Source organism: Camellia sinensis, chromosome 9 (assembly GCF_055761805.1).
Source record: "Camellia sinensis isolate YWXY chromosome 9, ASM5576180v1, whole genome shotgun sequence".
In the NCBI taxonomy this organism is placed as follows: Eukaryota; Viridiplantae; Streptophyta; class Magnoliopsida; order Ericales; family Theaceae; genus Camellia; species Camellia sinensis.
The window spans coordinates 47,172,776-47,244,864 of record NC_138969.1 but is presented as its reverse complement, the minus strand read 5'-3'; the positions used below and the strand labels follow the sequence as shown (position 1 = coordinate 47,244,864).

General features: G+C 35.8%; 1 protein-coding gene and 1 long non-coding RNA gene across 11 annotated transcripts; both read right to left on the bottom strand.

The window, feature by feature from the left end:
• Positions 1 to 17,336: 17,336 nt before the first annotated feature.
• Positions 17,337 to 27,812, bottom strand: LOC114277378 (uncharacterized). 10 transcript variants are annotated; one of them, XR_014340981.1, is made up of 6 exons: positions 26,335 to 26,632; positions 23,016 to 23,393; positions 22,046 to 22,195; positions 21,856 to 21,932; positions 19,898 to 20,849; positions 17,337 to 17,612 (listed from the first exon to the last, which is right to left on the bottom strand). It is a non-coding gene; the product is annotated as an uncharacterized LOC114277378 (long non-coding RNA). The 10 variants fall into 10 exon arrangements; XR_014340985.1 differs by lacking the exons at positions 17,337 to 17,612; positions 26,335 to 26,632 and adding an exon at positions 27,605 to 27,812 and having other exon boundaries at positions 17,621 to 20,849; positions 22,046 to 22,131; positions 23,016 to 23,104; XR_014340982.1 differs by lacking the exons at positions 17,337 to 17,612; positions 26,335 to 26,632 and adding an exon at positions 27,605 to 27,811 and having other exon boundaries at positions 17,621 to 20,849; positions 23,016 to 23,104.
• Positions 27,813 to 38,633: 10,821 nt separating this feature from the next.
• On the bottom strand, positions 38,634 to 40,639 carry LOC114277372 (uncharacterized). The gene has a single exon (XM_028219269.2). The coding sequence runs from the start codon at positions 40,022 to 40,024 to the stop codon at positions 39,155 to 39,157; it is 870 nt and encodes a 289-aa protein (XP_028075070.1). The 5' UTR covers positions 40,025 to 40,639; the 3' UTR covers positions 38,634 to 39,154.
• Between the last annotated feature and the right edge of the window lie 31,450 nt (positions 40,640 to 72,089).

Sequence of the window (72,089 nt, the reverse complement as noted above, 5' to 3'; positions counted from 1 at the left end):
AATAAAAGATAAAACACAAAAGTTGTCTAGAATCATGTATACATGCTTGTGCTCAAATTTCATAATTTATCAAGATCGTTTTATATTTTTTTTTTTTTCATGTACATATCAGTACCATTCACACTATACTAATAAATTCATAATTAAATTCTTTGTTCCTTAACTCCACCACTTCAGCCCTCCCATTTGGGCCTACACATATATCCCATGTACCTGTCGTATGCCTAACACTGCTCCGAAGCCAAACTTGCACGGGGATATCGTCCCGAGTTTGACTCACACTCCCCGGATGGTTAGCATATACGTACGCGCGCAAATCAAAGCACTCGTTTACTCATGAGAACGAGACAACAACATATATATACACAACATCTCACACATGAGAATAAACATAACAATGCCGAGCCTAAGGCATTCAAATAAATCTTATAATCCTTACTTTTTTTTATACACTCTTTCTCACTATCACTCAAATAAAACAACAATCCATGGAGTCATGGTGGAGTATAAGGAATTTATCTATGGGTTCCTAATTAATTTTAATTTCATACAACCATAAGTGTGATTACAACCATAAAATAAATCCATGTAAAAACCCTAAATCTGACATACACAACTAATCAAAATAATCAAAATCAATCAATCAACTAAAAACTCTAAACCTTACATACACAACTAAACAAAATAATTAAAATTAATCAATCATCTAAAAATCTTAAACTTTACATACACCACTAATCAAAATAATTAAAATCAATCTATCATCTTTAAATAAATACAAAATCGAACTAACATCAAATAAATAAAATAAATAAAAATAAAAACAATAAATTAAACATAAATCAAGAAAAGTGGGTTTTGTACTCACAATATTTTTTTGGAGATCAAAAAATTATTTGAAGAACTAATAGAGCCACCAAAACAAAACCCTAATCTTTTTTTTCTTTTCTCTCCTCTCTTTTTCCTTTCTCCTACCGTCTCTCTTCCTTGTCTCTTTTCCTCACCTCTCTCTCTCTCTCTTACGGCTGTTCTTTGCTTTTTGTTTTTGTTTTCCTTTGTTTCCTTATCAACTCTAAACCTAGTTGGTTTCATATTATATTATATTAAAACCTAATCCTAGAACTTAATCAATTATTATAATATATTATATTATATAATACAACATAATTATAATATATATAAATATAAATATAAGATTAAATATATATATATATATAACACCTCCTTTTTTTTTTATAACAAATATAAATATATAAATATTTGGATTAATTATATATAATTAAATAACAATTAAATTAATTAATCATCACATTAAATTCATTAAATATCACATTAAATTTTCATGTGACCACACAATTAATAAAGTCAAAAATAAAATAAGATAATAATAATCATAATAATAAATAAATGACTTAAGAAAATTAGGGTCGCTACAATATACACACCTCAAAAGAATCTCATCCCGAGATTTGATAGGAGAGGGTACTAAGCAAAAAGTTCAGGGTGCATACGCCGAACTTTCTCTTCTAACTCCCAGGTAATGTCGTTCTCATCTTCACTCCATTGCACTTTCACCAAGTTCACTTTCTTGCGCCGCAACTGCTTTACATCCCGATCTAGAATAGTAACCGGTTGCACCACATACGTTAGATCATCACTAATCTCCAACACTTCTAGTGATACTACTTGGGAAGGGTCTTGTACACACTTCCGCAATAAGGATACATGGAACACATTGTGAATCATAGATAAAGCAGGTGATAGAGCTAATTTGTAAGCCACATTACCAATCCTCTTAAATAATTCGAATTGATCAAAACTCAAAGAACGAAAGTTGTACAGAATCAAATTTACTAAAAGACACCGCGAACGAATTTAACAGAAACTGAATAGGTTAAGAGAAAAACTTGATATATAAATCTAGACGGAATTCAATAGAAAAATCTGAAGCCGAAAACGAACAAAACCTGCCCTAAGATGATTTTTTTTTCAAAAAAGTTCAAAACACGAAAAGTGTGCAGAATAATGTTTTACTTCAGTTTACGCGAAATCAATAAAAATGAGCTCGTTTCGTGGGTTAAAACATCCTATAAAATTTGTATTACCGAAATGAATCAAACTGACAATAACCAAGGTCATCCGATTATAAGTTCTAATCGATCTTTTTAATAAAAAGGTACAACACAAAAGTTGTCCAAAATCACGTATACATGTCTCTCCTCAAATTTCATAATTTATTGAGGTCGATTACTATTTTTCAAGATGTACAAATCAATAAACTCATAATTAAATTTTTGTACCTTAACTCCACCACTTTGGCCCTCCCCTTCCGGCCTACACATATATCCCCTCTTTGTTCTTAGCTCATTCTGAATTTTCATACTCATTGACTTCATGATCTCATTTCGTACACATCATTGAGATAAACTGTTGCAGGGATTTCAGCACAAGTGATCAAAGTTCTCTATGGACTTCTAATAGTGTCTCCCATCCATTTTCCGAGGAATTGACCGATACTAGAATATCATGTGTGATGTTGATTCTCTTAACCATCTACCATCTTTTTTCATTGTCACAGTTCCTCCCTCAGTTCATTGAAGTTCGGGCATTAAGAAAAGGCTACCTCGGAGACACTAACCAGGCCATCCTTATTGATTCCATGTTTCTCTAGTTTGGTCTCCATACTCTTGAGCGTGCATTCCACCAGCGAGTGCCCACAAGCATAAAAACTCAAAATTAAGAATAAAAAAAAAGGTCTCATTGATTGAGTGCCTTCACTTTTACTTAACAAATACCCCATGATTTCTCGTGGTTTGACTTTTCTCAGTGACATTTAGTTACTCTTGCCGGAGGTCTAGCAATCCGATCACTACGAGGATTAACTCTAGTTCAGTGGCCTCTCAAGGATTACACACACACACATTCAGTATGTGAGTTCTCATGTTTGTTTTTTAGTTTTGCATTCCGATGTAGCTTATGCTCATTGATTGATGTTTTCCTGATTTGCTCATGATACTGTGCTTCATATTGTCAAAATTGCGAGTTCACGGGTTTCATGGTTTGGGGATTATTTCATCCTAGTGTCACATTCTTGCTATTGTGCTCACCCCTCTTTTTTCAAGTTTCACTCGACAATGTGGGTGTTTTTAATCTACTTAGAAGGGTGCATTCTGCCTTGCTATTTTTTTTTTTTACCCCGCTCGAGCGGTAAGAGTGGCTCTCAAGCGGAAATGTCACTCGTCCAGCACTTTTATAAAAGCGACAAACTTTGAAAGGGTGTTTTTGGAGCTCGAGCGCATGATTCTTGGCTCGAGCATAGCCACGCGTGTACAAGCTCTAGCTCGAGCATTTAAACCCTCGCTCGAGCAGACTGGTTTGCTTTAAAAAACCCAGCCCTCAACTGTTCGCTTTATTTTTCCTCAAATTTCATCTTTCTCTCCCCTAAGGTTCCTTTGGCGACTTCATTTTCATCCCTCTTTGGGTTTTGGCTTGGTGTGCTCATTTTAGTGCTTGGTTTCACATGCTTCAGGTATGTTTTCTCTTGTCTGTGGGTTTTTTTTTTTTTTTTTTTTTCACATTCTCTTAGTCGTGTCTTAGTTTCTTTTTTGTTTTTTGTTTTTTTTTTTTGGTGTCTATTTTTGTAGATTTTTGGTCAGAGTAAATGTGTATGACAAGATATGTAGTGGACCATAGCTTCGTCTTTAGCATCTTGTCCCAATTGAACATTCTCAATTAATTTTATACCCTTAACCACGATCTTGTCTGATTGATGGTCACATCTCTTATTACCCAACTTAATACCATTAAACAATCTTGCCACACCTTTATTATCAAATTTAACGTCCCTTAATTGTTTATCGTACATTTGTAACTTCCTTACTCCTCTCTTAGTCTTCTTAATATATCGGAGAATATTCTGAACATACCGTCTGCAAATGTACACTACCTTAAAAGGTACACAACCACAATAACTACACTTATATCCACTGGCCACCGATGTCCTTGACCGGTGGTACGCAAACGGAGTCCAATACTGACTGCTCATTACTCCTTCCATTTTTTTATAAAATACTCCAAATCTTTTATCCTACAAATTCTGCGGATTCTTTTACCTCTGCTAACCCTTCTGTTTAGACACCTTAGCTTTGATATTTTTTCCCTCTGCTCCTCGCACCCACGAACAGACTTCGCCGAAGCTGACCGCCGCCTCTCTTCCCATAGTCTTATTTGCTACGTCAAAAAACGATCTACACATATTTGAGTGAATTGCCTGTAATTCTCGGGATACTCTTCTAAAGAGTACAACGTTGTATACCAAAACAATCAAAAAAAAAAAGACTGAAAAAGAGGGACGAAACAAGGTACTAGAAAACAATTTCACCACAATAGTTATCCCACTACAAAAGCATATTCCTCTATACCATCAAATGTGTTCTGGTACCAAATAAATAGCAAAACTGCCTTGTGATAAAGTACGAAGATTCCCCATTCAAAATAATTCGAACACATTTATTTTCTCGCTTTTGCTTTGTGTCTATCATTATGCAAGAATATTTACTTTACAACCACGTAAACCACCAAAACAGTGACACGTGTATAGCACTATCTGGCAAAAGAATAAAAAGTACTCACACCACTCACACATGGGCCCGAGTGTGACTTCCTTTTAACACCATCCATACATGTGTCCATAAGTACAACAATGGACAGCCCAGATCAGCGGGAGAGGAGGCGCTGGTAATATTAATACAGTGCCCCCCCAGTCGCAGCACTCACACCAGGTTTTTTAACTAATAAGGAGGCCTTGTACGACCGGTGTGAGTTCACTGTTTATCACTACAAAATGCCTCACCAAGCCTCTTTCCGTTTCTATACCAAGAATGTTTTTCTCACCTACCCACAATACCCATGCCCAAAAGAACAACTCTTAAAACTCCTCCAATCCCTCTTCCAACTAGCTTGTTGGCCATACTACATACTTGTCGCAGGGGAGCTCAACGAAGATGGAAACCCTTACCTTCATGCCATGGTTCAATGCACAAAGAAGATCCAAACTACCGACCTAAGATTTTGCGATCTCACAGGAACCAACGGCAGAATCTATCATCCAAATATAGAAAAACTCCACTCTCTAATAGCAAGTCAACAGTATATACAGAAAGAGGGCGAGTTCGTCGAATAGGGAGAATTTTCATTGAAGGGGAAAAGTCCTTTGAAGAACAGAGACGAACTCTGGAGGGGAATACTTGTAGAAGCAGAAATGGAGGAACAATTCTTTACGCACTTCAAAGAAAGATGTCCCACCGATTACGTCACAAAATACCCCCAATTAAAAATATTTTCAAGGGATCATTACAAAAGAGGGAGGCCTCCATATACTAGCCCCTTTAATTCATTTTCTTTCTTAAATAAAGAAGTAAAAAAATAGGCATAAAATAATATTTTATTTATAAGTCGAAATTTTGTACAATACAAGTTATGTCAAAATTGATGTCTCTCCGTTTGGAGGGAAGATGACTGGATTAGACTAGGGATACACAAAAATAATATCAACAATTTATATACTAACGAAGAACTCTTCTCCTCCTCTGATAACAAGAACCAAAACAACGGCCCATCCGCTCAATCTCCCTCTACCTCGAAGGACCCTCAAGAACAGGAAAAACCGTATGGGCCAGAAGCCTCAAACGACACAATTACTTCTCCGGCAGAATAAGCTTTAAAGACTACGATCAAGACATCGTCTACAACGTCATAGACGACATCAAATGCTCGAAAATCCCTACCAAATTAATGAAGAATTTAGTAGGTTGCCAGAGAGACTTCCATGTTTTTGTCAAATTTCAACCAGATCTCACTATTAGATGAGGAATTCCATGTATTATATTAACTAATGGGGACAGTATTTGATTAGATGCAATGTCCCCAAAATAAGAGAATTGTTTGATGTTAATGTAACCACTGTCATGATTAATGAAAATTTTTATTAATTTTATCTATGAAACCACACAAACTTTTATTTACTTACTACATTTCCCTTATCATCAACTATTATATCTTGAGTCACATCACTATTTTTTACACTCATTATTACATATTCTAAAACATTAGAAAATTCTGCTAGATCCATAACAACTGATCATCTCTGATCAACTTCTTCTTTTCTAACACCAACTTTTGAAATTAACGGACCAGGATCAATATCACTAGTTCCATCACCACCTCTACGCACATCAATCTCAGACAAACTCAGATGATCTCTGCGTTCATGAATAATTGAACCACTTTCTCCAAAAACTCCTAACAACAAATCTTTTCGCCTCTCTAGTAAACACACAAACATAGTCCGTGTCAGAATCCGAATAGCCTTGGTTGGAGCACAATGCCAAACATCAACATTATCATTAGTATATTTTAAGATAACACAACAATAGATAGGGCCCTCATCTGCGCATCTTCTGACATGTCACTCGTATAATACTTCAAATACCCCTTCATTTTATAATATGTAATCCCCCTTTTAATATTAGAATTTTCAAGTCAATATTTCACCATCCATGGCATTTTTTGTCGTTAATTGAATAATAACCATTCCCATAATGCACTAATTCTCACTGGCAATCCACGGAGAAAACAAATTATGCCTGCAAACTATCATTGCCATCTAATCTCCTGTCATACACATTTACTATGACCAACCCACTGGCATTGGGTGCGCAAAAGGGGGAATATTTTATCAACCTTAATACTCTTTTGTTTGTATCTCAACCTCAACTGAGAAAATAAATTAGGCAAAGCAAGTTCAATACAACTGAAATCACTTACTGAAACACCTTCAACAACACCAGTTCTTATATCGTCCACCTCCATTCACCTGAACCTTACAAATAAAAATACATAAAAATAATTATCTAAACAGTTTTAAAGTACATTTGACTCCTTAACGTAATTTTGTATTCTTTTCTACTAACAGTATCAGCCACTAAATATATGGCACCCTTCTGAATACTTCCAACATTTCCCAAAAGCGTATCTTTATAGTCCGTCCAAACATCAACTGGGAAGAACCGGTCCACAACTTCTATCCCGTGACGAACGTACTCTTTGTCCTTGCCACCAACGAGCTTGAATCTCATTTTCTTTAGCATCCGAAATCGGTCGGACTGGTCAGGATCAAAATTTCAAGTCTCAGGATTACCCTCGCCAACTCCAATAAATATCTTGTCAGGTGTGGGGATAGAATCTGACAGACTATTTTCACTTATGATGAAAAACAATATGTGGCGGACCACAGCTTCGTCTTTAGCATCTTGTCATAATTGAACATTCCCAATTAATTTTATACCCTTAACCACGATCTTGTCTGATTGACGTAATCAGTGGAACATCTTTCTTTGCAGAGTGCAAAGAATTGTTCATCTGTTTTTGCTTCTGCAAGTATTCCCCTCCAAAGTTCGTCTCTGTTCTTCAAAGGACTTTTCCCATTCAATGAAAATTCTACCCATTCGACGAACTCGCCCTATTTCTGTATAAACTGTCAACTTGCTATTAGATAGTGGAATTTTTCTATATTTGGATGATAGATTTTGGTTCCTCTATTACCAGTCGTACAAGGCCTCCCTATTAGTTAAAAAACCCAGTGTGAATGGTGTGAGTGGTGTGACTGGGGGGCACTGTATTAATATTACCAGCACCCCCCCTCCTGCTGATCTGGGCCATTCATTGTTGTACTTATGGACACGTGTATGGAAAGTGTTAAAAGGAAGTCACACCCGAGCCCAGGTGTGAGTTCTTTTGATTCTTTTGCTAAATAGTGCTATACACATGTCACTTTTCTGGTGGTTTGTGTGGTTGTAAAGTAAATATTCTTGCAGAATGATAGACATAAAGCAAAGACGGAAAGATAAATGTGTTTGAATTATTTTGAATAGGGAATCTTCGTACTTTATCACATAGAAGTTTTTCTATTTATTTAGTACCATAACACATTTGATGGTATAGAAGAATATGTTTTTACAATGGGATAGCTATTGTGGTGAAGTTGTTTTCTGGTACCTTGCTTCGTTTTTCATTTTCAGTCTTTTTTTTTTTTGTTGATTATTTTGGTATACAATGTTGTACTCCTTAGAAGAATATCCCGAGAATTATGGGCAGTTCACTCAAATGTGTGTAGATCATTTTTTGACATGGAAAATAGGATTGTGGGAAGAGAGGCGGCGGTCAACTCCAACGAAGTTTGTCCGTGGATACGAGGAGCAGAGGGAAAAAATATCAAAGCTAAAGTGTCTGAATAGAAGGGTTAGCAGAGGTAAGAGAATTTGCAGAATTTGTAGGATAAAAGATTTGGAGTGTTTTATAAAAAATAGAAGGAGTAATAAGCAACCAATATCGGACTCCCCTTGTGTACCGCCGATCAAAGACACCGGCGGCCAGTGGATATAAGCGTAGTTACTGTGGTTGTGCACCTTTTAAGGCGGCGTACATTCGCAGACGGTATGTTTAGAATATTCCCCGATATATTAAGAAGACTAAGAGGGGAGTAAGGAAGTTACAACTATACGATGAACAATTAAGGGACGTTAAATTTGATAATAAAGGTATGGCGAGATTGCTTAATGGTATTGAGTTGGGTAGTAAGAGATGTGATCATCAATCAGACAATATCGTGGTTAAGTGTATAAAATTAATTGAGAATGTTCAATTGGGACAAGATGCTAAAGACGAAGTTGTGGTTTACCACATATTGTTTTTCGTCATAAGTGATAATAGTCCGTCAGATTCTATCCCCACACCTGACAAGATATTTATTGGAGTTGGCAAGGGTAATCCTGAAACCTGAATTGTTGATCCCAACCAGTCGGACTGGTTTCGGATGCTAAAGAAAATGAGATTCAAGCTCATTGGTGGCAAGGACAAAGACACTACAAAAAAGGGTTTTTACGGCATGCAATGTATGCCGTAAAAACCCTTCAACGACATGCGGTGCGCGTCATATTATGACCAGTCATAGAAAGTAATTCACTTTCAACGACATGCTTCGTATACCGTTAAAAACTATTTAACGACAGATTTTGTGCGTCATCGTTACTTTTTCTTGGACATGCTATAGTACGCCGTTAAAAACTATTTAACGGCAGATTTTGTGTGTCGTCGTTACTTTTTCTATGACTACTTTTGCACGCTGTTAATTGGTGTGACAAATAACGATGCTGATTGCGCATCGTAAAATATGTAATACAACGACTTATTATGCTTGTCGTAGAATATGTAGTTTTTTATTTTTATTTTTAAATTCAGTAGGTTCTATTTGAGCAATTTTGTACAATCTAACAAATACTACAAACAAGCATCACAAAATATCAATCAATCACCATAATATTGTTTGAAACATCAAAAAGAAACTATAGCCATAAATTATAAACATTCAACAATTGTCTATACATTCCAAACATTCGAAAACTATATCCTTAAGTTTTAAACTGTACAAAAAATTTAAACCATCCAAAATTATGCATATCTAACTTTCTAAACATATCGACAACTATTAAGAGATTATCTAAAACTACCGACAATAGTTCCTATAATAGTTATTGCTTCAACTGTAATAAATCCACTTGCTCCTACCACAGGGACGAGGGTGCCCAATGTATATGTTAAGGCACCTAAACCTATGACAGTAGCTGGAGTAACTAACCCTGTTGCATTTCTTGTCTGCATGACAAAGGAAACTTCACTTAAGTCCAAAAACCGACAACTCAGAGACAAAAATATTTCTTGAAGTATTAAGAAATGATCAAGAAATTTTAAAATATCAACAAAATATTTTCAAAATTAATAAGATAATTCAATGGGCCCATAAAAAGCAATGTCATATAAGCCAATCACATGTCGAACATAGCTTTTTCTTAGTTATAATATTGTTACGACCCAAACCTGCCCTTATGGGTTTAGCACCGTAACCGGCCAGTAATCCGAGATTACCAAAGACCTGCTTAACAGTAAAACAGTAATACAAAGTACAGGGGCTGGCGGAAGCCAAAACAGTAATTAAAAGATGTTCAATGAGCTGTGACAGTCTGTATGCAAAAAGACTTTTTAAAACATATTCACCTCCAGAACAAAACAGTATATACATATATCATATACAGATATTAAGGTTAGGGACCTAATCCCTACCATAACAATACAGTGCAGATACACATATGATTCAGTCTATACAGTGTTACAAAACCATATACAAAAAGGGGGAAAATTAAAACACCCCAAAAAGCCCTAGCTTGAAGGACTTGGAACCTCGCAGTGAGGCACGTTGGTTGGCTTTACAAAAAGGGAGTTTGAACCCCACGCCCCTAGCTCCGATCCGGTGCCTGGACACCTATATATATATATAAACAATGAGCTAAAGCCCAGTGAATAACATATGCGTAAAGAGGTTTAGAATGAATATCCTTTCAGCATTGGAAACAGTCATTTATCAGTATATCAGTCATTCAGTTTGTGGCTCATATTTCATGCCATAACAGTCATTCAGAAATTATAATAGTCATATGTGGTACATCCAATAGCAAAATAGTACAGTAGGTCTTAACAGACCGAGCAGTCAATGATGGCCATCATATCAGTAAACAGTAATGGTCCCAAACATGGGAACCGACAGAGATCTCTGTAACAGTAGCAGTAACAGTTCAGTAACAGTAAATTGCTATGGATGCCATGAATACAGTTCACAAATAGGACAAACATTCATTCAGTAAATAGTGTCATTTCATAAAGCAGTACAGTCATTTATTCAAGAAATAATCTCAATTGAACATAACTTTACAACATTGTTACTCACAGAGCACTGCACTATAAGCAGCTAGAGCATCCTCGGATGCCAACCTTACAGTTACAAAATGAACACCCACTAAGCTACACAGTTGGGAAAATAATAACTTAATCCCTAATTTGCCTCAGTGTGGTTGTACATCAATATCTTCACTAAGATACCTAAACCAGGCCTAGGAGTGCCTAGGATAGAATGAGGATGCAAAGATGTACTTTAAAACACTTTTTAGAATTTTCAAAAAACAGGGGTCTCGCTCGAGCGTGGCTTTCTACGCTCGAACGGACATGCAGAAAAAGGAGCTCCGCTCGAGCGTGACTTCCGTCGCTCGAGTGGACTGCAAGCTACAGTAAAAATACTGGATGCACAAAAATCACGCTCGATGGGCGCTCGATCCACGCTCGAGCGTGAGACACAAGTCCTCGCTCGAGCGTGAACTCTCTCGTTCGAGCGGACTGTAAACACATGCAAAGTACTGGATACACGGATTTTACGCTTAAGCGCCACTTTCTTTGCTCGAGTGGACTGCATGACCACAAGGCGTACGCTCGAGCGTAGAGTTCCTCGCTCGAGCGTGAGTCCAAAATTTGGAATTTCTAGATTTGAACCTCAAGCTCAAAACTCAACTTTAATGCATCAAATTCGATCCTTTTGGGCCAATTTTCTAGAAAACACTTGTAAATTCATAGTATAACATGATTCAAAACTCAATTTGAGAAATCAAAGCCCAAAGGTAGTTCAATTAAACACAATTTTCAAATAAACTTCAAGAACATGATCAAACATAACATGCATTTATTCTAATGAGTTCAAAGCTCCTAATACATGCTCCAATGAGCCAATTCCCTAAAAAACAAGATGATTTCATGGTCTCAAATCAAGATATGGACATGCATGTAACAAATTCCATGAAAACAACTTCAAAACCTCAATATAAGAGCATGCATGCATGATCTAGCTCTTAATTCAACATTGTAAACCAATTCTAGACTTAGATGACTAAATTACCATGAGCCATGCAAGAATTAACTTAAATTCACAAACAAGAAGGTAAATTTTCTATCTTAGGTCTTGAATTCAAGATGTAGAAGCTCATATATGTAAATGCTCTTCAATTCCTTTAGATTCAAGCAAGACTTGTAGAAATCAACTTGTTCTCCTACTCTCCCTCTCCCAATCGGTTTGGCCTCAAGAATGAATGAGGAAAAGGTGCTAAGACAATACAAAGGGTGAGAGAAGGAGTGGTCTAGCACAACCCACTGAGTGGCAAAATGGAAATAAAGGCAAACTAATGTGATACAACTCTAATTAATCCAATTTAATCATACCAAATCATATTTCAATCAAATATACCACCAAATCACATAAATTTCAATTAGAATAAAACATTAATCAATTTCGGATTCGGCCGCCGATAAGGCCTTCAATTTGCAGTTTAAAACATAAAACATGAACAGATCATTTAGCAGTCAAACAGATAGACATGCACTTAAGTTATACATTTGGTCAATCAGTTCAGGATTTCAGTCAATCAGTCATTAACACGCTTAATCATAGATTAGCACTAATCAGTGGTGAGGGTTGTCACAGTCTCCCCTCCTTACAAAGAGTTTGGTCCTCCAAACTTGAATTACTTTCATTCTGGAAGAAAACAGGATTCAGTGGGAACAGTTCAGGATATCTCTTGATCATATCGTCTTCCCTTTCCCAAGTGGCATACACGCTACCATGGTTTTGCCAGTCAACTTCCACTAACGGAATCTCCTTGTTCCTCAACTTCTTGATTCGTCTGTTCACAATCTGAATAGGTCGTTCTTCATAAGTGTAGTCATCACCTAGCACTACACGGGTTAGCTCAATCACATGGAAGGGATCCCAAAGGTAATCCCTCAACAACTGAAATGTGGAACACATTATGCATATGCTCCATTTCAGGAGGAAGCGCTACTTGATACGCCATCGGATTGATTTTCTCAATAATTTCATACGGTCCGACATATTGTGGCGCTAGCTTGCCTTTAACCCCAAAACGGGTCTGCCCTTTCATCGATGTCACTTTAACAAAAACATGATCACCTACTTCATATTCTCTGTCTCGCCTTCGGACATCCGCATAACTTTTCTGTCGGCTTTGTGCGGTTTTCAGTCTCTGTTGAATCAGTTTCACTTTTTCTGTGATTTCTTGCACAATCTCGGGCCCAAGCAAAGGCCCATCTCCAACTTCTGCCCAGCAGATAGGAGATCGATATTTCCTACCATATAAAGCCTCGAAAGGCGCCATACCAATGCTCGAGTGAAAGCTGTTGTTGTAGGTGAATTTAGTCAACGGTAAATGGCTCTCCCAATTTCCTTGGAAATCAAGAACACACATTCTCAGTAAATCCTCCAGAGTCTGGATGGTTCTTTCTGACTGACCATCTGTCTGAGGATGGTACGCACTGCTCAGTCTCAGTTCAGTACCCAATGTTGTCTGCAAACTTTGCCAAAATCTCGATGTAAACTTCGAGTCCCTATCAGAAACAATGGACACAAGCACTCCATGCAATCTAACAATCTCATCAATATAGATCACAGCCAATTTGTCTGCATTATAAATTATTTTGACAGGTAAGAAATGAGCAGATTTAGTCAATCTATCAACAATAACCCAAATTGAATCCATACCTTTACTGGAGCGAGGTAAACCAACAATGAAATCTATAGTGATATGCTCTCATTTCCACTCCGGTATCGGTAAGGGTTGCAGTAAACCTGCGAGTCGTTGATGTTCGGCTTTAACTTGTTGGCAATGAAGACATTTCGATACAAAATCAGCAATCTCTTTCTTCATTCCCGGCCACCAGAAATTCAGTTTCAAGTCTTGGTACATTTTTGTATTTCCTGGATGGATAGATAGTTTTGAATTGTGGCCTTCTTGCAAAATTCTTCTTTTCAGTTCAGAATCACTCGGTACACACAATCTTCCCTGAAATTTCAACACATTATTCTCAAATTTGAAATTCGGCCTCAGTTTAGATTCTCGTTCTTCGATGATCTTCCTTAAAAAGTCATCCTATTGTTGTTTCTCTTTAATCTCTTCATACAGTGCCGATTGAACAGAAATAGCGGCTATTATTCCACCTTGTTCACGCAAAACAATCTCAATTTCAAGTCTTTCAAGGTCACATAGCAATTCTTTCTGCCCGGTGAGTAAACAGGCCAAATTTCCAATCGACTTCCGACTCAGTGCATCAGTAACGGTGTTAGCTTTTCCTGGATGGTACAAAATTTGCAGGTCATAATCTTTTATCAGTTCTAACCATCTCCGCTACCTCATGTTCAATTCTTTCTGTGTGAAGAAGTATTTCAAACTCTTGTGGTCTGTATACACCTCACATGTTGCCCCATAAAGGTAGTGACGCCAAATTTTCAGTGCAAACACTACTGTAACAAGTTCCAAATTGTGGGTCGGGTAATTCTTTTCATGTGGTCTCAGTTGTCGGGAAGCATACGCAATCACTTTCCCATTCTGCATTAAAACACATCCCAAACCCTTATAAGAAGCATCACTATATACAGTATAACCATCCGTACCTGAGGGTAAGGTGAGAATCGGTGCAGTCACTAGTCGAGTTTTCAACTCTTGAAAAGCTGATTCCCTCTGATTGGTCCAGTCAAATGATATCCCCTTCTGAGTCAGCTGTGTTAGTGGTAGGGCAATTTTGGAGAAATCTTTGACAAACCTTCTGTAATACCCGGCTAAGCCTAGAAAACTTCGGACGTCGGTAACATTTGTCGGTCTAGGCCAGTTCACTACTGCTTCAATTTTTTGCGGATCAACTAAAATTCCATCCTTACTGATCACATGCCCCAAAAACATAACATTGTCAAGCCAAAATTCACATTTAGTCAGTTTAGCGTACGGTTTCTGTTCTCTAAGGGTCTGTAGGGCAATTCTCAAATGATGTTCATATTCCTCTGTGCTTTTGGAATAAAATAAAATGTCATCTATGAATACAACAATAAAGTCATCAAGGAATGGTTTAAAAACTCGGTTCATAAAGTCCATAAATGCAGCAGGTGCATTGGTAACTCCGAAAGGCATAACAAGAAATTCGAAATGTCGGTAGCTCGTTCGAAATGCAGTCTTTTCAATGTCCCCTGTCTTGACTTTCAACTCGTGATATCCAGATCTAAGATCAATTTTAGAGAACACTTGGGCACCCTGTAACTGGTCAAACAAATCATCAATGTGAGGTAATGGATATTTATTTTTCACTGTTACCTTGTTCAGTTCACAGTAGTCAATACAGAATCTCAATGAGCCGTCTTTCTTTTTCACAAATAAGACTGGCGCACCCCACAGTGAAGTATTGGGCCTGATGAACTTCTTATCTAGCAGTTCTTGTAGCTGAATTTTTAACTCTTTCAATTCGGTAGGTGCCATTCTGTACGGAGCTTTAGATACAGGCTGTGTACCCGGAATCACATCAATGGTGAACTCAATCTCCCTAGCAATCAAATCCCCTGACAGATCATCTGGGAAAACATCTGGGAATTCTCTAACTATAGGAATACTGTTCACATTAGTTTTATCATCAGTAGGTACAGTCAACACAGAACATAGATACCCTTTACACCATTTTCTAATCAATTTAAAAGCTTTCATGGATGAAATCAGGTATGGGGGAGATACTACTCCAACTCCGTTAAACACAAATTCAGGCAGTCCGGGTGGACGAAAAATAACTTGTTTTGTTACACAGTCTATGGTAGCATGATATTTCGTTAACCAGTCCATTCCTAATATCACATCAAAATGATCTATATTCAATGGCAGTAAATCAATATACAGATGAGCATCCCCAATAATAATTTCGCATGCAGGGTACATATAAGCACAAGTCATGGATCCCCCAACAAGTGAGGATACAACTAACAGATAGTTCATGGGTTCCAATGGTCTATTCAATTTTTGCGAAAAAGCATGCGATACATATGAATGTGTAGACCCCGAATCAATCAAAACATATGCATTTTGAGCACAAATTGAGAGTATACCTAACACAACGGTCTCGGTATTTTGTACATCTCTCGGTACGAGTGCGAACACTCGGCCTTGCCTCATAGGCTCTTTTTCAGTAGCTTTGGGGTTGGGTTTCGGTGGAGCAGTTGATGTTGCGGCGCTTGGTGTAGCTTAACTATTGCCCTGAGGAGTGGAAGGGCAATCTTTGACCATGTGGCCCACCTTGCCACACCTGTAACAAGCACCTGAGATTTTATAACAAACCCCGTTATGATTCTTACCACATTCGAAGCAGGGCGGTATAGAACGGCTTCCTTGACTGGAACTGGTTGTTGACCCTGTATTCTGCTTTTGGTTCGATGAATTGTTCTGGCCTTTCTTAAATTTAAAACCTCGTCTCTTACCACGCCATTCAGACACTGGTGTTTCAATCTGTTTCAATGCTTCGATGTTCGACTCAGCCATTATTGCTCAATCAAGAACATCTACATATTTCAGCAATTTCAAAACATTAATTCTGTCAAGAATTTCTATATTAAGGTCACCTTCAAACTTCTTGGCCTTTTTGTAATCAGTATCAACCATGTGCGGTGCATATCTGGCGAGTTCAGTAAACTTTGACTCATACTCAGCCACGGACATGGTACCTTGTCTCAACTATTCAAACTCGGTTACGTTGCGGTCTCTGACACACTATAAGAAGTATTTCTCGGAGAAGACTCCTTTAAATTGAGCCCAATTCATGGCAATATTGGTGTCGCGGACTAGCATCCACCACCGTCTAGCTTCCTCTTGTAGAGTAAAGGTAGCCAATAGCACTTTGTGTGCTTCAGAACATGGAAACACTTCAAATAAGTTTTCAGTTTCTAGCACCCACGCTTCGGCCTTCAATGGTTCAAGGCCTCCCTGAAAGGATGGCGATTTCATCTTGCTAAACTTCTGTGTTAGAGCAATGATGTCATCATTCACATTCTGTTCCGGCTGTACCGGAGGAGGTGGGGGCTGTTGGTTCTGTTGTTGTAGTTTTAAGGCCTCAGTCAACATTTTCACTGTTCTTTCGAGCCTTGTCATTCTGGCTTCAGATGATTCAGTTTCATCAGTAGCTCTTGCGTTATCCATTTCACTATAGGCAATTATGACAATAATAAACATAGGTAGTTGCATACTTAAACACATTAACACATTAGCACGTATATTCATGTCATGGCCACAAACACTTTTCATGCTCATGCAATGCCCTAATTACTTTTCTAGGACATCCTATAGCTCAATTGGACACGTGTGTGCGGTATAACTCGTGGTTTAGTGTCGCTCTGATACCACTCTGTCACGACCCAAACCCGCTCCTATGGGTTTAGCACCGTAACCGGCCAGTAATCCGAGATTACCGAAGGCCTGCTTAACAGTAAAACAATAATACAGAGTACAGGGGCTGGCGAAAGCCAAAACAGTAATTAAAAGATGTCCAATGAGCTGTGACAGTCTGTATGCAAAAAGACATTTTAAAACATATTCACCTCCAGAACAAAATAGTATATACATATATCATACACAGATATTCAGGTTAGGGACCCAATCCCTACCATAACAGTACAGTACAGATACATATATCATTCAGTCTATACAGTGTTACAAAACCAGATACAAAAAGGGAAAAAACTAAAACACCCCAAAAAGCCCTAGCTTGAAGGACTTGGAACCTCGCAATGAGGCACGCTTGTTGGCTTGACAAAAAGGGAGTTTGAAGCCCACGCCCCTAGCTCCGATCCGGTGCCTGGACACCTACATATATATATATATATATAAACAGTGAGCTGAAGCCCAGTGAATAACATATGCGTAAAGAGGTTTAGAATGAATGTCCTTTCAGCATTGGAAACAGTCATTTATCAGTATATCAGTCATTCAGTTTGTGGCTCATATTTCATGCCATAACAGTCATTCAGAAATTATAATAGTCATATGTGGTACATCCAATAGCAAAACAGTACAGTAGGTCTTAACAGACCGAGCAGTCAATGATGGCCATCATATCAGTAAACAGTAGTGGTCCCAAACATGGGAACCGATAGAGATCTCTGTAACAGTAGAGTAACAGTAAATTGCTATGGATACCACGAATATAGTTCACAAATAAGACAAACATTCATTCAGTAAACAGTGTCATTTCATAAAGCAGTACAGTCATTTATTCAAGAAATAATCTCAATTGAACATAACTTTACAACATTGTTACTCACAGAGCACTGCACTATAAGCAGCTAGAGCGTCCTCGGATGCCAACCTTACAGTTACAAAATGAACACACACTAAGCTACACAGTTGGAAAAATAATAACTTAATCCCTAATTTGCCTCGGTGTGGTTCTACATCAATATCCTCACTAAGATGCCTAAACTAGGCCTAGGAGTGCCTAGAATGGAATGAGGATGCAAAGATGTACTTTAAAACACTTTTTAGAATTTTCAGAAAACAGGGGTCTCGCTCGAGCGTGGCTTTCTACGCTCAAACGGACATGCAGACAAAGGAGCTCCATTCGAGCGTGACTTCCGTCGCTCAAGCGGACTGCAACCAACAGTAAAAATACTGGTTGCACAAAAATTACGCTCGACGGGCGCTCGATCCACGCTCGAGCGTGAGACACAAGTCCTCGCTCGAGCGTGAACTCTCTCGTTCGAGCGGACTGTAAACACATGCAAAGTACTGGATACACGCATTTCACGCTTGAGCGCCACTTTCCTTGCTCGAGCAGACTGCATGAACACAAGGCGTACGCTCAAGCGTGGAGTTCCTCGCTCAAGCGTGAGTCCAAAATCTAAAATTTCTAGATTTGAACCTCAAGCTCAAAACTCAACTTTAATGCATCAAATTCGATCCTTTTGGGCCAATTTTCTGGAAAACACTTGTAAATTCATAGTATAACATGATTCAAAGCTCAATTTGAGAAATCAAAGCCCAAAGGTAGTTCAATTAAACAGAATTTTCAAATAAACTTCAAGAACATGATCAAACATAACATGCATTTATTCTAATGAGTTCAAAGCTCCTAATACATGCTCCAATGAGCCAATTCCCTAAAAAACAAGATGATTTCATGGTCTCAGATCAAGATATGGACATGCATGTAACAAATTCCATGAAAACAACTTCAAAACCTCAATATAAGAGCATGCATGCATGATCTAGCTCTTAATTCAACATTGTAAACCAATTCTAGACTTAGATGACTAAATTACCATGAGCCATGCAAGAATTAACTTAAATTCACAAACAAGAAGGTAAATTTTCTACCTTAGGTCTTGAATTCAAGATGTAGAAGCTCAAATATGTAAATGCTCTTCAATTCCTTTAGATTCAAGCAAGACTTGTAGAAATCAACTTGTTCTCCTACTCTCCCTCTCCCAATCGGTTTGGTCTCAAGAATGAATGAGGAAAAGGTGCTAAGACAATACAAAGGGTGAGAGAAGGAGTGGTCTAGCACAACCCACTGAGTGGCAAAATGGAAATAAAGGCAAACTAATGTGATACAACTCTAATTAATCCAATTTAATCATACCAAATCATATTTCAATCAAATATACCACCAAATCACATAAATTTCAATTAGCATAAAACATTAATCAATTTCGGATTCGGCCGCTGATAAGGCCTTCAATTTGCAGTTTAAAACATAAAACATGAACAGATCATTTAGCAGTCAAACAGATAGACATGCACTTAAGCTATACATTTGATCAATCAGTTCAGGATTCCAGTCAATTAGTCATTAACATGCTTAATCATAGATTAGCACTAATCAGTGGGGAGTGTTGTCACAAAAAAAAGCAAATAAATCCATTTTTCAATACACAATAAACTTTTTTAAAAGAACAAACTTAATTATGCACGTAATCAACTAAATAAACTAGATGAAACCATTTAATAACAACAACATCAATTAAGGGCATTAGGCTTACAAAGAACTATTAGCAAGTCTTATAATTTAAAAACAAACATCTTTTAGTCCAAAAATACTAACCAACAGCTACAATAGAGAAGATAATCAAAATCAAATAAAAATATTTTACCTGCCTCCATGATAGTTGGTAATTGCTATAGCAGCCACCATATGGGGTTGATGACAAAAACTAGATTGCTAAAAAAAACAGAGGAATGTAGGTAAATAAGACACAATGAAAATAAAAAATTAACTCCAATGAACTAAAGCAACAAATACAGCATAAGGTAGAGCTTAACCTAAGAAGCCCTAAATTCCTTTTCTTTTCTCTTCTTGTAGAAACCCACAATTTCAAATTCTTTGCCACAAAAGAGTAAACAAATGCCCATTTTGCTACAATGTAAAAACAAAATAATATATATTCCATAGTTCTAAAAGCCTTGGCATTTACATGATAGTCATTTCTTATTACCATGAAGTACATGGTAATTCTCTAGATTAAATAAGATTTGCATTAACCCATAATCTGAACCAAGAGGGTAAAGTTTCATGAAGCGTGCCATAACAAATTATCTCTAGATTACATAAAAAAAACTGTGCTCACCCACGATTACTCCTACTTGCAAGGAAAACATAGATTACACAATTCATAATCAACCACAGTGGCCACTATCTAAACCTTTCATAATTTTGTTATAGCACTCCACAATAAGTATAAAGTTTCTTATTCTAACAGAGGAAAAATATGCAACACACTAATTTCTGACAAAACCTACAAGTTTAAAATTTTTGAAAAATCCCATGTAACACAGCTAGTCTTGAAGTTGCACACTCTTTCTTCCTAGCTTTGAGCCACTAATGTCATCAAACCCTTTACCAAAACCGCTTACCAGAAATCATTCAAACTCACCCAATTGCAATCCACACATCCCCAATCCAAAGTAGCCAAAGAAATTCAAATTACTCTTTTAGCTTAAATCTGATACAAAGCCTTACACTAAGAATTCCCATCTTTCACATCCAACTAGCTTTCTATGCATGTTTGTTGCTTTCCTCGACAATCTCTGCCTGATTATTAGCACCTACAAAGATAACAAAGAATTAGGAAAGCAGATGAATGCATTTATATTATGATTGATGCAAAGCCTTTGACTCGAAGAGAGAGTGAGCTCTGTAATGCTTCCATTTGTTGTGATCAGATCTCCAAATTATTTTTATATTTACAGTTTATTCAAGCCTTAGCAAACCAAAAATTGAAAATTAGAGACCACAAATAGCATGAGAATGAGGCTACTTTCTGATTTGAAATGATAAATCAATTTGAATTTTCTCTTATATATTTTACCTTTCTTTGACTGACTAGAAAATATGCCCTATTTACATTTTTAAAAGAATACTCACCTAATATAAAAATCATAAATAATCTTCTTCTTTTTTATTAATCTCCATCTATCATTTTTTTTTTTTTTTTTTTTTGCAAGCGAGGAAGTTATTCTTTGAACTCCCAAAGTTTCTAGACCAGTTAAATTTGATGATTACCAAATTGTCTTCAGCAAATATAGCTGGCAATACAAGGGCAAAAAACTCAGTTAAGAACACAAATTATCTCAGCAAATCAATCTCTAGGCCTGTTGCTTCCACCAACACCACAACAGAGGTACTAGATTAAAAGACGTCAATAAAACTAGTAGCAAAAAAACAAACAGAAGGATTCAGAACTCAAGAAGCTCAAAATCAAAAAATAGATAAAGTAGTGAATGTTTTCTCTTTCTTTCTTCCTTTTGAGACACAAAAGAAAAACCAGTAAAGGTTTTCGGAACAAGAATGCGATGACAGGTACAAGCAATGTCCGTTACAGCATTATTATTAACTAAAATAGATTCATTAATCTCCTAAATAAGCTCGCTGTAAATAAATGGCCCAAACATTCCAGATCTAAAATAGAGAGCACTCCATAAATTATCTCCCAATGAACCAAGAACCTAAGTATAATGTAACCATAGGAGAAAACAGAATAATAACTTCTTGTGTTTTAATAAATATGGAAGATTATATTCAAGAGGAACCAAGAGAAAACAGAAAACTAACACTGAATTAAGATCCTTGCATTGAGCCATTCTTTTTTCTAGCATAGATAACTGACAAAGTATCTTTTTGTTTAGACCCTGCATCAGATATAAACTTATTGGTAGTTGAATATACATAGACGAAATAAGAGCACACATCACTGCTGAAATTGGAGAAACAATGGAAATATATCAGAACTCAAAAACGTAACCTCGCTTAGTGCAAGTGTAAAGCAGTTTTTTGCTGAAGGTAGATCTCCCTTTTTCCAAATGCAGTTACCTAAGCAGAGCCAAGCATCTGCCAGAGATGGATTCAACTTCACGTGGAATAACATCAGCCAATTTCAAAACATAACCTCAACCTAAGCAGTACAACACATGAAACAACCAGGATTGAAAGTTTTTTTTCTGACTTACAGCTTTTGAGAGGTGGTCTTCTGCTTCTTTTTTGTAATCAGGAAATACATCTAATATCTTTCCCCTCAAATATTCATATGGTAGTCCATTATGATAACCAAGATTAATACATCAGAATATTAATTTTTTTTTAAAGAAAAAATATTTATACACCTTAAGTCAATGCCTATTGTTAATCTATTTATTTCCTCAAGGCCAAACTATAATAGACCACCAGCTTCAGTAGAAAAAATACAATTGATTCTTCAAGAAATAATGGCAAATTATCAAAGTTAGAAATATCACATCACATAGGTATGGTAAATCCTTGTAAATCCATGCAAAACAAGAATTTACCTGGAGCTAGGTTTTCAAAACCTTTAGTTGTTTTGCCAAAGGTTCCTACATTTTTTAAATTCTGCAGAAAAATCAAAATGGAAGAATGCAACAATCTTATCCCTATGACCAAATAAGTACATGATCCCTCCAACCTTTCAGTAGAAAACATAAATTATAACTTAAATTCTGGGATAAACTTTCATGTCTACATCTATTTCAAGCAACAAACAGAAACACATTTATCAGTCTCCTAACAAATATAATTCCTTTGGAATGAAACACATTCAAATCATGCCCCTGAATAAAAAATTAAGTGAATTAAGTGAATCATGTGATTCAATTTGCCACTAATTATGATTCGCTACGATTTATTATGATTCAATGCGCCAAAAAGTAAGAACGGACACGTGCATTCAATGCGTCAAAAAGTAGTCCTAGCCTCTTTACCTTCAAAGTCTCAAAGAGAAAGTCCATATCAGCCCCCTTTTTCTGAGTTCCAAACGGAGGATTCATAACAACAGTATCAACAATTGGACCTACACAAGAAATCAAGATCACTACTTTGGTAAATGAACGAATACTATAGTAAGCTTAGCATCTCCCAAAGAAATATATTAAGCAAATATATCATGTTACACGAATTGCAACTCAATACCAACAGTCCCAAATGCTATACAGCAATAGTTCTAAGGGAAATATCCAAAAGATAAACTAGCTATCAACACATCTCTTATAGAACAGTTTGTAATGTCTTCAAGAAAACAAACACTTCCCTCCAAGTTAGTCCAAGTCCAGTAGTTCCCTGGATAAAATTCTATGGTATAACTTCTTTGTTAAAAAATACTGTATTATTGATTGATTACAAGATTGTTGTGTGTTGTATTACAAATCAGAGTGGCATTATATAGGAGAGGGTTTGGGTAGTAGGTGAGGAGTAGGTGAGGGTAAATTGGTGGTAGGTGGAGTGTAGTAGGTGAGTGTGAATGGTAAATTCTAACAGCCCCCCGCAAACTCAAGGAGGATAGAAACTAACCAACTTGAGTTTGAAGAGAGGAACAAAACAAGAAAATACATAAAAATAAAAAAATAAAAAAAGATAGGAGACACTGTATGGTCGTGTCAGACCGTTGGTGAAGACACTGAAAGATGGTGCCATAACGTGGTAGAGGACACTGAAGGGGGTGTCATAACGGTGTAGAGGACACTGTATGGGGGTGTCATAACGGTGTAGAGGACACTGGATGCTAACCGGAATCAATGTCGGGACAGTTTATAGGGTCATGTCGGACCGTAAAAGGCTAACCGGAATCAAATGTCGGGACAGTTTATGGGGTCATGTCGGACCGTTGGTGAAAGTTGCACTCGCAAAAGGTGTGTCCAATTTTATCAAAAGGCGTGCCATCAAAAGGCGTGCCCACTTTATCAAAAGGTGTGCTGGAGTCATCATGGCGAGGCACGTGGGTGCCTTGGTTGGCGCGCCCGTTTGTCGGCTTGTGGCAAGAGGCGCGCGATGCGCGCGGCTGACTCGGTTATTTAACCAAGTAGGAGCCTGAGGCCGAGGCAGAGGCAAAAAAAACTGCGAAAATCTCTGAAAAATTCTGCCGTGTCTGAGAGAGATTTCTGAGAGAGATTCTGTAACACTTTGTTGTCTGAGAGAATGGCTTCATCGTCGTCCCGCGGGCTGCTCACCCTCTTTCCCGACCTCAACGAGTCAACGAGAGAGAGAACTGGTGCGGTGGCACTGGAAACTCAACCAAGCGCCCCGGAGTTTACTCCGTTGAACTTTCCGATGCGGTCTGTGGAGCAAAGAATGGCAGTGCTGTCAGATGTGGAGGCCAATCAGTATACTCTGAAGGCATGTGTGGAAAGCATGACGGCGGTCACAAATTTGTCGAACCGGCTGCAGAGTAGAACAAATGAGGTGCAGCATGTAAACTCCCAGCTGGCTCTGCTCCAACGCATGTATAAGGATGCGCGAGCAGAGATAAGCGTGCTAAGGGCAGAAAATAAGGAGCTGAAGCGGAAGGCCACCGTGATGTTCCGATTTGGAGGTCCTCCATATGCTGCAGTGGAGGAGTATGGGGGAGTGAACTGGCTCGGCGGTGTGGAAAACACGGAGGCAGCACCGTCAAGGACTGTCCAAGACGGAGGCAAGAAGAAGAGACCTGCAGCAGAGTAGAGAAGAAAAATCCCACTGTAGGTGTGGGTGTTTTGTTTTGGTTTTTGTGTGTGTGTGTGTGTTTTTTTTTTTTTTTTTTTTTTTTTTTTTTTTTTTTTTGTGTAAAATGGTGATCGGGGTGAGCCCCAACATGAATAAAATGAAATGAGGTTGGTGGTGTGCAATTCACCGTCTTCTTCTGCCTTTGTGGTTGTTTTTTTTTTTGTTTTTTTTTTTTTTTTTTTTTTTTTTTTTTTTTGCAAAAAAAAAAAAATAAAAATAAATAAATAAATAAATAAATAAAAAGAAGGAATGGAGAATGAAACGGAGAAGAGAGGGGGAATAACACCTTTGGAGGCGCATATAACAAAAAAGAATAAGAAGAGAAGAGGAAAAGGGGGATACTCACGAATAGGGGAAATGGAAAAAAAATAGATAGAGAGTAGAATAAAAGAAAAGCGTGTTTTTGTGTTGTTTTTTTTTTTTTTTTTTTTTTTGTTTTTTTTTGTTGTTGTTTTTAATGATAATGGTGTGGGGTTGGAGTAAGGTATTATAATAAAAAGAAAGATAGATATATATATACATATGGGGCAATGTTGAGGAAAGTGGGGGTGGGATGACTGTTCGTGAGTGGAGAGAAAATAATAAAAAAAATAAAAGAAAGAAAAGGAAAGTGGGGTGGGGTGACTAAGTGGTCGGCAGACGAGAATATTTGATAAAGATGACGAAAAAAAAAAGAAAAGAAAAAGGAAAGTGGGTGCCCATGTGGGTTGAGCTGCAAAAAGATGCCTTCCTCTACCGAAGTTCGTTTGGACACTCCGGCTTTCTGATGCTCTCCAAGAATGAAGCATTTTCAGGATCATCCTTCACCGCCAGTGAAGTACTCCTGAGGCTCGTAATCAGAGTCACTACCAGAGCCAGCCGAAGACTGGCGATTCAGATCGGAGAACGGCCGAATGCCTCCAGAACGACTCCCCGAGGGCTTCTTGTTGGGCTGCCGCGATCGGAGACTGGAGCGGGTGGGCTGCTGCGAGCGGAGCGAAGGCGGCGGAGACACAGAGGGGGACGGAGGGAGGAGGGGAAGGTCGGCGGCGGCGGCGGCGCCGGTGGCGGAGGGTTCGAGGAAGGTGCAGAGGGCGGAGTCGAGAGAGAAGTTGTGGCCTTTGAGGAAGAAAAGGGCTTCGTCTCGGGAAGTAGAAGTGAGTGCACAGAATGTGTTGATGAGATCGGTGTGGGGGTTGTTGTTGTTGTGGAGATTCTTGTCTTCTGCTTCTTCTCCTCCTGCTTGGCTTTCTTCCATTGCTTGCGTTCGGAGCGAGCGAGCAAGGCAATGGGGGAGGGAGGAAATTGATGAGGTTGAGGTCCGGCGGGCGGCCAAGGCGAGGTTGCCGCCCGCCGGTGAAACGAGAAATACTAAGGTATTAACCTTGCTCTGATACCATGTTAAAAAATACTGTATTATTGATTGATTACAAGATTGTTGTGTGTTGTATTACAAATCAGAGTGGCATTATATAGGAGAGGGTTTGGGTAGTAGGTGAGGAGTAGGTGAGGGTAAATTGGTGGTAGGTGGAGTGTAGTAGGTGAGTGTGAATGGTAAATTCTAACATTCTTTGATGCTCAATTTTGGTATTCTATATACTATTTGAGTTAAGGAATGCACTACACACACAAACACATAATTACTAATGACAGAAGCATATTGAACTTCTATTGTGTGTGCATGTTAGAGAGAGAGAGTTTTGCTTTTGCCCATCTACTGTATTTTTTCTGTAAATGTGCGATAAGCCAACTAGTAAAAAAAACTAAAAACAGAGTGCCTTATTTGGCTGGAGGCTTGGAAAAAGAAGAAAGATAGGGAGCCTAGGGGAATTCTCATTGTGAAAGTTTATGTAACTAAAAGGGAGATAAAGAGATTTACCTCTCCATCGTAAATTCCTCACATCAATTTGAACAAAGTCCACATCTAACTGCATTTTTTTTTATCAATTAACGAAGCAATACTACGTCAGTCAACTGCCATTAAAAAACAAAATGACCCAAGTATTGAGTGCATCTCCAAAATCACATCGATCAGCCAGTTTCGTAAAGACAACAACATTATACTTCTTTGTATAGGGAACTCTAGTTTCCCGAGCTGTGTTTGAATCTTGGATTTGGGAAAAAACTGAGCCGAGTTAAATAGTGGATTGTTTAAAGTTAGTTTCAAAATTTAGGAGAAATTTATGATGTGCACCTTAAAAAGACACTATAAAAAAATTTATGCTACTTTGTAATAAAAATTTCAAATAAGCAAATATTTAACGTGTACCTTATGAATGTGTTACCTGTCATGTTTGTTATTGGTTTTGCTTATTGTTTTTTTTTAGTTCTTTTTTTTAGGTGTGGATATATTGTTCCAAAAACAAAATGGTAATTAGAGGAAAAAAGTTTTACGAAATTGCAATGTTTGTCGTCACTGCGAAATCTCATTTCTAATCTGTTAAATTTTGTGATGTTATAGTGACTCCGTAACAATTACTAGTTTGAAACCCTGTTTCTTCGTTGCCCATTCATCAATTTCAATTTCAACTTCAACTTCAACTTCATTTTCATTTTCATTTTATAGTTGGTCAAAACCTTGAATGAATGATCATTGTGTGAGTCTATATATTTAATATACACACATAGATACATATACATACACACACACACCACCCAAGCGACGACTCGTCATTGTAACTCTGCAACTCGACTCGGCCCGACTCAATCTCGTTCGCAAATCTGAGAGAGAGAAAGAGAGATGCCCCAAATGACATATGTTTAGGGCAAATCTGAGAGAGAATGAGAGAGAGAGAGAGAGAGAGAGAGAGAATAGAATAGAAGAGTATGAATGTACCGTTCCTTATCTCCCTCCATGTGCCCAACGCTGTTAAATAGAGTTATACCGGCGATGGATGCCCTTCGAACCAGTGTCTGATGATTAGAATCTATTAGAAGCCTAAACAGTTGATGTATATTTTCTTTTCCTAAATATTTTTTTTCAATTTTTTGGGTGAATTGGCGCCAAAAATTTCATTTTGGTGCTTCTTTGTTTTTGATCATACAATTTACGACATATATTTTCTGTTGTAAAAATTGTAATACTTTTAACGGCAGGCGTTGTGTGCGTCATAAAAAGGAAATACTTTTTAACGGCGGGCGTTGTGTGCATCGTGAAAAGTATTCACTTTCCACGGCTGGCGTATGTGCGTTGTGTATAATTGATGTATTAACGGCAAGCCATATGGACGTCGTAGAAAGTTTTATTCTTTACGATGTGCATTGCAAGCCATAAAAAATCATCATTATTATCATTCACGGTCTACGCAATAGACACACTGTGGTTGGCAAAGTATTTACGATGTGCAAAAAAAACAAGTCTTAAAAGTGAGAAACTACGGCGTGCATTTATTGTATGCCGTTGATGTGGTGCCGTAAAAAGTCAGTTTTGTAGTAGTGAGAATACGTTTGTCACGGGATAGAAGTTGTGGACCAGTTCTTCCCAATTGATGTTTGGATTGACTACAAAGGTACACTGTTGGGAAATGTTGGAAGTATTCAGAAGGGTGCCATATATTTAGTGGCTACTACTGTTAGTGGAAAAGAATGCAAAATTACGTTAAGGAGTCAAATATACTTTAAAATTGTTTAGATAATTGTTTTTATGTATTTTTATTTGTAATTTTCAGGTGAATGGAGGTGGACGATATAAGAACTGTTATTGTTGAAAGTGTTTCAGTAAGTGATTTTAGTTGTATTGAACTTGTTTTGCCTAATTTATGTTCTCAGTTGAGGTTGGGATACAAACAAAAGAGTATTAAGGTTGATAAAATATTCCCTCCTTTGCGCACCCAATGCTAGTGGGTTTGTCAGAGTAAATGTATATGACAGGAGGTTAGATGGTAATGACAGTTTGCAGACATACTTTGCTTTTCCCGTGGATTGCCAGTACGAATTAGTGTATTATGGGAATGGTTATTGTTCAATTAACGACAAACAGATGCTATGGATGGTGAAGTATCGTCTTGAAAATTCTAATATTAAAACAGGGATTACGTATTGTAAAATGAAGGGGTATTTGAAGTATTCTACGAGTGACATGCTAGAAGATGCGTAGATGAGGGCCCCATCTATTATGTTATCTAAAAAATATACTAATGATAATGTTGATGTTTGGCATTGTGCTCCAACCAAGGCTATTCCGATTTTGACACGGACTATGCCTGTGGATTGTCATTAATTGAACAATAACTATTCCCATAATACACTAATTTGCACTAGCAATCCACGAGAAAAACAAAGTATGCCTACAAACTGTCATTACCATCTAACCTCATGTCTTACACATTTACTCTGACCAACCCATTAGCATTGGGTGCACAATGGGGGAATATTTTATCAATATTTTATCAACCTTAATACTCTTTTGTTTGTATCTCAACCTCAACTGAGAAAATAAAATCAATTGCTGAAGCACCTTCAACAACGCCAATTCTTTTATCGTCCACCTCCATTTACCTGAACATTACAAATAAAAATACATAAAAATAATTATCTAAACAGTTTTAGTACTTTGTTATGTTTTGGCAACTGCTTGTTGTGGCCTTGAGTCTATCATTGGTTTGGGTCTATTTGTTTTTCATCTGTATTTGTTCTAATCTAATGTTACTCATTGGTTATGTTTCTGCTAAGTTTTGCCACTAATGGATTATAATCTACTGGATATTTGTCATTTGTCCTTAGTCACTAATGTTTTTTGGTTACTAATCTTGTTTGTTTGTTTGTTTGGTTTTGTTTGTTTGTTTGTTTGTTTTTTTTTTTTTTTTGTGACTAATGGTTTGGTTATTGTTGGGTTTGGGGGGTTGTGGTTGTAATTTGGTTGTCCTTTGGTTTAGCCACGTCCTCCGTCAAACGTCTGAAGTCCACTGTCACTCGCCCCTCTTATAACACCGACCAGTTCCCCTCCGCAGAAAAAGCCAAGTCATTTAGAGAGTCTTACCCCTCTAGGACAGTTCATTTAGAGCATAATTTACAGCCTAACACCTTTGAGTCCATTCCCATTCACCCATTGTTTGATCCATTGGGAGGTGACTTGGTTATTTCTTTCTCGAGTCGTCAAAACCTTGATTGGGTTCGGGAGTTTTATTGTAACATTGACGGTATTGATGATATAGGCCCTTCCTTGAAGACCTGGGTTAGGTCTAAGTCCATTACCATTACCCCTGATCTTATCTGTGAGCTTTTAGGCATAGGCGAGGTCTTTCCGTATCATTATCCATTCACTGTCCGCCCCACCTGTGAGTTTGACGAGGTGGCCACTGCATTGTATGGCACACCCCGTACTTGGTTCAAGGGCACCTTGATAAAAACAACATGAGCTTTTTCACCGGTTCCATTTACTCAACCTCATTGTCTATGCCAACATTATAGTCACCACTCATAGCTTCGAAATCAATCAAGAACAAGGTTTTGTTCTCTTTTGCATTGATCACCACCATTCTATTAATCTTGCCACCCTCATTATTCAAAAAATGTTAGCCGCTTTTGAGCGAAATAACTTAGGTCTTCCTTACAGTTACCTTATTAACTGTTTTCTCACCAAATTTGAGGTTCCTTCTTTTGACGATGATGACTTTGCCTTTCCTACCCGCTCATTCAGGAAAAAGACCATCTCCCAGAGTTAGTCTCATGCCAAGGGGGGTTTTTCTGGGGTGGGTGTTTTTGGTCCAAGTGATAATCCTCTGGCCAAGAAGGCAGAGTATGATGCTGCTGCTGTAGGTGAGGCTACAGGTAAAAGGGAGCAACTTCCTCCAGCTCGTTCTCTCAGAAGCCAGTTACGTCAGTTTGAGCATGCCATGGCTTCTCGTTTTGATCGCTTGGAAGGCCGGATGGATATCTTTGAAGCTCGGCTTGCTGATCTTGAGACCAACACCGATGCCTAGCTAACTACTTTGGAGGCCTCTTCTAGCTGCATTGAGGAGACTATTACTCAGTTTTCCCATCATATTGCTCAAATCTTGACTATGCTTCAACTACAGCAGTCTCCACCACTATCGGCTCAGTGATAATTGTTTCTCTCTCTCTCTAGACAGTGTTTTGGACAGTGTATTTTTCTATGCACAGCTTATTTTCTATTGTTTTTCAGTTGTTTTTCTTCTGTGTTTTATTTTTTTTGTTTTGTTATTTTTTTGTACTTGTTTCCTGGACAAAAAAGGGGAGTAGTTTTGGGGGATTATATGGTTGGGCTTTGTGGGCATGTACATGAATATTGGCATATGTTGATTTTTTTTGGCATAGATAGGATTTGGTTATACATATATATGTGGATATGTTGCTTATTCCTCTCTATTTATCCATGTTATCTTATTTCGTTCCACAGTTTTGGTTGGTGTGGTATTTTGATATTTTCCACAGGTGATTTGTTCACAAGGGTTCGAAGTGTTCTTTAATCAAATCGGCCTGTGTGATTTTGCAGTTTTTGTTTTTTGTTTGGTTGAGGCTTTTATTTGTGTTAGTTGTCTAGTGCATGTGTTTGTTAGGAAACATTGTTAGAAAAGTTTTGTCTGGGAATTGACAAAGGGGGAGATTGTTAGGACCCTACTTATTGTCAATTCTGCGAACATGCTTGGGTTAATCTAGTTGTAATGTTTTCTCTGTTTTTGGTCTTTCTGCTCAAGCGAAGTTTCTGCCTTTCCTGTACTTTGGCTAGTCTGCAAAAATACTGTGAGCTGTGATTTTACGCTCAAGCGTATGTTCCTGCACTTGAGCGTGAATCCTGGTTTGAAACACGTGTTTTAGTGTCCCCGCTCGAGCGTCCATTCCTGCGCTTGAGCGGACATCGTAATTTCAACAACTATAAAATTGCAGGTTACTCCACATCTAGGGTCAGCTTCCAAATCTTCTTTATGGGTTTTAGGGTTTTCTTCTGGGGCTATTTTGCTAGGTTTCTTTGATGTTTGATTGAGTGTTCAACTCATTAGCACACATCAAAGAGTTTGATTGTTCATCTTCAAGAGTGTTTTTCTTCTTCAGTGGAATCCAAAGATTTAAGCGTAGAGAATTCAAAGGAGTTCGAAGTTGTGCACAGTTGTTGGTTCGACATGGATTTTGTGGATTCAACATCAAGCTGATCAATTTCGAGACGAAGGCGGTGGTGAAAGAGATACAGATTGTTAAAGACAAATTGATTGCGTTTGGATAATTTGTTTTGGTAAATCTTATATTCTTTCTTACTTTCATAGTGGATTGATTTATGGCGTTTCGCCTGTGATTTTTTAATCACAATTGGAGTGCTCCAATTGTGATTTTTTCATGTAAAAATCATTTGTGTCGATGTATTATTTTTGAAGCGACAACCTAAATCACTTTCGTATGTGCTAGATGATTTAGATTGTTTGTTTTAATCGTTTGGGAATTGGTACAATTAAATCTTATTCTAATCACGAATCACTTAGGTTTTTTAGGTTGTAATTGGGTTTAAAAAAAATTACGCACGTGCTGCACAACTCACTGCACGTGCGGCACAAATCCTAGTCTCTTTGTTTGCTACTGCTTTATTTTATTTTATTTTTTTTATGTATGTTATTTATTTTATTTCTTTTATTATTGCTCAAATATATATATATATATATATATATATATATATATATATATATATATATATATATATTTGTGTTCATATCTGTCTAGCTCGAGGTGCACCTACAATGTCTGGTAATATTCTCTCTCTCTCTCTCTCTCTCTCTCTCTCTCTCTCTTTCTAATTTACTTCGCATTTGCTTCCATTGCGGACAATGTCATATTCAAGTTGGGGGATTAGGGTATTTTCTTTTGTGTACTTCTACTTGGCTCCTAATTCATAATTCATGTTTATACCTGATTCACTTGATTGCACTACTTCACTTGATGTTGACCTGTTGCTAGTAAGGTGGTGATATAAGCATATGTTAGTTAGGGAATATAGTAGACTTGTATGAAAATGATTATTGGGTAAATACTCGCTATTTGCACTAGGATAGTTGCTTATGGTTGTGCTATTAGTACACTTATCATGAGTATACCTTGATTCACGTGAACACATTATCATAGCGGTAGCCTCTCTATTATAATCCCTGGTGTACATCATTAATAATTGCTAGTGTTGCATAAAAGAATAAATGAGTAGCCTTGATTCTCACAAAAAAGAAAAAAAAAAAGATAAAAATAAAAAACTTGACTTGTTTGGGTTCATAACCTCTTTAACTCGAGTTATTAAGGCCGTAGGGGTGTCTCTACACCTAGTGCCCTAAAACCGTCTAGTTTAAGAGTCATTGGCCCAACACTTGTTACATGGGTTAATTAGAATGCTTAAGGGATCTAGACATTGCACAATTAAGAAAAAATAAAGACTTGTTTAGGTTCGTAATCTTTTTAGCTCGAGTTATTGAGCCTGTAGGTGTGTCTTCACACCTAATTCCCTAAAACCGTCTGGTTTGGGAATCATTGGCCCAATGCTTGTTATATGGGTTGATTAGAAAGTTTAATGGATCAGGACATTATACAGTCTTTCAAAAAAAAAAAAATAAGAATCTTGGTTGCAAAAGTTTAGTTTTTCTGTATATGTTGGGTGTTATTGTGAGTTATACTAGGCTATTATACTGGACATTTAACTAGTTATGGGGATTGCACTTTACACCGAAGGTACTGATGATATGTCTACTAGCATTCACAAGTACATGGAACTTAATTTTTGTAATATTGAATTGTGATCTTTACTCAATAGATTCCTTCATGCTTGTCTATTATGCATTCCATGACTCATCATGTCTTAATATTGCACTGTACTAGCACATAAGTTAATTTTTCAGTGGTGTAGTGTGATTAATTATTGTTGGGCAAATGTGAATATGTTAATGTTTGTGGGTATCATTTCTAGAAACCCTCACAAGACTATACTCGTCCACTTAGGATAACTTTGTGGTTTAAAGGCTTCTTGCATATGCTAAATCCAATCGTGAGCCCTACGAAAGTGGCTTAGAGTATTTTATTTTTTTTATTTCTATTGTTTTGCTCGAGGACTAGCAAAATGTAAGTTGGGGGATGTGATATAGGCTGAAAGGTACCACATTGAGGCCGCTTAAGTTACATTTATAGTTTTTAAATTTTGTTTATTTGGTGGAGATGATGTGTTTTGTGCACTTGTACAGATTTAGCAGGCACCGCGCAAATTCAAGCAAAAAGTGGCACAAAAGCAGATTCTCCGTGCGAATAGTGACAATTCTCGCCTGTCACCTCACCGCACGTGCGGCCCACCATCGCTTTAGTGGAGATTATAGCCGCTCGAGTGGTCCACCTAGGGTTGCGTACGCGAAAATTTTAGTCTATTCTGCTGGGAATAAAAGAAAGAAAAGAGGCTACTTTTAGGAGGGGGAAAATATTTCAAGGAAAATGGGAGGCTAGGGTTTGAAAAGAGGGGATTCTCAGGCTTCAAGGATAATTTCATGGAGGCTTTTTCTTCTTCTACTTCTTCCCACGCCTCCATGGGTGGCTAGGCTCCTATTTCTAGGGTTCTGATGAAACCCTAGCCAAGTAAATAGGTTTTCTTTTATGTAATGGTTTGAACAGTTGTATGGTTCTCAAGAAGTTTTCAATATAATTTTTCATTATTTCTTCAAGTATTCTTCTTTTTGTGATTGTTGAATGCTTTCCATACAATGGTTTTCTATTCTTTCATGCTCAAGGTATGAGACAAGCTATACTACGAAGGACGAGTCGTGTTGCGACCCTAGTTTAGAGCGAACGACTAGTACTACTTGAGATGGTTTGTGCCTATACATTAAACATGTTAATTCTTTTGATAAATACTTTGAGCTTGTAGTTGAAAAATATTATTTAGTTCGAACCATAACATAATTGAGTCCCAAATTGAAGCCTTATTTATATAACTAGTGGTGAATTCATTACCCTAGGTTTTTCTCAAAATCAGTAAATTCCAATTTTACTTTTAATTGCTTAGTTTAATCTCTTAGTTTATTTTAGTTATTACTCGTTTATGAATCATCATCTTTTTAATCAAAATTGAATTAGGAATTTAGAAATTAAATTAGTTTAATTTCCCGTTTGTTCCTGTGGATCGCTACCTAGACTTACTACTATTCTAAGGAATTTGGTATAATTTAGTGTTTATTTTTGGTATGCGAAACGACCCATCAAGGTGACAGCACGCTTTGACCAACTTGATCAGTCCTCTGCTTCTCTTGCTGAGCAACTGCGTAAGTTGTGCTCTTTCCTTCGCCTACCTCCTCCACCATGACTGTTTCTGTGCCGTTGTTTCATCTTAGTTCTTGTTGTTTTCTTTTCGATTGTTTCTACTTGTTTTGATTGTATTTTTTGCTTTGTCAATTTTGAACAAAAATGGGGAGTATTTGATGATAGATGTTGATGGATGTTGGGAGTTTGGATTTATTTGATGGATGTTTGTTATTTTGGTTTTTGGATATTTTATGGATAATGTTTTGGTTTGTTTTATAAAATAATTTTTTGGTTTGGTTCAGTTCATTTTTCTCATTTGTGTATATATTGTTGTGTTTGGGACTTGTAGCTAATGACTATGTGCATTGATGGAATATTGGTTTTTGTCTCGGAATTGCCAAAGGGAGAGATTGTTAAGATTTTTATCCTATAAGTTTTTATTTGACAAATTCCTCTATTGACAAAACAACTATGTGATGAATGATTATCTTGAATATGTCTTGATTTTCTCAAAAGTGTAGGATTGACTTGGTTGGCAAGCATGGGAAAAAGAAGGGGCTGGTTTTCTAGAAAAAAATTACAATTTTATGCCTTAAAACATGGAGAAAAGAAAAGACAGTAAAAAGTCAGAAATTGAAGCTTGTTTGCCACTCTCATTCGCGCCCGCAATCATACCCATCGCGCTCGCAATGTGCATATCGGCAACTGCGACCAGGCCACGACCAGGGCCACGAAGACACACACTCCCAGAAGTTTTCTTTTGTAACCTGTGATAGGGTCTCGCGCCCGCGAAGGTGTTTTGCCTATTTATAGTAGGCGCGTTCAAATGTGTTGTTTTAACCCTTGAGTCTGTATATTTAGTCTGTATTCTTAGAGAATGCTATAGTAAGGTGTCATTGTATATTTGTCTTATATTTGCTTGATGATTCATAATCATTTGTTATTTCATGAAATCATCAAGTTTAAATCTATTCACCAAACAACTTGTGAGTGGTCTTAAGGTGTGAGTTAGCCGTGGATTCGACATCTCCACATATAGAAAGACAGAGTTCAATTACTTGGAGGTCTCGAGTAAGTGTGTGTGCCTGGATTAGTTGTTGTAAGAAATCTCTTATACTACTCTTGTTCTTAGTGGATTGTTATTGTGGCCGAGGGCCCGTGACTTTTTAATCACTTGTTAGAGGATTCCAACTGTGATTTTTCTATATAAAAATTCTTGTGTTTTTGTTTGATTTTTGTCCTCTCTTTTATTGTTGTGCTTGGTTGATTTGAAACTTTTAAATCAATATTTACAAGATCATGGGGCTTTTCAATGTATTTATTGATTTTTTATAAATATTTTACTATTTAGATGCATCTAAGTAAAATACATCTAAAAAAGTATTTAAAAAAAAAAAAATTGCTGAAAATTTTAAAAATAAAAAATCACGAAAAATAAAAAAACTTAATTTTCAAAAAATTAAAACCAAACATAATAAATCTTACTCCTAAATAGAATTGACAACTATGAGACTCATAATCCCTTAACATATAACGCAACCAAAAATATATTTGGTGAAACTCACAAAATTATTAATCTAATGTCACCACCTAAAACGTCAAACCAACGTGCCCTTAGCCTAATGATAAAGGTACAATTTTGACTGATCATAACGTTGTATTGAGAGTTTCACCTACCATGACTTAAGTATCAGGCCCATACCCAATGGCGGAGGCAGCAAGGGAGGAGGGGGTCACGTGCCCCCTGAATTTTGAATTTTGATTTTTTTTTTTTTTTTTTTTTTTGGCAAATATAAAGAAAGAGGGTGATTATTGATTTAATGGTTAAAATTTGGCCTAATAACCTTAAAGTTATGAGTTTAAGTCTTGGGACCAACACTTTGTGTATTATGTCAAAGGTTAGGTGTGTACTCAATTTTTCTCCTCCCAAACACACATTAATGTGTATTAATTGGGCGTTGTTGTTGTTGTTGTTTTGTTGCAAATATAAAGAAAAAATCTTAAATAAAAAAAAATTACAAAAACATTATTAGAGTGAAATGTCAATGACATTTTAAAAATTATGAGAACAATAATGGTTGTTTTGAATGAAAATGAAGAGACTATTCTAAACCATATCATCTATGAAAATTTTATGAAAAATTTTGAATGTAACGGTGATGTCATTATTATGGACATGCAAGTATAACTAATCTCATTATAAAGATATGAAATTTATTGAATTGTTAGTTACATCTAACATGTGAGGTTCACTCTCTATGTGTTTATTTACTATTAATTGGTGATATCACATAATAATGATGGCGTGGTATTACCATTATATTGAATTTTTAATCAAATTTTGTATAAATTTTTTTTAATCATTATATAATTTATTTTAAGACTTATATCCATATTTTTTTATATTGTCCATGATACACTAGTTATAAATAACATTATTTTTTTTTTATGTTCCTCGAAATCAATTTCGTAAAAACTTGCGTTAAATATTTTTGTAAAAGTTTTCAATAATATAATTAATAAGTGCCCCCTCTAATTTGATTTTCTGGCTCCGCCACTGCCCATACCCCTTCAAAAAAACAGGGAGCAGCTTCCCTTCCGGTCTTAAATCGGATTGGAGTGTGTTATTAGGTTCGTGGGAATCTATCACGGATTTCGTTTTGATAATTCAGGCTGTTGAATATGTAGAAATCGTCGAGTACTATATGCCTGTAAAAAACCACGTTGATTAGATATTGATAACTATTTCATCAGATCAGTTTTCTATCAACCATTAATTTGTTTACCGTCTATTTTTTTCATATAAAACGGTTTTGATCACATAACTATCGATATCCGATCAACGTGATATTTTACAAGCATATAGTAGTCAATAAGTTCTACACATTGAACGGATAGGATTATTGAAATAGGACCCGTGATGGCCCCCACAAGCCCAACAGCAACCTAGAGAAGCTGCTCCCTAAAAAAAGTAACCAGTCCTGTTTGGGGTGGTGATGTTTTTGACTAAAATAGTCAAAACATTTAATTATATCATTTTTTTTCTTCTTTTATGAAAAAATAAAAAATAAAAAATAATCAATTGAATAATCACTTTTCAACATTGCACAGTGTTTTTAACTAATCACTCCAAGTAATAACGACTTACTATCCTTGATTGCAGGGTGACCGAGTTAAGAAAGTTGAAAGGCATTGATTCAATCCCACCTCATTTGTACTTGTGGCAAATTTTCCCCCAAACAGATTGCAATGTTAAAATCATAAATCATCTAAAAAATTAGAACAAGAAGATCATCACAAATTATATAAACTAGTTTATAATTCAAACAGTGCCAGGACAAAGAGGAGAAAATAATTGTCCCAACATGTGGACATGAATTTATTAACAAATGAAATCTAAGAAATCATTCAATATAGCCACACAAATATATATACATATCCTTAAGAATTTTCCATCACATCTCATCAGCCCCAACCCAGCTGGAGGAGACCTCATGTCTCTCACATACCTGCCAATATCCATCCAAATTCCATCAAAATCTATGGTGAATAACCCTAACCAACCCACACAAGTTCTTTCATCAAGAGATAACAAGAGAGAAAGAAAGATAGCACAAATGGACAATTAATGGACACATACGTTGAAAAAGCGGAAATTCTAAAAAGGACTGCTTCAAACAGTATACATTTCACTATAATAATTACAGATTGAGAGGGACTACGATAGATGTTTTCACTCAAACTCAATACAAATACACATGGACATACGAGAGTTACTTCATTATTTTAAATATAGGCTAGATCGGTTTTTCGGCTTCCCAATATCAACACACCTCGGTATACTGGTAGAAATGAAAATCAGATCAAGTCTATTCATGATCCAATTCACAGTTGATATAGCCAGTTTGGCTGCTATAAAAAAAAAAAAATTCCTTTCTTATTTTTGCAGCTGATGATTTAGAATATTGATGACCAGGTCAACCGATATTGTTCGATATTCCAGATACCAATCTACACCGCGACCAATATCGATTCGATTTTCTGACAAAACCTTGTGAAACATCTAAGAAGAAGACTGAAACAAAAGAAAAGAGAACAACCCATCAAAGACAGACACCAATTAACACAAACTGATCTATACATAGACAGACACTGATAATAATATATCAGATTTTCTTTAGGATTTAGGGTTTAAATCAGTATCATGATCATCCCAAGGTATGTTGAGCTCTTGAGTTGATACCAATGTATCAATATCATCCCAATTCCAGTAGTTTGGCATGTCCATGACACTGCTTGTGGTTGGAACAACTTGCCATGGCTGAGTAGCAATGCTTGTTGTGGTGGGGATGAAGGTGGTGATGGTTCTGTCCTCCTCCTCCATAAAAGCCAACCCTCCGGTGAACTCGTAACAATCCGAAGACCGAAAAGAGGTGGGAATTGAAGATGGGTCACTCTCAAAAGAGCTCAAACTTGAGAATGTGAATGGTAGAGTTGAACCCAAAAAGTTTCCATTGTTGCCACTGAAACTTTTCAGATTGAAATTGCCAGAACCATTAATTGAGTCATGTGGTGGATGAATGAAAGCGTGATAAAGAATTTCAGAGATGTTCTTCTGGTCACCACCAAGTTCTTGCTGATTTTGAATACCCACGTGGGTATTACTCCTACTAGAGGCGGTGGCGGTGGTGGCGGTGGTGGTTGCGGTGGTAGTGGAGGTGGTGGTGGTGGCAGTCTTGAGCCGCTTGTTTTTCCGGCCACCGCCAACGGGGACATTTCGGAGAGTACCACCTTTAGTCCAGTGCCTCTTGCAAGCTTTACAAAAATGTCTAGGCTGAGACTCGTTGTAATTATTGTAGTAACAGAACTTTGTGTTTTTAGATCCACATCTTGGACATGCCAGTGGCTCTGATTGCTGATGCCGCAGTTGTAGCCGCCTCGCCACCGCTACCGGAGGCTTAGGAATCTCCAAAGCACTACCGGACTGCAACAAACTGTCCCCCCAATCATGCCCGTCACTAGAAACCTGTTTAGTACTCAAACCCATCTCTAAAAATCAAAACCAAAAACACAGAAACTACAATCAAGATAACAGAATTTAGTAATTAGGCTTTGGATCTTGGTGCAAGGAGAGAGATGGATGTGAATCAAAAAGGGGTATAATTTTTTTTTTTTGTTTGAGACAGAGTGTGTTGGTGTGAAGCAGATATAAGAGAATGTTGGCGAGAGAGTGCAATAAAATGGCTAGTAAGGTGAGATCAAGTGAGCATGTCTGAGATTATCTCTCTCTCTCTCTCTCTCTCTCTCTCTAGCAATCAATGGATCTATCTGTAAAAAGAAAAAAGGAAAAATTATAAGTAGAAGAAGATCTGTAACACTTGTGGTTTGTATGGGCCAAGAGAGAGTTTTGATTGATATATTTGTGGGGGTGCAGTTGGGGGTGGCAAGTGGGAAATGTATAAAATTATGGAACCACTTTGGTTTCCTTGTCAATAGTACCATTCTCTACCCTGTCCACACAAATCTTTATAGAGATAGAGATAGAGATAGAGAGACAGGGGATGAGAGCTACCTTCACCCCTAAGGTGGAGAAATTATTCAGTAAGTTCGGTACGGAGCTGGATTGTCTCCTATCCTTCATTGGACTAGACAATTTAGGGCTCTTTTGGGAACACAGAAAAACGCAAGGATTGCGTTTTTGTAGCAAAACGCAGCTGGCGTTTTTGTTGTCATTTGGGAAGTGTAAAAAGTAAGTTGTAAAATTACATATCTACCCTCAACATTTATATTTTGTAAGTTTGGGTGAAATGTAAATTTTTTAAGTTGAGTGAGGGTATTTTAGTCCAATCACTTCCAAAAAATTTGGTTAAAAGTAACTTTTTACCAACTTCCCAAATCACTCCCAAAAAGTTTGGTTAAAAGCCAAAAAGTCATCTTTCCAGCCTCCGTTTGGGAAGTGAATTTGCTTTTTGACTTTTTGACTTTTTTGACTATTTTAGCCTGGGCTAAAAAGTTTGGTTTGGAAAGGGCTTTTTGGCTTTTTTGACTTTTTTTGTGAGAGAATAATGTAATGATTATGGGTTGAATGTAATATTTTGTTTTTTGTGGCTAAAATAGCCTATTTTGTCTTTTGTGGCTAAAATAGCCAAAAAAACCCCGTTTAGCTCTTGCCAAACGGAGCCTAAGTTGATTTTTAAGTCTTGTTTTAATAATTTGAATTGTATATATTTTAAGACTATTCAAGTGCATTATTTTTGTAAAAAATAAATGAATCGGATAACAAAAAATATGTGTTCGGATCAATTTTGTATAAACTATTTATTTTCTCATCGTTTATATTTTTTTAATACAAAATTGATTCAAATACATAATCATCGTTATTCAATCGACTTGATTTTTTATAAAAATAATATATTCAATAAATCTTAAAATATGAATAACTCAAATTATCAAAATATGACTTAAAAATAACCCTATTAGACCAAATAATACCTCTCTAATCTGGGGCAGAGAGATGCCAGTTCCTTCCAATAAAACATGGGATAATGATTGGTGGCCACAAATTATGTGGCTCAAATGGCCTAAAAATGTTAAAACGACGTCGTTTTGGGTACAAAATAATTCCAAAAATGTTAAAACGGCGTCGTTTTAACATTTTCGGGCCATTTGAACCACATAATTTGTGGCCACCAAACATTTTCCTGAAACATGTCAACGTATTGACATGATGTACTAAATTAATAAAATGTTTAACAAAATGGTAGTTATTTTTAAATTAATAACACATTGATAAAGTTATTAAAAAATATTCGTCTATGCTGACTTTTTTTTTTCTTCATAATTGCTATTACTAGCAGACCCACGCAAATTTATTTTTAAAATAATAAATTAATTTTAAGTTTTAATATTTTATGTGTAGAAAATTTTAATAATTAAAAGTCAAATAAAAATAGATTTAGTAATGACTCATGAAAATTAATAATTACAAGTCAAATAGAAACATATATAGTAATGACTCATGAAAAATCTTATCAAGGCGTGTGATTATATGTAAAAGGTTTATAAAAATAATTTATTTCAAAGTTATTTAAAAAAAAAAAAGGATATCTTCTCAATTTGAAATCAAATCATTATATGTGTTAATCAAATTTATCAAAAATCATAAATTCCGCTTGTATCAAAATATTTTTGTTTTTGCAAAAAGAAAAAAATTGGGCAAATTACAAACACCTCCTTCGAGATTTGGTGAAAATACAGATTCTCCCTTGAGGTTTGAGAAATTACATCTCATCCCCTGAGATTTATATTTCCATAACAAATTGTCCCCTGAGGTTTTTATTTTCATACAGATTTCCCCATAATTTTCCCTAATTTGTCATGAAAATTTGACCCTCAAGGGAGCAATTTGTAATTTCTCAAACCTCAGGGGGGAATCTGTATTTTTACTAAATCTCGAGGGGGTGTTTGTAATTTGCCCCAAAAAATTCTATAATATACTAATTATGACATGATTATAAGCTATAGTATATTATATTATGATATGTGTTACAAAAGAATAATATTAATTTAAATTTAAATTTTAAATTAAAATTATTTATTTTAATAATCTTAGTTTTATCATTCTATAAAAATGTTACTTGAATATATAAATATATATATATATATAGATATAAAATAAATTTAGTTAAATAATTTGTTTATTATGATAATTTTAATTCTATTTTGCTATAAAAGTATAATTATCATATAAGGATTTTATATGATATATATTAAATATACGATAATAAAATAAAAACTCTTTTTGAAATTAAAAATAATAATTAAATTAGAAAAAGAATTAGTAATATAAAACTAAAATTGATTCTAATTATTTAATTTTATTTTTATTTTATATTTATTTGGTCAATAAAAATATGTAGAAATAGAATTACACAAAACTTGCGTAAAATATTAAATATAAATTTGTTATGATTGGATTAAGAAGAAAATACGTAAATTAATTATGTAGAATATTGATTTTTTCTTTAATATTTTTTTTTTGAATTATTCATATATATTGTATAGAGATATATAAAATTTAAATTAGATATAAATATTTCAGTAAACAAAAATTTCAAGTTAAATAAAAAATAAAATATAAATTAATATTAAGACATCAATAAGATAGATAAAAAAATATAAAAAAAATTAATTTGATCAATGCGATACACATAATTAAACATATTCTTATTTATTTGTATATCGAGATTATTATTTTATTATTATCAAATATCATAATAATTAAATTAAAATATCAACTATATAAAAAATTTTAACAAATAAATAAATATAAAATAAATTTGAAAAATATATTAAAAAAATAAATTTGCTCAAATAGAATTTATTTAAAATTAGTTATTATAATTGAAATTAAATTTGTGTAGAATTTTATATGTAAATAAAAAATGTACGCCAATATAATTTTTTTTTATTTTAAAAATAAGTCTTTAAAATATCTCACTTAAAAAAGAAAAAAAAATTACTTTTATATATATATATATGATTGGTCAAGGAGATTGTTGATGTTGCACGCCGAATCTATGAAATAACTTCGGACTAAGGTAAAGGTAACAAGGTGACACGTGTACATATTAATACCGCTCATAGTGCCTTGTTTGTTGGACGTAAACCTGCATGTCATTTATGCAAATAATTTTAGGAAAATCCTATGCGCATATCATACAAGAGCAATGATGGATCTAGGGCAGCTACGGGGCGGCCGCATCTCAAAAATTTTAAAAGTATTATATATTATATTAAAATTTTTAAAATAATTATAAATTATAAGAGTTTGTACCTTTAAATTTTTTATAGATAATTTTAAAATTATATAGAATGGTCCCTCTAATTTTTTAAACTATAAAATAGTCCCTTAAAAACATAATCCTGAATCCGTTCCTGTACAAGAGAACAAGTTATACACAGGTAAAAGATTATGGTACACACTATTTAAAGGTGTATCATCTACATTTTATAATTAAAGAAAAATAATATAATTATATATTCTTTTAGTCATAACTAAAAAAAAAAATCAAAACCAAACATTACATGAGGCATAACTAAATATATCATAAATCATAACTAAAATATTGTCATAACTAAAAAATAAATTGATTATAACTAAAGAAGAAAAATAAATTGATTAAAATGTGGGCATAGTAGAATTTCCCTATACACTGATATCATAAATGGTATTCAAATATAAATTTTTGAACAAAATTCAAATGTTCAGATTTATAGTTTTGAACAAAAATAAAATGTTCAAATATACACTCCATTCAATTGTTTATATTCGAATAACTGCTTTATGTTCATAAATTTATATCCAAATATTTGATTTTTGTTCGAAAATTTATATCCGAACACTATTTATGGTGTGTACTGAGAGTTTGTATGATGTGGAAATAGAATTACCCATCATTTTATTCAAAAATAGGTAAATTATGAATGAACCCTCTAAGATTTACTAATAAAAAGAATTGCTCCATGTAGTTCTAGAAATTATAAATACACTTTTATTAGGATTTTTTATTTAACAAAATTAATAGAAAAATAAAATCTTAACTATTCTCTTATGTAACAATATAAAATTATCAAAATTTTTAATTAAAATATATTTATGATATCATTAAAAATTATTAATTAATTTAATGATTTATTAATAGAAGGATAATTTCTTATGCAATTATAAATTGAAAGGGGAGAATGTAATTCTTTGCAGGGGCAATTCGTTTTTAAGTGAATCTTGGGATTGACCTGACGGTCTGGGCTTGGGGCTAGGAATGGCAACGGGGCGGGGCGGGGCCGGGGATCACCCTCCCCGTCCCCGATCCCCGAAGGCACAAAACTCCCCCATCCCCGTCCCCGATCCCCGGCGGGGAACCCATAACCCTCCCCACCCCCGCCCCCAACGGGGATTGGGGATCCCCGATCCCGAAAAATCCCCGTAAAAAACAACATCCACAACAAACAACCCTCTCAACAGAACAGATCAGCAACACAACATTACAACCAAAAAAATATAGAGAGATCTGATTCACACACACATACATGTATACATATACAATAAATGAACCAAAAAAAAATTGATACTGATACACACACACACACACATACATGTATACATATACACAGATCTGTGTGGATCGCGCACGGATCCATGTCGATCGACTCAGATTTACGCCGAAACATGGCTGAAACCGCGGTGCTACGGCGAGAGAGAAGAGAGAGAGGAGGTGCTACGGCCTATGGCGGTGCTGCGAATCTGCGATGGAGGATGGTAGAGGAAGTGTTGCGACGGAGAACGGCTGTTCTTGAGACTGGATCTGGTCTGGATCGATATGGCTTTGAGAGTTGACAGAGAGAGAAGAACCAGAGAGTGAGAGAGTGAGAGACAGATGAGAGTCAGTTGAGAGAGTGAGTTGAGAGATGAGAGTATGAGAGAGAGAGAGAAAGAGTTATATAAATATAATAATACAACAATAATATAACTAAACATATAAATAGAATATGCGGGGATCTTTCGGGGAAATGTCGGGCCGGGGCCGGGGCCGGGGCGGGGCCGGGGCCGAGAAATTAATCCCCGTCCCCGGCCCGAAAATCATCGGAGATGCATTTTTTAATACCAGCCCCGGCCCTACGGGGAATAATTTTCGGGGAAAAACCTATTTATCGGGACTGGGCGGTCCGGGTCCCCGTCGGGCCGGGTTCATATTGCCATCCCTACTTGGGGCTTAGGGGTGTGTTTCCTCTATGGTCTCAGCTTCAAAGTCTTCTACATGCAAATTATTTGTTGTGACTGGTCCCCTCCGACCTTAATTAGCACCCTCACTAGTGAACGATGGGTTTGGTCCCCTGATTAATCGATCCACTATGTCGGATATTGAGCTATTATGTTAGTTTTTTGGCTTTCGAAGGTTATTTTTGTAATTATGAGCGTGCCAGTAAGGATCAATCAGTCCTTACAGAATTGTAATTGCCAAACAATTATTCAGACGATTGTGTTATGGTTCTTTTAGCCTCAATAAAGGGGACTTTTACTGGTGGCTTACTGGTAATTTGACTTCAGAGAACTTGAGCATAAGAACAGTTAAATAAACTGAAGCATTTCATTAGTATGAAAAACTTACAATGATCTTAGTTCCGTAGAGAATTACAGCGGCAATATACTCGAAAACTACTCCTACAAATGAAGTGCAGCGCAGGAACTTAAAATACAGAAATGTAAAAGACAGGAAATAACACTGGAATATGTAAAGTAAGACTGGTTTTCTTTAGATCTTTTTTCCGTCCTCTTCTCTGAAGTCCTTCCTGCTATTTATACTCTCCGAAGATAACCGTCGAATTGTACTTCAAACCGTCGAACTGTTTTTCCGTGATCGCTGATCATGCTACCTTATAAGTAGTTCCACTACGCATTCACTTGCAGTTAGGCTTCCCCCCTATATTTGAATTTGAATGTGAGCAACCGTTGACGCCACGTCACCGTACATTCCTTTGTTGATCCGCTACTACTCAGATCTTATAACAACCAATATTAATTGCCACGTGTATGATTAGGATCGAAGACCTACCTGGTCTCCCCATATTACCCTTACTTTGCCACGCGTCGAATTATCACTGGCTAACACAAAATGTGTAGCCAACATATTAAAAAAAATTAAGAGAATTTGAGAAGCCCATGGAGCCCACCACCAATTTGATTTTTATTATTTGAACTATTTATTTTTTAGGGCTCTCAATGTCTATCATCCATAAAAAATTGATTCGATTCAATAATAGTAACCTTTTCATTTTATTATATTTGTCTTCGCAAAAATGGTCGACAAATATATTTTTAAAAGTAGACCATCAATTTTGTAGAGACAAACATGATAAAATGAAAACATTATATTAATTGGATTTACTTAGTTTTTTTTCAAAGATTACATTACATTGAGGGTTATAAAAAATGAACAATTAAGATCATTGAAACGAAATTTTTGATAGGTTCCACAGGCTCTTCAATTTTTCTTAATTTAATAAGTGAATATGAGATAAATCCAATCCTATTAGATAATTATTCTGCAATCTCAAAGTACAATGTGAAATTATTTATGTGCTTATTCAAATTAATAATGTAACCAAAAAAAATTATGAGTAGAATACTGTTAATTCATTTTTGTTAACTAGTTTAGCCTTCGTTTGGGAAGTGGGTTGACTTTTTGACTTTTTGACTTTTTTAGCTATTTTATTCTGGGGCTTTTAGCTTTTTTGAATTTTTTATAAGAGAAATAATGTAATGATTATGAGTTGGATGCGATGTTTTGTCTTATTGGGTTAAAAGCTTATTTTATTTTTTTGTAGTTAAAATAGCCAAAAAAAACCCCAAGTTTAGGCTTCCCAAACGAAGGCTTAGAAATAAAGGATGATTTTTTTTGGGTGAATAATAAAGGATGATTCTCTTATTATGTTTTGCTGTTTTTTCATTTATTGAGAAAACCATGTAACAATGCCACAACTACCTAATAGTTTTCCCCAACACTATGATGATAAAAAAAAACAAAAACAAAAACAAAAACAAAAACAAAAAAAACAAATGTAAAATATTTATGTAGCTTAATGTAAGGTTAATTATACCACCTAACTATTTTATTAATTATTTATAAATTCATACATTTTCACTCCATCATTAAAAAAATAAAAAATAAAATAAAATAAATTACACAAATACTCCTTCTGAAATGAGTGGAAGTCTTGCGTTTTTATCACACGGATGCAAGCGAGTGTACATGGTCCGGGTCTCATCCTGTTGTTTTTTTCTTTTGGCTTTTAAAAGTTTAAAAAAAATATATTTTTGAGCATGTCAATAAAGATTAAAAAAAAATTACAGATTAATTTTAACTTTATCTTTTTGTAGTTTTTTCTCGGAATACTTTACTTCCCTATGATTTAAATATAGGCAGAAAATTCTCTTATATTTTGGACTAAAGTATAACTGTTATTTTTTCCGTTAAAGATAACAGAAGATGTACCATACCCTTCCAAACTGAGAATAGTCAATGCAAAAATCATTAGCCAAAGTAAAAAATTGAATCAAATGTCAATAATAACCTCATACCTAAACAAACCCTAATCCTAATTGTTATCTTTCATCAATAATTTAATTTAAAATGTTATTAAATGAGAAATTGGATTAAAAATTAATTTTATGATTTAATTTATGCTAATAAATTAAGGTATTTAGGTTAATTTATGATTTAATTTATGAGTAATGATATGTATCATGAAAAAAATATCATGAAAATAATCATGAAAGATTCCCCACCGTTAGATTACACATGCAAGAGAACATCACACACTAATCAAGGAATGAAAAATTTTAAAATGTTATTAAATAAGAAATTAGATTAAGATAACTTTATGATTTAATTTATGGTAACTTTATGTTTAATTTAAAATGTTATTAAATAAGAAATAGGGTGAAAAATTAAAAATTAGATTAATTTAATTTTATGGTAATAAATTATGGTGTTTAGTTTACTATAATTTTATTTGTTAAATGTGTTATTAAGATGGAAATTACATATATTAGAGAGGAGAGAAAGAGAATATACCATAAGGGATTTTAAAAGAGTTAACTTTACACTTCAGTTCAAAACCATAAATGAGTTTTTTTTGCCAATATTTGAACCATAGGGTATAAAATGTTTTGAGGCAAAACCATAATTTTACTCTAATTTTAAATCAAATACTTAGCAAGGGATAGTGTAGAGATTTTTTATATCTCAATAAAGAGGATTTTAAGAGTAATATCAACTTGGATTTATCTAATTTTAAATATCCACTTGAGAATCAATTTGCAAATGTGATAAATGATGGGCAAATTACACAAATAGTCCTTATAGTTTGGGGCTTGTGTCACTTTGGTCTCTAATTTTTCAATTGTGACATATTTGACCTTGAATTTTGAATCTTGTTTCAAATAAGGACAATTGAATATATAATTAGATTTTTCAATGGTAAAATTGTCAATTTGATAAAATATAAACTAATTTGACAAAAATAAATGTAAAAAAAATATTTTTGAATTTTTAAAAATTATTTCTACCTATTAAAAATAAAATTATGTAAAATTGATAAATCTTTTAGACATTTATTTATTTATTTTTATCAAATTAATTTTTATTATGTGTTTAGATAATGATCATGTAAAATTAATTTTAAAAAATTAATCATGTAATTTTTATTAATTTTACATAATTTTATCATTGGTGGATAAAAATAATTTTAAAAAAATTTAAAATATTTTTTTGACATTTATTTTTGTCAAATTAGTTTATATTTTATCAAATTGACGATTTTACCCTTGAAAAATCTAATGATATTTTCAATTGTTCTTATTTGAAACAAGATTCACAATTCAAGATCAAATGTGTCACAATTGAAAAGTTAAGGATCAAAGTGACACAAGTCCCAAATTATAGGGACTATTTGTGTAAATAACCCATAAATGAAAGAAAGAAGTCGAGGAAAAAAAAAATAGGAAGATAAAAGAAATTAGTAATTAATTAACTAAATAATACAATTACAAGTTGTAAGTATGTTATCTTGCCAATTTTACTGCTTCAAAATGAAAGTGCAAGTAATGGAAATGAAATCATAAGAAATGTAAAATTTATAGCCCTAACTAATCCTAGTGGAAAGGAAAAACAAGACTAGAATTGAAAGAAAAGAAATGTTGGGATTTGATGATTTGTCGAGAGGATTTCTTTTCATTCATTCTACTATTTATATAGGCTTCTTGGCATTGACATCCCCACTAATTGCTGAGGGCCTGCAACTACCTCACACTTTCTCCACTCCTTCAAAATTAAACAAAAATGCTTTGTAACTTGAAAATTCTTTACCCTGAATGGCTCGAATTTCCTAAACGTCGTCGTTTTAAATTTTTTTTATTTTTTTTCTTTCTTTCTTTCCCTTCCACCTTTGTTTTCTCTCTGAAACAAACCAAAAAATAAGAAGAGCAGAAGAAGAAGAAGAGAGAAGGAGAAAATGACATGAGGAAGAAGAGAAAAGAATAAAAGAAGAGAGGGGGAACAGAGAGAGAGAGAGATCTATACACAGATCTATGTATGTATACACACACACAACAGAGGGTCGTGGTGGCACTGGTGGGTGAAGGAGTTTGCGACGGTAATGGCGGCGCCGGTGGGTGAAGGAAGAGCACAAATCTGTGTATACACATAGATCTATGTGCGTATACACACAGAGGAAGGTCAATGGCAGTGCCGGTGGGTGAAGGGGTTTGCGAGTTTGCGACGGTGATGGCGGCACCGGTAGGTGAGGGGAGTTTCGGCTCCCTCTGTTCCCCCTCTCTCTCTGTTTCCCCTCCCTATTCTCTCTTTCTCATTCTTTTTTCCCTGGCCTCTCTATTTCAAAGAGAAAAGAAAGGGAAAAAAAAAAAAGCCAAAACAACGTCGTTTTGGAATTCAAGCCAACCAAGTCATAATTATTCGAGCTACCTAGCTATCATATTTTTATTGAAAGTTTAAACATGATACCAACATATCTATTTCAGGCATGTAAAATTTTACTCATCCAGTAAATTTGTCAAGAATTTTATTCAAAATAAAAATATATATAATTAAAATTTAATTGAAGAATTGTAAGGTTTAGATCACACATTGATATTTTTAATTAAAAATTATACGCTGGACATATTACTGTTTATGCATTGTTGGCTAGTGCATTCCTGTGCTGAGAAAAGAAAGACATGTAGAGGTAGAGAGAGAAAGCAATGGAGTGACAGAGAAAGGGAGTGAGTGTAAGGTCGGTGAAATGTCTGCTCCCAAAATGGATGATGAGTTGCTAAAGGTGGGGTGACCCCAAGCAACTAAATGGGGTCTTCCACGTCTCCAATTGATGGCTAATGTTAAAAACAGTTGTCATCACATGATTCCTCGTGGGGTTTTCCACCATTTTCACCTATTTTAGCTTGTCATCTCATCCTATATATCATAGGCCTACATATTATCAGTTTTTTTTTTTTTTTTTTTTTTGGGACAATGACACCCCCCCCCCCCCTCCCCCAAAAAAACATAAACTCAAAGTTTGAAATCAATTCTTAATTTTTAATTTTATCAATTTAAACTATAAACTTTTAATTTATTTTTAATATAAACTATTCGTTTATTTTCATTAAATAAAATTGACAAAAAAATATATTTTAGTTCTTAATCTCTATACATAAAATATCTAAAATATATTTTTTATGGAGTTTAATGACTAAAATATCTTCTTCTTTTTTTATTGATTTTACTTAATGAAAATAACTAAATAGTTTAGATTAAAAGCAAATCAAAATTTTAAGGTTTAATTTGACAAAATTAAAAATTCAGAAAGTATTTTGTTAATAGGATCAAACTCTAGGATTTTTTTTTGTTTTTTTGTAATTTCTCTATTTTTAAATTTTACAGAAATCAGTCATAAAATATATTTTAGTTCTTAATCTCTAAACATAAAAAATTTCTGAAAATAGATTTTAAAAATCAAACCCAACAGATAAGTATGATACTCACAAAAAGATTAGACTCACCTTTTGTTAGAGAAGATGATTTTAATTAGCACTTTATTCTTCCAGCCATTATCCAACACTCTATTTGAAGGCCACAATTCAATAGCCGGTCATTATCATATTTTGTGACTTTTGAATCAAGTGTTAGATGATAGCAAGAGAATTGTGTTCAAATTTTAGACATTTTCATATATTATAGATGCATATGCATTGTATTTTTGGGGTTTAGCACAATTACTAATTAGAGTGAAATTTCGGCGAGTTGTTAAGTTTATGCTTGCTAATTTACAAAGCATGCTTCTTAAAGTAGGGCTATGGCCTCATAATCAGAAGTAGTAGGCCCATGGTCTAGAACCATAAACTGCAGTTATATATTGGCTTAATGATGGCTGACCATTATGGTCAGAGTTTTGGCTTTCCCATATGGATACATCCTTATATATTGATTGATTGGAATGAAAATCACGCGTCGGTGATGCACAATGTTTAGTCATAGAATTTTTTAGAATTTTTAGGTGGTGTTTGTCTTGAGAGTGATGGAATTGGATTAATAGTTCATTCGGATTAATAATTCATTATTAGTTCAAATCTATTGGACTATTGTATTTTATGAGGGGATAAGGGAGGATATAGGATTAGATAGTGAAATGACCATTCTGACCATTTACTATTTAATTAGGTATTATATTTAGTAAAATTTAATAAAATTTAAATGTCTTAATTTAAAAATAAAATAATTTTATTTAATTTTTATTGATGTTTTATTTATTTAATTTTTTAAATTATTTTTTATAGATATTTTGTTAATGTTTTATTTTAAAATTTTGTTTATATTTTATTTAATTTCATTATTTAAATTTTAAGAGATTTTTTATTTAGTTTCATTATTTAATTATTATTTTTTAAAAATAAATTTATTTAAAATTTTAATTAAAAAATAACATATATTTTTATTGATATTTAATTTATTTAATTTCTAAAAAATAATTTTATTTAATTGTGTAAAAAATAAAATAAAATAAATTTTTATTTAATCTAGCTAAAAAGAATTAAACTATTAAAGATATATTTAATATTGTTATTACTTAGTAAATAATTGAAAATGGTAAAATAGTTATTTGAGCATTTATCTTTTTCCATAATATCCCAAACAAACATAGGATTCATATCTTATCCCATCAAATAGTCATTTCCTGACATCTAATCTCATGACTAAACAAATATGGGATACAAATCCAATCCAATCAAATAATCTGGGGATAATGTATCCCAAAACTAACAATCAGATGAATTCTAATCTCTTCTTATATAGTCCGTCCAAACAAACACACCTTTAGATAAACCGGACAAAAGCTAAAGGTATTAGAAGACGTATGGAATGGTATGAAATTTGGTTGAGACATGAAAATTGTATGAAATTAGGTTGAGACATGAAAATTATTGCGATGATCAAAACTTAATGTTGTTCCATGGCCTATTGAGCGAATTCCAACATTTAGGCCTTGAATTTTGCAATTTTATCATTTTTGGAAGTAATTAATTCGCATATAAATTGATCTAGACAAATTCAATTTTGGCTAGATTTTTTTCAATATTTTTATTTTTCATTATAGTTTCTAGATTTGGGTTTAACTCAATTTTTTTCATTTTTGATAATTTTGATAATCTCTTTGATTTAGACTTAATTACCAAATATTGCCTTTTTCGGGTTTATTTCCTAATTTAATTAGGGTTTCATTTTAGTACAAGTAATGGTATAAGCATCGAGACAATTCGACTTTTAATTAACAATATATAACTTTGTTGAGAAAATTACCTTTTTTTTTCCTATAATTCTGGTAATTTTTAGATTCAACAGATTATAGAAGAGTTGCAGATTTCTTTATTGCGTGATTCTACTGTTTGCGTTTTTACGTTGCATTAGTCAGCCATTCTTAACATGTATATACGATCGATCTATTGCTAGAAAGTTTTTTATTTTTTATTATTTAATTTCATGACTTTAAAAATTCACAAATACAAAAGTGAATTTTCATTACAAATCACTTGATCGATACCGATATATCACCCATACCGGGGCCTGGCCAACCTTCAACGAGGTCTAAAGCAAAATCTCAATTAGAGGGGGTTTTTTATATTTAAATGCTTTACAATACAAATTTTGGGAGTTATTTAAAGCCTTTATGAGGGTTATGAAATGAAAATAATTGAAAAGTGCAAACTATCAAATAAATATAATTTATAAATTCAAGGTGAAGATCATGTCAAGAAAAAAAAAATGTGAAAATTGAAAATAAACTTGTATAATATATTCTAAATTGATTGAGATCTTTCTCAAAGTAACTCTTTTTAAATTAACAGATTGGATAATTTCAAATTTTGTGTAACTTCTTTTCAATGTGAACCTTTCAAAAAAATAGAGTGGGTACTTTATATAAACATATAACAAATGGGTAGAGGCCTTTTTTTTCTACAATATGTATAACATGTATTATATTCATGAGTTGAGATCTTTTTATTATAATATTTCGAAAAAAAACCTTTTAAATATATATATATAATTATAATTTCTTTAAATTTAGGGGTTGTCTCACAAATAGGGCCTAAAGTCCTTACTTTAGTGGCTTAGCTATTAAGTCGGCCTAACCCACACCTCTATTTAAAATTATGATATAATTTTACTCGTAGCATAGGATTTTAAAAATGACACTATTATCGAATGTCTACAATTATTTACAAATAATATATATCAATTAAGTTGGAACTTTGTTCAGTGAAGCTCAAATATTTGAATTTACGATTCATTCTATAGTATATACTCTCTCCTCTCATTTGTTTTTTTATTTATTGGGAAATTACATCCCGTGAAATAGAATGTTTCTTTTTTACACAAACATGACTTCTACCTCACCACAGAATCACTTATATCCTTACATATTTTTGTTTTTTTTTTTTTAATTTCTACTCTGCTGTAATTCTTCCTTTCTTTTTCATCCATGAAATCATTATAACAGCTGTTTGATGCCTATGTATCAAACCCAATTGTGTCCCGTTGATAGTACAACATTGCACATCACATGACAATTGATTTCAGTTTTTGTGGGTCATGGGATCACCTAATATTTGAAAACAAAAATAGGTCTACGTAACACTCTTATCTTAATGACTATATAATCACCAAAACAATGAGAGTGCAAAATTATATGATTATAGTTTGAAGAGATTGCAAGAAAATAAGGAAAAGGTTAAGAAACAGGACAACTGAACAACACAGAGTGAACGAGTTCAAAACTATAGTGATGCTAGAGACCTCTAATTTAAAAGCTCTAAACACATCTCTAATGAGGTGAAAAAAAAAAAAAAAGCACTGACAGTGGCAGTGGGTCACTAGTGGCACCTCTAATTAGAGGTCCCAAACATTTTTGTCAAAACTATTAAAAGATGAGTGTTATATATATCATCACTTTTTATTACTTTTTGATTTTATTTGGTGTGATTTATTGGTTTGCTTGTAACTTTTTTTTTTTTTTGGTTAAAAAAAAATGGGAGATGCACCAATAAATCCCAAATTAATAACTTATACACTGTTTAGTCCTAAAAGTTTTCTTATAGACTGAAAGATCCCATTACAATGTTTCAAACATCAGATTAATGTTTCGAACATTAGATTTCGAACATCAGATTAATGTTTCGAACATTAGATTTCGAACATCAGATTAATGTTTCAAACATTAGATTGATGTACAAATAGGACTAAATGGAGCATAAGAAAACTTTTAGGACTAAATGGTTCAACTTTTCAGAAACTATGACTTATGGGTAAATTTTCCAAAAAAAAATTATGCCAGAGTGTCTAATTTAACTTTTATTTACAACTGACAGGATAAAATATTTTTTTAAAAAAATAAGGGCAAATTACCTACATCCCCATGAAGTTTAGCTAAATTACAGATTCCCCCTAAAGTTTCAAAAATTACATCTCGCCCTTCGAAGTTTATATTCACATAACAATTTACTCCCTGTCGTGCACTAAACGTTAAGAATTGTTGATAGAAGCATGTTGATATCACCAAAATAGATCTTAATGGACGATATTACTCCTGATACCTTTCCAAACCACCAAACAATCTGATTTAACCTAAAATTCCTTTGATAAGCCAACAAAATTTATAAAAGAATTACTTTAGATGGAAAATAAATAAATTAAGTTTTTGGAACCACATTTGGTTTGTTGTTTAGAAAGAAAAAAAAAATCCAGAATTTTTTTTTGAAAAAATGAAAACTAATTTAATAAAAATAAATATGGAAAAATATATTTAATTTATAATAATTATTTATAACTACTCAAAAGATAAAATTATATAAAAATGATAATTATTTTTTATTTTCTATTTCTTAACCAAATTATTTTTTAATTTTCTTAAAAAAAGCTCAAACAAATTTCTAAAAGTCAAACCAAACATAGCCTAAGGATCTTTTGATGAGTCATTTCTTACATTGATAACTTATTTAATTATTTGTTAATTTTATGATATTTTCACCATATGATAAGCATTTTTCCATTTTAATTTTGCATTTCATGTCAACAGCATTAATCGCAGTAGGGTGAGATGTAATTTCTGAAATCTTGGAGGGGAATCTATAATTTTACTAAACTTCAAGGGGGTGTAGGTAATTTGCCCAAAAAATAATTATTGAAAATTAGAGAATTGATGTTTCTAGCTTTTGTTTTCTTATTACCGACTTTCAACTTATAAGATTGTGACAAAAAGACCCTTTGAGTGTTTTTTTAGTTATATAATAGAAAATTCTATTATATATACCATTTACTATATGCACTCTTAATTATGTCATTTTCTTTTTTTAGTTATAACATTATTTTGAGTTCTTTTGTTATCAAATTTTTTTTAGTTATGACTTAAAAAGTATGAAATTATAACATTTTTTCTGTAGTTATAAGGTATATATTGTATACATCCCTTTTGGTATTGTTTTTGGTAAAATGATAACAAAAATCTATAACATTTGGGAAGCCAATTTTAGGTTTTTTTTTATTTTTTTATTTGTTGCTAAAATCCACAAAAGATAAAATAAGCTAAAATAGCTGATAAGATAAAATGTCACATTAATCATTTCATTTTTTCTTTCTCAAATATTACATCCAACTATAAAAAAATCCAACCATCTTCCCAAATACAAATATTTTAACTTATTGGAATAGCCAAAAATTAAAATGGCCTACTTAAATAGCCAACTTTCCAAACGAGGCCATAGCGTTTTTGTTAAACCCTTTTGGTATTGTTTTTAAAATTTTCATTTTTGCATTCGTTTTTTGTGTTTAAGGAAACAAAAATAAGGAAAAGATCAAAAACACCCATCATTTTCTATTTTGTGCGGAAATAGTTTTTTATTTATTTTAAATTCAAATTTAAAATTGTTTCTTGAAAAAGTAAGGTCTATTTAGAAATTTTTTGAAAATAGTTCTTAGAAACTGTTTATCAAACTAGTTCTTATATCAAATTACGTTTCTCCTCTTTTATGAGGCAAATTAGTTGCGAGATGAAAGATTGTATTGAGAGTGAGGATTATATATAACTATTAACTATGGTTCTTTGCAACATTTAGGAAGCAAATTACTATGCAATTTTTATATCACTATTAATTATAACTAAGAGAAAAATATTAGAAATTTAATTTAGAACTTGCGCAGTTAAGGGATTAGGGCACTAGAGCCACATGCATATAATTAAAGGCACAATTACAAGAATAGGTTTAATTAAGGACATAATACCTTTTTCCCATATTCTAATCCAGAGAATGTGAACTCTAATCAAACTTGGTGTTCTGTTAGGTATAGTTTGATTTTAAAAGTAATTTTCGACATTTTTTTAAGAGAATATTTGTCGGACAACTAAGATAACTTAGTTTCGCTTAATAATCAAGTACAATTATAATAATCAGTACACAATACTATATTATATGTTAATTTGATTCGACTAATCAAATCATGGACTTATACTTTTAATTGACCTAAGCGCTTGTCGCGTTTTGTTGGCTCCTCACATTAATCATATTGCATGTGGATCAAGTAGCCCTTTGTTTAGTATCATTACCTTAATTAATTTATGCTAATCTCTCATGATTATACTAATGTAAGGAATGATCTAAGTTATGTCTACATCATGGGCTGGGGGGGCCCTAGTGCTTGGACCACTATGAGGTATTGATGTTTCCAGGGTGGAACATGAGTCCCTTCGTTTGCTATCTAGGAAAATGCATCCTATTATGTCATTTTTTAATTGGATTATATTCATTTTAGGTACTAAAGAAGTTGTTAAACAAAGTATTAGTGGTCAATAGATGGTGATGATTTGTTTAGGTACTAAAGCTGTTAAACAAAGTATTCGCAGTTGATAGATCGTCGTGATCCATTTAGGTACTAAAGAATTTGTTAAATAAAGTATTAGTAATCGATGGATGGTCGTGATCCATTTAGGTATTAAAAATATTGTATAACAAAGTATTAGCAATCGATGGAAGGTTGTGATCATAATTACATTAAAGTTAAACATACGTTGATGGAAAATTGTGATCATAATTACAATTAAAGTTAAACATACGATTACTAACAACTGCAATGATCTCAGATTTTATATTTTGCTAAAGTTCTACGAAGGGGTGGAAAAAGTCGATAAGGTAGAGTCAAAAGTAATGAAGCACAATTTAAACATCACTTTCAAATGGTCTAGTTTTTTGAAGCACAAATGCTACTGCCTCAAAAACATTACCCAGATCTTTTTGGGTAATCTATTTGTGTGGTGGAGATTTTTTTTCATTTTTTTAAATCAATTGTGCGGTGGAGATTAAAGTGGTGTAGTATGGAGTTTAAGTATAAAATGAATTTGAACTATAAATTAATATTTCTAGATAAAATTCATATAATTTTTTTGAGATTATAGTATTACTCTTTTTTAAGAGGTAATGCAACCTCCAAAAGATTCACATTTAATTGAACCTTCAGTGGAACTTTTTTTATTTTATTTTTTTATCCATGTAATGTTTTTATTTCCTAAATATGAGAAATACTCTGGAAACAATATGTAAACACTTTGAAGTTTATGAAGACAAATAATTGAAATGAAATCAAGTGTTACATGATGAGGAAAGAGAACGGCCTATACAATTTTTTTGATCAATTAATAGGAGGTAAATTGCAAATATCATGATATTATATCAAGGGTTAAATATATTGTAAGAGGGGTTAATTTAAGCGCATTAAATTAATTGGGTCCAATTGGAGCCTAATCAGAAAGCCCAATAATTAATGGGTCTATAGAAATTATTACTGAGTGGCCTCAAATGAATTCTATTGAATAGGCCCGCGAGAAAATCAACAAATTGGGCTAAGGAAGACCTATTGGGCTTATATCTTTAGAGAAAGTCCAACCAGCTCATCCGAGGAGACCAAAAGCATATAGGCGTCCGAGAAGATTGATCGTTACTTTTAGAAGAGATGAAACCCTCGGAGGAAATCTATTCTCCGAGGTATTTGCTTAGTCTCGAAAAGGGCTCGGAACTACGAGCCTAGAGATCTATTTGAGCTCAGACTCGAAGGGGTTCGAATCTATGAACCAAGAGATTTGAAGCGCTTGGCTTCAAACAGATTCGAATGCAATCTAGAAGTTGCTCCGTTAATGAGTCCTAGAACACTTGTGGGCTCGGAGCTTTCTAGGATTTACTCATCAGAACCATGGGCGTGATAGAATCCAAATAAAGGACCATATCCTAAGGACAGTGAGTAGAGATAAATTCACTCTTCGGTTAAATTAGACTATACCCGAGTCGATATGGCATGATCTAAGGGGTCTCTAAGACTCAGCAATATTTGCTGCAAAACGTTCTCTTGAACTACCCCTGACCCTTCTACGGTAGGGTGTCCTCTAGGACTATCCCTGACCTTTTAGGATGATTGGGGATCATTGGTTAGGTGTGGCTAAGAAGAAGGGTTCGCTGAGAGATTGATCTCCTTTCGAGATTTTTCTCATCCTCGAAGAGGTCAGCTCTTCGAACAAAGTGGTTAGAGAGAATATTTCCCATATGCCTTGTACATGGGCTCTATCCTACATTATGAGGTGTCTATAAATAGCACACACCCATAGCTTTACAAGGGAGCTAGATTTTGGAGAGATAATTTTTGGGAGAGAACTAATTTTCCTTCTCCATTATCTACCTTGAGAATAAAAGTGAGAGATCTATGGGAGAGCCTTGCCATTATTCTTTCTCTGACTACTTTCCCTTCTTCTTCACCCAATCTCTTATCTTCATCATCTCTTTGCTATTGTGTTTCTAATTGCAACTGTTGAAGAATCTAAGCCTGTCATCATTTCTACAAAACCAGAGATTCTAGGTTCGATCCCCAACAGAGTCGCCAAAAATGTATGAGAGGGTCCGGGGATGTCGCCAAAAAATTCAAATGTCACCGGAAACTTCGAATCTTCTAGAAATGATGAGAGGCTTAGATTCTTCAACAGTTGTAACTAGAAACACTATAGCAAAAATATGATAGAGATAAGAAATTTGGCAAAAAAGAAGACAAAGTAGTTAGAAAGAGAATAATGGCAAGGCTCTCCGATGGATCTCTCACTTTCACTCTCAAAGTAGATAATGCAGAAGGAAAATTAGTTCTCTCCCAAAGATTGTCTCTCCAAAATCCAACCCCCTTGTAAAGCTATGGATGTGTGCTATTTATAGACACCTTGTGATGTAGAATGGAGTCCATGTGTAAGGCACATGAGAAATATTCTCTCTAACCACTTCGTTTCGATGAGGTGACCTCATCGAGGATGTGAAAAATCCCGAAGAGGAGATCAATCTCTCGGCGAACCTTTCTTCTTAGTCACACCTACCCATTGATCCCCAATTATCCTAAAGAGTCAGGGGTAGTCTTAGAGGATGCCTTGCCGAAGAAGGGTCGGGAGTAGTTCAAGAGAACGCTTTGCCGCAAATATTGTCGAGTCTCAGGTGTAGACATCCCATTTTTGACCGTCCTCAAGACTTGGTTGTGCTTGCAGGTACACCCAACAACTAGTTCGATTGCTCGCCAAGTACTCGACTGCCGCGGCGGAATGTCACAGGTTTGAGCTTTCTAAACCCTGTATCCTTCATGTCCTTTTTTGGACCTTGTGTTGGCCCTTTTTGCATGCTTTGTGGAAGGCACTGTCGGCCCCTTTTTGGCCTTACCGGTCATGCCTTTGCCACTGCCAGCCATTGATGATGCCTGCCGGCCATTAATGAGCCACTGCTGGCCACCACTGATGGCCGGTAGAACCCCTGTCTCAGCAGGTTTCATTCCAGATCTTTTGAGCCGACTGGAATCCTTTCATCTCCCCTCCATACACGTGTATGGAGGGATGAAGCTCTTACCAAGCTTCTTGAAGAAGCTTTGCATTGTTTTCCTTCTATATAAGGAGAGAGCCTCTCTCCTTAGCAGAGGTTCAGCCATTTTAGAAGAGATATAGCTCTCTCTCTATATATTTCTTACTCTCTCTCTATATTGTTGTGGTTTAGCCCATTTTTCTTGCACTTTTACACTACAACACATAGAGATACACCACCACCATTGGACTGAGGTTCTTGGGAAGGTTACTTGAGCTCTGAAAGTGAGTTTTTGGCCCCTGAGGGTGCTAGTTTCAAAGCTGATCTTCAAGGCTGAGTAATTTTCCCTTTTTAGCACTTTTTTTGTACCTCATTTTGGCCATCCATGCATATTGTTTTAGGCTTTACTTTCAACTAAAAAAAGTCTTGTATTTAAGTGCTTTTGGTGGTTGTTTAAGGTCTTTTGGCTGTTGAGGGTCTTCAACCCTCTTGTTGACCTTGTTTGGCCTTGTTTTGAGAGATGCCTTAAGGCCTTCGAGCTAGCCTTGGTTTGGCCTTCTAACCACTGAAATCCAGTGGATTTTCAGTGGTAGGCATGTGGTTTTAAGGCCTCAAATCAGAGGGGGTGGCCCCCTATCTTCTTGTTTTTGTTTGCTTGCATTTTTGGCCTTCCAAAGGAGCTTGCATCTTTATGCTTTTAAGGTTTGGTTCAGGCCCTTTTTTGTGACTTTTAGGACCTGCCTGGGCTCTATCCATGGCTGGTTTGGTCATCTTTTGCATGCATCTTGTATGTGTAGTGTAAGTCCCTTTACTAGTTCTTAGCTTTTGAGCTTCATGCATGCTATGCTTGTGTTATGTGTGTGATTTGACATCATTCCTAACATCATTTCAGAGCATGTAGTATTGTCATACTTGCATGCTTTTCACTCCTCAAGTGTGCTTAAGAGTTGCATCTTTATGCCTTAATTCTTGGGCCCATTGGCATGCATGCTTGTCTAGCATTTTGTACCATCAATTCAGCACCTTATGGCCACTGATTTGGGCATGGCTGAGGTCTGCCCACTTTGGTTTAAGTCCATCTTTTGCATGCTTACATTACATCGCATTGTCTATGCCTTATACTTTGCATTGTGTATGCTTAGGTAACATTGCATTGAGTATACCATCATTTGCATTGCATACGCTAGTTGTTGCATGCATTAGCATTGTGCATGCCATTAGCCTTGTTAGGTTGTTCATATTGCATTGCATGTTTGCATGCTTGAGTTGCATCTTTGCCATGCTTATGTTGCATTGTTGTTTGGATTAAGTGTTAATCCGAGCACGAAAAACGAGGGACGTTTCATACTTTAAGTGATGACACGTGCCTCAATTCCCGGTCGCCGACACTCTTGATCACACATGATAGAGTTTTAGGCTTTATATGTTTATCTGTGCATTCATTTTACATTGATTTACACAAGTTGGATTTTTGGCCATCATGCATCGAGATGGGTGATTGATGGTCTTGGATCTGACTATGCCTCTCCCTTGATATTTTGAGGTGATATGGCGTGGCATAGTGTGTACATACCCTTGGGAGACCCTCTATTTTCTTTATTTTGTGCTCTACTGCAGCTTGGTGTCCCAGCACATCAGTGGCCGGCACCCTCTCATCCCTGGCCGGCAGTGTGCACTCTTGGCCGGCAGGGTGGTCGGCAGTGGCTCCCCATGGCCGTCAGGCCACTAGTGCACTCCTCCGCATGGTTCTAGTAAGATCCAGCAGCTAATTCTCAAGGACACCCTACAGACAGAGCCTCTTGAGAGCAACCAGAGAGCTTTTCGGGACGGCAACCGAGCATGCATCCTCTTCTTCTTCAACCAGAGTTGGAAGAGCATGGTTTACTTTTTTTCTAACTTGTTAGTTAGCATTTGGTTTTGTAATTTGATTAGTTAATTTGTTAATTAATTAATTTTTGTAATAATTAGTTGTAGCTAGTTATTCATTCGGTTGTGTAATAATTAATTAGCTTGATAGTTAGTTAATTAGTTGATTTGTATTATTCATTCGGACCCTCCGTTAAGAGGGTGAATTTTGTAATAAGTGTGCGTGCATGTGTGAATGTCTTCCAACCCCACGTCTTTCTCCCTTTTACTTACCTGTTTTGATGGATAGTTCTAGGTCATTTTTCAATTAGCATCATTATGCTTCGCATGCGTGCATTCATTCATCTGTCTTGCATGCACTGGGCTCGACGCATCATACTAACCGCATTGTATTTCAATTCCAAGTTGAATACATCTATCAAATGTTGCATTTCATATGTCATCTTAGAATCGCCGAGCCTATCTTAGTTGCATTCTTGCATGTGTTGCATTAGGCATTTCAGCATAGTTTGGATTCCTGCATGATTTCTAATTAGCTTCTTTCTTTGGCTCGGAGTACACTGTGAATGTTTACGCTTTAGCATACTGCATGCGTGTTATTGATTGCCATAAAAGCATGCTTGCCATGAGGCTAACTGCTTAGTTGATATAACTGCCTGAATGCCTGTGGGTGAAGGTTGGATTGCTTGAATTGGAACAATTCATTGAAATCCTCGATTTAGCCTATTTGCAAGTAGCAAACTTCAAATCATTTTCACAAACGGATATGCAATGTTTTGTTCCAAATTAGGCGATCTAGTCTAGACTTGTTTGCTGTGCGCATCACGTAGTAAGATTAGCTAATTAACCGGAATAAGAACACATGTGTTTTCAAAAACAAAATATCATGTTTAGTAGTGGACAATCTTTGATCGGGCTAGCAGGGGTGCTCATAGATGACCTTTCCTAATCGTACCCAAGTTACCGAGCCGAGGCAACTTTGGTGATGACGGACACGTGGCCTTAGGCACGAGTCAGGGTTTCCTAAATTCCCCCAAAATAAAAATATTTAGGTAGCGACTCTATGGGGGTGTTTGTTTCAGCTTTTCAGAGCCAACTTATGGCTTTTAGCTTTGAAAAAGTTATTTTGGACTGTTTGGTTAAATTTATTTCAAACAGCTTCTGATTCTAACAGCTTATTTTAACTCAAAAAAGCTGATTCTGAGAAGCTGCTCACCCATTGCTTCTGATTATCAGCTTCTACTGTGGACATGTTAATTTATGGTTATACTCTTAAATTTTTTTATTTTTTATTTTTTTAAAAATAGAAAAAGAATCAAATGGACTATAGATTTTTTTTTTTTATGAGAAATGTAGACAAACGAAAAATAAAAATTAATTGAAAAGCCTATTTCACAGCTTATTTAACAAACACTACTCAGCAACTTAAATCTATAATCCAACAGCTACACCAAACAGATTAACAACTTCTGATTAAAGTCATAATCTATAATCTGTTAAGCTATAATCTATAAGCTGTTTTAACAGCTACACCAAACGGGGCCTATATCTGGCAAAGCAGTCCATGTTTGGCACTTCTTTCTAAAAAAATCAATTTTCCAAAACGATTTGCTGGATTTGGACTCTTTGGTGATTTATCAATCTCACATCGCACATTGTGAGATCAGATTAAGAACCGTGACATTATTTGAGTCCGAACTGTAGCATGAGGCCCTTCGGGCGCATCTACAGTTTCTGGCGACTCTGCTAGGGAGTTAGAGGACTTGACTCGAACTCATGATATCTTGTTTTGATTACACTTATGTGTCTCTTTGCATTGCATTTGCATTAGTGCGCCTAGGACACGGTGTTTGCCGTATGCTATTCCTGAACGGTTTGCTGGAGGCTCACTTCGAGAAACGTGCCATAAGGCTGACCAGTTGCGGGCTCTGCCATGATGGGAACACAAACCCTGATTTTTACTGGGGTACCTTTTTTGACCATTCGACCTAGTGCATATTGGAATCCGTAGTGACCATTCCAAGCTAGGACTTGCTTACCCGATTATAGGTTGTTTGAAACCGCTGTGTGTATAGTAAAAACCCTAGCTCCTGACAAAATAGGATAGGGAAATCCTACCCCAACATAGGGGTGTTTTGGCTCTCACTTGCATGATATTTGCTGTCGGAGTGTGTCTCTACAGGTTGTATGTATCAGTCTGCAAGTCTGGGTATCAGGCCTGAGGGCATCAGTATTTGGGAATCAGTTTTACTTGAGGGTATCAGTTTACAGGCAGAGTTTTGGGCAGAATTCAGTAGAAAGTGCAGTCATTCAGATTTACTCATATCTGTTCTGGTGAAGTCAGGCTGAGATGCTGTCTGTTTTCTTCTTTTGCAAGGTAGTCGCAAAACTATAGCTTCAGAAGGCTCCGATATCCCCCGGATGCATTGAACCTCTGTTGATATACTTTGTCAGGTTAATGATTCAGTTTAGAGCAGCCAGTGTTTTCTTTCGTTGAGGCAAGGCAGAGAAAGGCCAGTCAAGGCTTACCGGTTCATCTAATTCGTTAGTCACCAGTCACATCACCTCTGCTCAGTACAGCAGACTCATGATGACGTAGAGTTCAGAAGAAATTGTGGTTATGGCAACGGCATTAAACAATGGAATCACCGTACAGTGTGAGACCGATGCTAAAATGCAACACCCATATTGGGCACCTACCACTCATCCAATCTTGGAACCCCAATCATTTCAAACCCGTGAGCCCACTACTTTTGAGCTGATGGGAATGATCGGCGATCTTCAGAGGACTGTGGCTGATCTAGCCTTTGGACTATCGGCGCCACCATCGACCACATCATGTGCCGAAAATTTCATGCCATAGGAGCCCCCGCTATTGGGGCGAATTGTAATCGAACTCAGCCAACCTGAACCTATCCTAAGTATAGGCAATGGCATGTCAACAACAATTAGGTTCCGCTTTGATGTAGCAAACCAAACCTTCGACCAAGCTGAGGCTAGTGGAAAGAACAAGATGGGGGCAGACATTGATCCCTACGAATAACTTCTGCAGGCTATTGAGTCTTTAAAAGCCGGAGGACTAAACAAACAGTAAGTGCTCGCTATTGTTGCACAAACTATGAATGACACTTTCCCCACTTAGACTGAGAGCAGTTCAAGCCGAGGGGAGAACCGGGAGAAGGGCCGTCATACTGGAAGTGACCCTGTCAGATCTAATCCTGCACCCGAAAAAGATCAGAAAACCAAGTCAGCACCTGCCGACCCCTTTGCTAGTGCGCCCAGCAAAAATCCGCAAACCTCGAAGTATTTACCCCGAGGTCGTAGGGTCTTTCATGCCCTCTACATGCCTTTGTCCAAGGCGCTTTAGATCTTTGCTGAAAAGGGGCATCTCAAACTCCTCGAGCCTCGACCTCTCCTTAGTTGTCTTCCACCTAGCCATGACGCTACCCAGTACTGTGCGTACCATCAACAGACCGGTCATACCACTGACAATTGCTTCTGTCTTCGCCACGAAGTACAGGATTTAATTGACAATGAGGTCATCCTCCCACCTAGCTCAGCAAAGTCCATCGTCACTGGGTCAGTGGACTTCGAGGATAATACAAGTATGTGACCAGGGAATGAACCACCTACGGGCAGTACCCAGTTTACTTCAGATGTGGCGTGTGGCACGCACCGTTTTGAGCATTTGCGAATGCTGGTTTTTGTAATTTTTGACTTGGGTGTTGAGTCAGTTCCATGGTTTTGTTTTGAGTCTGTCTCTTTGTTTTGAGTCAATCTTTTTGATTAAGGGTATGTCTTGTTGTATTGAGTCAGTCCTGTTGTACAGAAGTCGGGTGATTCCGGAGGTGTTACTTCGGATATCACTATTTTGCTGTGTGTTTGTCTTTTCGCTTTCTTTTGAGTCTGTTTCTGCCATGGAGCCAGTTATGCCAACAAATCTGAATAAAACAGCAGTAATTCTCATACTCTTGTGTTTGCTTCTGCCTTGCGCCAGTTGTGCCAACAGATTTGAACGAAACAGCAGTGCCTTTCACCTGCCCTTCAGTGCCTTAAGATCATTGCATTGACCTAAATTTTTCAAAACTTTTCGAACACTGCGATGAAAATGAAGAGGAAGGAATTCCTCGAGATTTGTAAAATTTGATCAAATTGAGAGAGAGAGAGAGAGAGGGGCATGCTAAGCCCTTAATGAATGAGATCATACGTGTTAATATGAGTATTGAGAAGGATCCTGGCTTGATCCAGATTGGTTCTACATTGTCTTCAGCACGAGCAATTTGTCGCTTTCTTAAAAGATTTTAAAAAATGTTCTGCGCAGTCCTGCGAAGACCTGTGTGGAATCGCTCTTGAGATTGTGCAGCCTAGGATCGCTCTTAACCTCGAGATTCAACCCCTTTGCTTTCAAAACCTTGAACTTAGATTCAGAATATTCAACAGTCAACCACAATGTGAGGCCTGTGCGGCCAGATTTGAAGCAGCCCTCGAACAAGAGGCAGGAAAGTCAGATCAAGGAAATCAAATTAATCAAAGAAAGCTTGCAAAGCTCAATCAAAAGCAGCCCTTGAACTAGGGGCAAGGATGTCAGATGTGCTCGAAGAGTCAAAAGTGGGACATTTCTTAAGCTAACGAAGATCGGCAAGAATGCCAAATCCCAGAAGGGAGGAAAGAAGAAAGTATTGTTAAAGGATAACCGAGTTCCTATCCACAACACTAGGGGCAAATTCAGCTCCCCATTGGATGGACTCCTACATCATCAACGGACCGTAGCCACTCTCCTAGATTCAGATGGCTTCAAGATCTTAAAACCATTTGACATGGACAAAGCTACACTTTTACCCTTGAGAGGCTCGTTGGGCCGAAAACCTGGAACGGCCACCCAGGCAAAAGTTAGAGCAAGCAAAAGAAGAAAAATAACAAAAGAGAAAAAATGCAAAGAATGAAAAAAGATGAAAAAAAGAAAAACATAGCTCGCAAGGTTGAAAACCCGGAAGGGCGGCCTTAGCAAAAGTTAGAGCGTAAAAGGTGGGGGTTAGTACACGAGTGTACCTTAACCCGAACTACGTAAGGCTTGATTCCCATATTTGGGATACGTAGGCAACTTCATTCTGAAGTCCAACCATAAACACTTCCAAATCGACTGTGTCCATGTAATGGTCTTGATCGTCTTTGCCTTCTTTGCATCCGAGAGTTTGGTTGTGATCGTCACTTTGAGGACTGATTACGGTGCGCTGCGGTGCAATTCAAACAAGGGGCAACTTTCTGTTGCCATACAGTGCGCTGTGGTTCCATTCAGACAAGGGGCAACTTTTCGTTGCCATGCAGTGTCCTTTAGACGAGGGGCAATTTTCCGTTGTTTATGGATCTGAGGTTGTGCATCTCAAGAGTAAGTTCTATGCTCTTTGAGCACTGGCCGTTTGCAAAAACAATCTTTGAGAATTTTTAATGAGTTGACTAATTCTCTCGAAAATTATTCTATTTTTTCCAAAACTGGACCATTTTGTTGGACCAAAAAAAAAGGAAATTTTCAGTGCTCATAACCTAACTTGCATGATTTTAAATTAGAAAATCGAACAAGTGTGTTAATCTAACTCTTATTTTGGTCAAAATTGTTTTAGTAGGAAACCAATACAAAAAATGGTCAAAATGATGAACTAGGGGCACAGTTGAGTCAGGTGTTCTGTCTTTTCCCCATCGTCAACCAACTTGCCAAAAAAGGCACTCTACCTGCCAAAAAAGGGCACAACTGAAGCTAATAGCAAAATGCCGAAAGCTATCTCATCCTCCAAGCAGCGAGGTATCAAGCCAAGCGCAAAGCACGAATTGGATTGGATCAAGATATTCCACTCCCTCGTCCGGACACATCTGACCACGTCCAAACTCCCCAGCAGAGCATCGTCAACCGATGTTAGCTGCGAATTTGCTGCACATTCAGTTGTAGCGCAACCCCCTCTGTGGGAAAGCTCACTGTTGTAAGCAGAAGAAGAAGAATCTAGCAGAATGCTAGGGGCACGAGCCCACAACTTCCTATTTATCCATCAACCATCCAGGGGAGGGATAAAAAAGAAGAGAGATTGAAGAATAGAGAGGTGTGCGCTGAGAAAAAAAAGAGCTTTTTTTTCAGAAAAACAGAGCCTGAGGGCCGAGTGATGTGAGAATCACAAATGAGAAAAGGTGGGAAACATACCCGGAGAAACAGGCTCCCTGTGCACATTTGAGTCTTGTGTTTTGTTCTGTTTTGTCTGTCTCGATTCTTGTTTTGAGTCGTTTCGTGCGTCAATAGATGTGTTTAAGTCATTTACCTTTTGTTTTCCGTTGTTGAGTCGTTTTGGCTGTGGTCAGTTGTAGGCTCAATACCCGGTTAAGAATTCATTTCTCAATTTCAAAAATGATTTGTTTTGTACTCAGAGTGTTGTGTCATTCTCCACATTTGTGCAAAACAGGATTCATTCTTTCATAAAACTGCAGGGTCCACCCCCGATAAGTGTGAACAGGAAAACTAGGACCTATCTGAAACTATATAGGTTCCAGACTGCAAAGCAAAAGAAAAGAGGGAAAATGTCGGGCATCTGAGTTTGTTTCAACTTCAGTAAGTTCTGAGATTGCATTCCGTGTGTACCTCTTCAGGTCTTGCCAATGCTCCGAAGTATGAGTGTGCCTCTACCTCAAGCTCAAGATCAAGTCTGCTTCAAGCCAGAATGGCAATGAAAAGTGCTCTTCCTAAGTACCGTTCCCTGCCAAAGGCATCTTGGCTGTGTTTGCAATGAGTTCCTAGGAGACCAACTGCGACGAAGGAAACTAGAGTTCGAATGGTTGTTGCCTAGAACGCAAAGGTTCAGGATTTCCGAGACTAAAGTCTGGTTTAAATACCCAGGGGTGTATCCCCGGCTTGAAATCTGTATGGAAGCCCCATAAATTGAGATAGCATGTATGCGCCTCAATTCTGGATACTAAACCAACCTAGTCTGTCACCCCGTTGGAGAATAAGGAAAGTTGTGAATATGATCGGGAAGAAAGGTGGCATCCAAAGTGTTCTACGTGAAGAATCCTTTTTAGTATTTCAGAAACTTTGTACTGTGAGTTGAAGGTAAGAGTTCGAAGAGCACAAAAGGGAGATCCCCGTCAGAGTAGAGCGGTTCATCGCCACTCGCCCCATGAGGTATTTTCTAAAGCGCCGCTTTGTTTGCTTATTGCATTCTCTAGACATCATGCTCTACATTGCTTGTAACACGTATCATATCATCACACATATTGCATAAATGCATCTTGTACTATACTTATTCTTGTTGTCGCATAGAATATACACGTTACATTGGATGTACGTCGTTGATCTTTTTGCATAGAAGTATGTACATTGCATGGAGCACGTTATAACCTTGCTTGCATAGAATGTGAACTTCTTACCCTGGCATGAAATGCGCAACTTAGGCCAAGTTTGGGAAGACTAAATAAGTGCACTTTTTGACTTTTTATGAAATATGGGTTGGGTTTGGGTTGGGTTTAAAGTGATGTGTTAGAGAGGTGATGTGACTTAAATAAGATAATGTGATTTAAATAGGATAATGACTTTTTGACTTTTTAAATTTTTTAAGAGTTGCCAAACTTGACCTTAATGTTGCATAGAGCATACATTTCTTGCACTTGCCTCGCTATACATGTTTCACGTGCATTGTTATGCACACTCCACCTGCATTGTTATGCACACTTCACCCGCATTGTTATGCACTTTTCACCCGCTTTGTTATGCACACTTCACTTGCGTTGTCACGCACGTTTCACGTGCATTGTTATGCACACTCCACCTGCATTGTTATGCACGTTTCAATTGCATTGTTATGCATACTCTAGTTGCATTGTATGCACCACCTCTCTTGCATTGTTTTGCATATCTATCTTACACTGTCACGCACGTTTTACTTACATTGTTTTGCATATCTATCTTGCGTTGTCACGCACTTTACTTGCATTGTTTTGCCCATCTATCTTGCACTGTCACGCACATTACTTGCATTGTTTTACATATCCACCCACGTTGTCTCGCACCCTTAGGTTGCATTGTCTTGCACCCTTCCACCCGCGTTGTCTCGCACCCTTAGGTTGCATTGTCTTGCACCCTTCCACCCGCGTTGTCTCGCACCCTTAGGTTGCATTGTTTTGCACCCTTCCACCCCCGTTGCCTCGCACCCTTAGGTTGCATTGTCTTGCACCCTTCTTACCGCGTTGTCTCGCACCCTTAGGTTGCATTGTCTTGCACCCCTCCACGCGCGTTGTCATGCACTTTTCACTTGCATTGCTTTGCATGTTTCTAACGATATTGTACCTATTGAGTTTCTTTCTCATTCATGCACGATATTGTATGTACGGTTCATTCAAAGAAGTTCCGTTTAAGATCATTCATTTTGTGTATCTATCACACACATTCATTTAGTGTATCAATCACACTTCACTTCACTCACTTAATGTATCAATCACACTCTCTTCACTTAGTATATCATTCACACTTCATTCATTTTGTGTATCTATCACACACATTCTCATTTTGTGTATCTATCACGCACATATTCACTTTTTTGTATCTATCACACACATTCTCATTTTCTGTATCTATCACACACATTCTTATTTTCTGTATCTATCACACACATTCTCATTTTCTGTATCTATCATACTTTGTTCACTTAGTGCATCTATCACACTTCGTGTTCACCTTTAGTGTATCTATCATACTTTGTTCACTAAGTGCATCTGTCACACTTTGTGTTCACCTTTTGTGTATCCATCACACTTTGTTCACTCAGTGCATCTATCACACTTTGCGTTCACCTTTTATGTATCCATCACACCTTGTTCACTTAGTATATCTATCACACTTTGTGTTCACCTTTTGTGTATCCATCACACTTTGTTCACTTAGTGCATTTATCACACTTTGTGTTCACCTTTTGTGTATCCATCACACCTTGTTCACTTAGTGTATCTATCACTCTTCGTGTTCACCTTTTGTGTATCCATCACACTCTGTTTAGTTAGTGCATCTATCACACTTCGTGTTCACCTTTAGTGTATCCATCACACTCTGTTCACTAAGTGCATCTATCACACTTCGTGTTCACCTTTTGTGTATCCATCACACTCTGTTCACTTAGTGCATCTATCACACTTTGTGTTCACCTTTTGTATATCCATCACACCTTGTTCACTTAGTGCATCTATCACATTTCGTGTTCACCTTTTGTGTATCCACCACACTCTGTTCACTTAGTGCATCTATCATACT

What these genes read in the sequence shown, in the direction of transcription:
- LOC114277372 (XM_028219269.2), bottom strand. Translation starts at nt 40,024, where the DNA reads ATGGGTTTGAGTACTAAACAGGTTTCTAGTGACGGGCATGATTGGGGG.